The 72,089-nt window shown below is 44.5% G+C and overlaps 2 protein-coding genes across 4 annotated transcripts; one reads left to right on the forward strand and one right to left on the reverse strand.

Annotated features, from left to right (window-relative positions):
• Window positions 1-29,672: 29,672 nt before the first annotated feature.
• LOC123424770 (protein LURP-one-related 11-like) lies at window positions 29,673-30,903 on the forward strand. The gene is made up of 2 exons (XM_045108452.1): window positions 29,673-30,110; window positions 30,304-30,903. Exons 1-2 carry the CDS (start codon window positions 29,874-29,876, stop codon window positions 30,694-30,696), a joined length of 630 nt encoding a protein of 209 aa, XP_044964387.1. The 5' UTR covers window positions 29,673-29,873; the 3' UTR covers window positions 30,697-30,903.
• Window positions 30,904-31,135: 232 nt separating this feature from the next.
• Window positions 31,136-46,343, reverse strand: LOC123424769. 3 transcript variants are annotated; one of them, XM_045108451.1, is made up of 28 exons: window positions 46,274-46,343; window positions 46,029-46,179; window positions 45,780-45,919; window positions 44,670-44,786; window positions 44,439-44,570; window positions 43,842-44,019; window positions 43,492-43,657; window positions 42,233-42,354; window positions 41,479-41,570; window positions 40,853-40,895; window positions 40,580-40,640; window positions 39,403-39,551; window positions 39,202-39,272; window positions 38,955-39,125; window positions 38,805-38,873; window positions 38,256-38,357; window positions 38,085-38,174; window positions 34,582-34,660; window positions 34,402-34,501; window positions 34,231-34,306; window positions 33,841-34,020; window positions 33,185-33,307; window positions 33,025-33,108; window positions 32,732-32,916; window positions 32,504-32,642; window positions 32,342-32,401; window positions 32,066-32,170; window positions 31,136-31,554 (listed from the first exon to the last, which is right to left on the reverse strand). In XM_045108451.1, the coding sequence occupies exons 2-28, from the start codon at window positions 46,144-46,146 to the stop codon at window positions 31,441-31,443; spliced, it is 3,066 nt and encodes a 1,021-aa protein (XP_044964386.1). In that variant the 5' UTR covers window positions 46,147-46,179; window positions 46,274-46,343; the 3' UTR covers window positions 31,136-31,440. The 3 variants fall into 3 exon arrangements, with proteins under 3 accessions (XP_044964386.1, XP_044964385.1, XP_044964383.1); XM_045108450.1 differs by having other exon boundaries at window positions 40,853-40,889; window positions 43,492-43,663; XM_045108448.1 differs by having other exon boundaries at window positions 43,492-43,663.
• Window positions 46,344-72,089: the final 25,746 nt, after the last annotated feature.

Raw genomic sequence — 72,089 nt, forward strand, 5'->3', positions numbered from 1 at the left:
GAACTACCTTAACTCTGGAACATGTGATGCGTAGGTTGGACATTATTGAAAATAAAGTTGCTACGATTGAACTCATTGAGAATTTGGATAAAAAGATCCACAATCAAATCACTCAGTACGGATCCAAGGTGGGAATGGTTTTGAAAAATTTAAAGGAGAAGGAACCAACAGTTAACGAAAAGCTAGGTCATGATTCCGCTAGGATTGGCAAACTAGAGGATGTTATAACCAACTTGGGTTCCGCTTTTGCCGATGTGCAGAATACTCCAAATTTTGCCCACAATAAAATCACCAAGTCTGTATTTGTTCCTAAAAGTAGTGGTGAATCATCCTGCAAGAAAGATGAAAACCTCAAGATGATAAATGATCACGCCATTTATGGTTTGAGCACCAAAGACGACGATACGTGATTCAATCGCTCCTATGCCTAGCTAAGGGCGTTAAACAATAGCGCTTGTTGGGAGGCAACCCAACGAATTTATGTTTTTCTTTCTGTTTTGTTGCGTCCACACTTTCATAATTCTGTTGCGATTTTGATTTTTGTGCTTCTTTTTTGTGTTTGAGCCAAGCAAAGCCTTTATGACTAGTCTTGGTAATGGTTGTTTGATCCTGCTGGAAAAAGACAGAAACTTTTTTCTCACGAGATGATTTTTCATTTTTATTCAGAAAGAGATTTTGAGTTGATTCTTTTTGCTTCTGATTGATATGCTTTTTCCCCAGACCGTCGTAATTTTTCAGATTTTTTGAGGTACCATAAGTATACGAAGTATACAGATTGCTACAGACTGGTCTGTTTTTGACAGATTCTATTTTTGTTGAGTTGGTTGCTTGTTTTGATGAAACTATGGTTAGTATCGGGGGGTACTAGCCATGGAAAAGTGGGAATACAGTAGTCCATCATCAATATAGATGGAATTCAAGTTTGCTACAGTACCAAAAGAAGTGGTAGTTTGTTTTCTTGTACTAATGTTATCACAAGTTTCTGTTTAAGTTTTGTGTTGTGAAGTTTTCAAGTTTTGGGTGATGTTCTCATGGACAAAGAGATAAGGAGTGGAAAGAGCTCAAGATTTGGGATGCCCAAGGCACCCCAAGCCAAATTCAAGGACACCAAAAAGCCTAAGCTTGGGGATGCCCCGGGAAGGCATCCCCTCTTTCGTCTTCAATCCATCGGTAACATTACCTGGAGCTATATTTTTATTCACCACATGATATGTGTTTTGCTTGGAGTGTCTTGTATCTTAGGAGTCTTTTCTTTTTGTTGTGTCACAATCAACATTGTTGCACACCTTTTTTAGAGAGAGAGACATGCAATCATCGTGATTTTGCTAGAATGCTCATAGTGCTTCACTTATATCTTTTGAGCTAGATACTTTTGCTCTTGTGCTTCACTTATATCTTTAGAGCACGGCGGTGCATGACTTGGTAGTTGGCTTATGCTATGAAAGTAGTCCCAAATGTGCTAGGTACCCAAATAGGATGCAAAAACCTCCATATTCATGTGCATTGAGTAGAAAGAGAAGTTTCGATTCCTCTCAATAGTTTTGAGACGTGGATTCGGTAATATTGAAAGTTATGTTAGTAGCGTGTTGTGAATCTAGAAATACTTGTGTTGAAGTTAGTGATTCCCGTAGCATGCACGTATGGTGACCCGCTATGTTAGGAAGTCGGAGCATAATTGATCTATTGATTGTCATCCTTTGTGTTGAGGTCGGGATCGCGCGATGGTTTACACCTACCAACCCTTCCCCTCGGAGTATGCGTTTAGCACTTTGTTTCGATTACTGATAAAAACTTTCGCAATAAGTATGTGAGTTCTTCATGACTAATGTGAGTCCATGGTATAGATTCACTTTCACCTTCCACCATTGCTAGCCTCTCTAGTGCCGCGCATTTCTCGCCGGTGCACAAACCCACCAAATTCCTTCCTCAAAACAGCCACCATACCTACCTACTATGGCATTTTCATGGCCATTCCGAGATATATTGTCATGCAACTACCACCGTTCCGTCTCATGACTTGTGCTGTCACTCTCATATTGCCATTGCATGATCGTAAGATAGCTAGCGAGATGTTTCAATGTCATACGCCATGCTAGATCGTTGCACATCCCGGTACACTGCCGGAGGCATTTCCTATGGAGTCATCATCATTGTGATCTTTGAGCTGTGAGTAAATAAAGGTGTGATGATCATCATTATTAGAGCATTGTCCCATGTGAGGAAATAAAAAAAAGAGGCCAAAGAGCCCAAAAAAAGAGGCCTAAGATCCCAAATGAAAAAAATGAGAAAAAGAGAGAAGGGACAATGCTATTATCTTTTTCCACACTTGTGCTTCATGTTAGCACCATGTTCTTCATGATTGAGAGCTTCTTGCTTTGTCACTACCATATGCTAGTGGGAATCTTCGTTTTATAACTTGGCTTGTATATTCCAATGATGGGCTTCCTCAAAATTGCCCTAGGTCTTCGTGAGCAAGCAAGTTGGATGCACACCCACTAGTTTTCCTCTTGAGCTTTCACATTCTTATAACTCTAGTGCATCCTTTGTATGGCAATACCTACTCATTCACATTGATATCTATTAATGGGCATCTCCATAGCCTATTGATACGCCGAGTCAATGTGACCATCTCCTCCTTTTTGTCTCACAACCACCACCACACTCTATTCCACCTATAGTGCTATATCCATGGCTCGCGCTCATGTATTGCGTGATAGTTATAAAAGGTTTGAGAAATTAAGAGTGCGAAAACAATTACTTGGCCAATTCCGGGGTTGTGCATGATTTACATTAGTTGTGTGAGGATGATGGAGCATAGCCAGACTATATGATTTTGTAGGGATAACTTTCTTTGGCCTTGTTATTTTGAAAGTTCATGATTACTTTGATAGTTTGCTTGAAGTATTATTGTTTTCATGTCAATAGCAAACTATTGTTTTGAATCTTACGGATCTGAACATTCACGTCACGTGAAAGAAGTTGCAAAGGACAACTATGCTAGGTAGCATTCCACATCAAAAATTCATTCGTTATCACTTCCCTACTCAAGGACGAGCAGGAGTTAAGCTTGGGGGTGCTTGATACGTCTCCAACGTATCTATAATTTTTTATGGTTTCATGCTATTATCTTGTCAAACTTTGGATGTTTTGCATGCCTTTTATATATTTTTTGGGACTAACTTATTAACTCAGTGCCAAGGACCAGTTCCTATTTTTTCCATGTTTTTTACCCCTTTCAAAGGAGATTTTGAAATGGAGTCCAAACGGGATAAAATCCCCGAAAGATTTTTTCTGGAACGGAAGAAGATCGGAGAACTTGAGAGCCAAGCCAGAGGAGCTCCAGGGGCCTCACAAGCCCCCACCCCACGGCCAGGGGGCGCGCCATCCAGGCTTGTGCCCCCACTGGAGGTCCCCTGACCTAGGTCTTTTGCCTATATAATCCCAAAAATTCCAGAAAAAATCAAGAGATCATCGCAATCGCTTTTCCGCCGCCGCAAGCTTCTGTCTCCGCAAGATCCCATCTCGGGCACGTCCTGGTGCCCTGTCGGAGGGGGGATTCGGATACGGAGGGCTTCTTCATCAACACCATGACCTCTCCGATGATGCGTGAGTAGTTCACCATAGACCTACGGGTCCATAGCTAGTAACTAGATGGCTTCTTCTCTCTCTTGGATCTTCAATACAAAGTTCTCCATGATCTTCATGGATATCTATCCGATGTAATCTTCTTTTGCGGTGGTATGCTGATTATGCAAACTATATCGTTGCCAAATACATACCACCTAGTTTCACGTACGAGCAAAAGAAGAAATTCTTCTTTGACTTGAGACATTACTTTTGGGATGATCCTCACCTTTATAAGGAAGGAGTAGATGGTGTTATTAGACGTTGTGTACCTGAACATGAACAGGGAAAGATCCTACAGAAGTGTCACTCCGAGGCCTACGGAGGACACCATGCGGGAGATAGAACTGCACACAAGGTATTGCAATCAGGTTTCTATTGGCCCACTCTCTTCAAGGATGCTCGTAAGTTTGTCTTGTCTTGTGATGAATGTCAAAGAATAGGTAATATTAGCAAAGATCGGGAAATGCCTATGAACTATTCACTTGTCATTGAACCATTTGATGTTTGGGGCTTTGATTATATGGGACCTTTTCCAAAATCCAATGGGTATACTCACATCTTAGTTATTGTTGATTACATCACTAAGTGGGTAGAAGCTATCCCCACTAGTAGTGCTGATCACAACAGCTCTATCGGGATGCTGAAAGAAGTTATCTTCCCCAGATTTGGAGTCCCTAGATATCAAATGACCGACGGTGGTTCACACTTTATTCATGGTGCTTTCCGTAAAACGCTTGCTAAGTACGATGTTGTGACAACCCGAGCCCGACGCCCCAGAAGATCCCCCTTTATTCCGTTTTCGTCGTGTGTCTATTTTATTTTGTCGCATCATCATCGCATCATGCGCATCATCAGCATTGCATCGGCATCTCCATTGCCGCCAGTTTTCAAAACTTGCATCCGTTGTTAGTTGCCGGTTCTCGTCGTTGTCCGTTCTGAGCCCGACCGCACTCGCACACGCCCGCGGCATCGTCAAACCTTGTTTTCAAAAGTGTGCGTAAAACTTTCTTTGATCGAGGTGAAACTTGGCATGCGGTCGTGATTAGTTATAGCTTGGTCGCCTGTCAAATTTCTCGCGATCGGAGACCGTCTGGTACCCCAACGGTCGACCGTAGCGGCACCGTCTTTGGTTATTCGTCGGACGTTTGTCGGTGTTTTAAAATTCGTTGCCGCGCCGCCCATTCTCCCTCTCGTCCCCGGATATCCCCTCTACACGGCATCGTAACCGTTCCCGCGTTCGGAATTAGTCGAATCTGACCGTGCGGTTTAAACCGGGGCGGAATTTCGCTAAACCTAGCCCCCCCCCATTTGTCTGTAAATAGCCCCCGGGTAATTTTAGACATCAACCCTACCCCTACCTCGTTTTGCGCGCCACCTATCCCGAAACCCTAGCTCCCCTCACTCTCTCTCCTCCCACCAGCCGCCAGCCACAGTGGGCCCGCCGAGCTCATCCCAGGCCCGTCGGGCCCGAACCGCCGCCGCCGCCTCCCGTGCTCCCGTGCCAGGGGCACCGAGCAACACCTCCCGCTGCCCTTGTCCCGCGCCTGTGCACGCCCTCGCGGACATCCCTCCGGGCTCGCCGGAGTGCGCCGCCCCTCCAACTCCGCCGTGAGCCGCCGGCACCCCAGCTCCGGCCAACCCCGCCGCCAGGTCCCCCAAGTATCGCATCGCCGCCTCCTCCCGTCGTGCGCCAGCCTCGATCGGATCCAGATCGAGATCTGGATCGCCAGCACTATCGGCGCTGGGAGAGCGCCAGCCGCCCGCGACGCCCCGCTCTCGTTGACCAGCGCGTGGCGCTATTGCCACTAGCTGCTGCGGCCCAGAGCACCCCGCCGCCGGCCGAGCACCAGGCCTGCCTCGCCCCTGGCCGCCTGGGCCTCCAGCGGCCCAGCTCCGGTGCCCTCCACCCCGAGATCCCTCGGCCGGCCACAACCTCCCCCTTCTTGGGCCGAGCCCACCCGGTGAGCAACCCCCCTCCTCTTCATCTCTCGCCCGTGGCGAGTTATAATAGTTTGCGTCACTGTTCGGCCCAATAGGTTTATTAGGTATTTTAGGAATTAATAAATTCCAGCAAAAAAGACGATATTAAAACGCGTGTATCTTTTAAACCGTTAGCCGGATCGCGACGAGTTGTATATGGTTTTGGTGTAGAATTTCGCGTAGAATCCGATTATAAAACTTTCATAATTGTTTGACGTCGTTTGAGCCGCCATATGCATATATTAGCATGCTGTTCCAATAGGATATTGCCCGTAAATATTTTTCGCGCAATACCGAATTGCTCGTATGCCGTAGGTTAAATGCCCACGTTTTAGGAACCATTTTTCCATGTATTTTAGAGTATCCGTTGGTATTTTTGCGTGTAGGGGTTTGTCGCTAGTTTATTTTTCGTGCTTAGGACTTTAACTCGCATTTACGTGTGGTGAAATTAATGTTTTGCAACCCCACATATTTTATATGTTTTCGGGGTAGAAAAATCCATGGGATTTTTCTATGTAATTAGTTTTAGCATTAGAGCAAGTTAGTTCGCGCGATATTTTGCCGTGATGCCCTTTTGTTTAATTCGTAGGATTTATTCCGTGCTTCGTTTGAAGGAGTTGTCAACTAGAGAGTTGATCTTGGATGTTTTGTCTAGCCCCTAGTATTTTTGGTTGCAATAGATATGCATGTTTAGATGTGGTTTTCTTGCTCTCAAGTTGCTAGAAATAGTGTTGATTTGGAGGTGCTGAAATATTTCTAAGTCTGGAATCTGTTATATTTTGTTGTTGTCTTGTCTTGCTTGTATCTTTTGATCTGTAGCTCTTTTGAGGTTGGTCCAATGGAGTAAGTTGTAGTCCTTGTGTTTCTCTAGCATGCTGTGAATTTTCATGCCATTTGGAGTCATGTAGATATTGGTTTGGCTGCTGTCAATATGCCTTCAGACCGAAAACTGCACCTTCATGAGGTGTTATTTTCACTAAGTCTGAAATAATGTGTGGGAAGCCATTTTGTGACTTCTTTTCCTAGTGTTCCTTGCTGCCATGCTAGTTGTTGTTAGTTGTTTGTAGTAGTGCTTCTTGCCCTCTTCCGTGTCATGCCTTGCTTGAGTTTATCGGAGTAGTGTAGCCCGTAGTTGTGGGGCGTAGAAAATGCATTGTGGCTGATTTTGGCAGATTGTAGTGATTTCTTGTTTTGCTCGTAGTTGTTGAACCGTAGCTCCGATTTGATCGTGTCCTATATGAAACTTGCTTATAATCTTGTGTAGTTTCATTTTCCCTTGCTGGTTGTATGTTTTGAGGTGCTCGTGACCGCCGTTGCACACATATTGCATTCATGCCATCATATCTTGCGGTGCTTGTAACTTTTGATCCGTAGCTCCGTTGGAGATATTCTTTATGTGTAGATTGCTTGTAATGATGCGTAGAATCATGTGAACCTATTTGTTTTGCTGTTTAACAACTAATTAAATGTGTTAGTTCAGGTCTGGACAGAATTGTAAATTAACATGTGAGGTCGTTTCGGAGGTGCTATATGACATTTCCGACCTCACTTAAAATGCCTAGATAGATAGTGTAATTGCGCTTCACCTCTTGCCATGTTTAACAAAATTTAATAACGCCCTTTATCTAATCGGGATAGAACTAAATAAATAAACGTGGAGTTTCGTCAATATTCAGCTCGTTGTATTTTGAACTTCACTTAATGTGTAGTGTTTGATTGTGTGAATTGTCATGCCATGACTTACATGTATTCAGCTTCTCATGCATCATTTGTGTTGTGCATCGTGTGGTGAATTTTGTGTGTTCATTCTTGTTTCCGGTTTGCTTCGTCTCGATAGAGTTCCGCAAGCGTGTCGGATGTGAGGACCCGTTCGACTACGTCGGTTCGTCTACTTCACGGAGGCATTCTTCTTCCAAGCGGGATCTCAGGCAAGATGACCATTTCCCAAGATACCATTACTAGCATTGCCATGCTAGTTTTATCGCTTCTGTCGATTATGTCTCGTTGCCTACCACATGTTAAATATCAGCCCCTCAACAATGCCATGCAAACCTTCAACCTGTTCAACCTAGCAAACCACTGATTGGCTATGTTACTGCTTGCTTAACCCTGTTGATAGTGTTGCTAGTTGCAGGTGCATTGCTTCCATGTGAAAACATGGGTTCTTTATTATATCACCCTATTAAATGCTATTTAATTTAATGCACCTATATACTTGGTAAAAGGTGGAAGGCTTGGCCTTTCTAGCCTAGTGTTTTGTTCCACCTTTGCCCCCTTAGTTTCGGCTACCGGTGTTATGTTCCATAAATGAGCGCTCCTAACACGATCGGGGTTGTTATGGGGACCCCCTTGATAATTCGTTTCAGATTAAAGCTGGTTTGGCAAGGCCCAACATTGGTTTTACATTTGCCCAACATAATAACTTTGTTAACACTAAAATGCATAGGGAGTTAGCGCTACCCGAGGAGTAATTTTACATAAACAGGGGGGCCAGCGCTGATGGTGTTGGTCCCAAACGGTCTACATGCGGGGCTACCGCGAGGAAACTCGAGGTTTGGCACTCGTAGCTAGTTCCATCCGTCGTGTCCTGAGAACGAGATACGCGGCTCCTATCGGGTACGTCGACACGTCGGGCGGCCTTGCTGGATTAGTTTTACCTTTGATGAGATATCTTGTGCATCGAGATTCCGGTGATGCTTTGGGTAATCTCGGAGTTGAGGTTTTCCACTAGGGAATCCGACGAGATCGCGAGCTTCGTGATTGAGGATTTCTATGCGGCTTGTGGTAATTTGTGATGGACTAGTTGGAGCACCCCTGCAGGGTTAAATCTTTCGGAAAGCCATGCCCGCGGTTATGTGGCAACGTGGAAACTTTATTTAACACTGGTTCTAGATAACTTAAAGTTAACTTAATTAAAATATGGCAACTCTGTGCATAACCGTGACTGTCTCTTTCGTGAGTTCTTTCTCCGATCGAGGACACGGTGGGGTTATGTCTGACGTAGGTAGGTGTTCAGGATCATTCATTTGATCAACAGTAGTTCACGTCCGTTATGCGTAGATCTTCCCCCTCTTATTTCTTGTACTTGTAAGTTTAGCCACCAAATATATGCTTAGCCATTGCTGCAACCTCACCACTTAACCATGCCTCACCTAATAAGCTTTGCTAGTCTTGATACCTTTGGAAATGAGATTGTTGAGTCCCCTGTGGCTCACAGATTACTACAACACCAGTTGCAGGTACAGGTAAAGATTACTTGATGCGAGCGCGTTGATTGTTCATTTGGAGTTGCTTCTTCTTCTTCTTCATCATCGATCTAGGGTGGGTTCCAGGCCGGCAGCCTGGGATAGCAAGGATGGACGTCGCTCTTCTTTTCTCGTTTGTTTTTGTCCGTAGTCGGACCCTGCTCTTACTCTTGATGTTTATGTAATGTACTCATGTGACTCTGATGTAGCGTGTGGCGAGTGAAGCCAATTCTATATATATCTCATCTTTTCAGTACATGTACTTGTAACGATATCCATTCTTGCAACACGACGAGATGCGCTTCTATCCCTGACGAGGCCTTCGTGCCAAATCGAGGATAGGGTCGCATCTTGGGCGTGACAAGTTGGTATCAGAGCAGTACCGACCTAGGAGCCCCCTTGATTGATCGAACTTGGCTGAGTCGAGTCTAGTGAAAAAATTGCTTTGACTCTAGTTATATATCGGAGAGTAGGTTTCTTTTTTCTCCTCTTCTATGCTCTGGTGAGGAATCTTGACGTAATAATTTAATTCTACTCCTCTTCTCACTCAAAAAAAATTTAGGATCACGCGGATATTTTTGGAATCTATATGATGCCGATGTGACGGAGTTTTGTCTTGGTGCCTCCTATCTACTTTGAGTTTCAGGGGAGTTGAGCTCCAGGGGATTCTTGAGCACATTGTTATCATTCAGATTTCTTAATATCTCAGAACGAAGGATGTTCGTAATTGCTTCAATACTAGTAGTGGCGAGATAACCCCGATGTCCCTAGTACTCGTGCAGATTGTTCGGGAGTACTGCCATACCTTGTATCATTGTGATCACGAGGGTCTGTTGTAGATGAAGGTCCGAGATTCTTGTTGTGTGTTGACGGATGTGATACAGGTGACGGGTTAGTATAGGAGTTGTGTGATTATTACTCCTTGTATCCGTGTACCAGATTGCATGACCAGAAATTTCGGGAATTCTTAGGTGGGAATTCAAGTAGTTGCTTATAGGACAATCTTCCAACAAATGCATGATGCTAGGTTGGGGTTCGACATCTAGTGGATTCCTGTCCACGAAAATACCGGACGAAATCTCTCTCATGAGTTTGTTCTGGCTTGTTTCATAAGCCTCTCCCTTTGTTTTGTTGATTATGGTAATTCGTGTTGCTTTGATGTCAAGTGGTTATTTCAGATCTTTCCTAAGTGGTGTTCTCATATTTTTATGAGAGTACTAATCCTTTTGCTCAAATCAGATTGTTGTGTCAATTCTTGTCAACCGGAGTCATCATGTTAATTCTTTTCTAACCGGTGTGCTTCTCTGCAATTGGATTCAATCCTCTCCAATTTTTGCAAGATCATTCTCTCATTTATTCCAGAGTTCATCTCATCTGTCCCATATTGTCTTTGTTTTTCCACCCTCCCGCCCTTTTTCTCAGTGATTCAATTTTCTTCCAAGAGTTTTCTTTTCATTGTGCTTCCGCTGTCTGTTCTTTTCTCTCTTATCCGGTGGTTCATTGTGAAGATTCTCAGGAGCTTCGTGTTCATCTTTATTCAATCTTGTTGTCTTTTCCGCTGAATTTAATTCAGTTGTCCATGTTCATCATATCCTTTTTATCCTTGTAAATTCTTTCCTATGTTGGAGATTCTTATCAGCCTATCTTGCTTATTAATTCCTCTCTCTTTCTATCCGGAGTGTTAAAGATATTTCAGAAGTTCTGGTTTTCAATCCTTCAGTTATTTCGAGGTTTTCAACCTCATCAAGTTTTCTTTATACCGGTGCAATATCTATCATTTTGAGCAATCTTTTCAACGATGGTTTCTTTGAGTGGGCCCATAACCCACAGGTTTTTCCCAGGATCTTATATAGCTCTGTAATTTTTTCCGGAGATCTCCATATCTTTTCAACTGTGACGTAAGTATGAATTTCATCAGTCTTATCCCTTCTCCAAGATCTATACGAATTAATTCTCATATTTGGCTCAACCTTTCATTCTTCGTTAGTCCGGAGTGTCTCAGCTATTCTTGGTGTGTTACTCGTCATCATTCTCAGCTTGCAAATTCGAAAGAGTGTTTCTCTCAAGTGTTGTTCCATTCTAGTGAAGACTGTCATCTCAGCTTCGTGTATCCTCTCATTTGTTGTCAATCATGAGTAATCCCTTTCGTGCTAGCCGGTGCTTCTCTGAGTTGTTTTTATTTCTCGTTCCTCCGAAGGCCATCATTTTAGAAGATTCTTCGTTCTCAGCTTTCAGCTTTCGTCCTTAATTTTTCTCAATTGTGTCTCTTCGTTCGTCTCTCGGTTATTCCGGTACCTTGTTCAAGTTTTCTGTTAGGTGGATCATGATCTCTTCATTCTCATGTGTTTCCATGCATTCTTGGAATTCCCATTCAGTTGTGAATTCTTACCGGTGCTTCCTTAATTTTACTTCAAGTGGTGCTTATCTCTCTGTCTCTTCAAGATCATTTCAAGAATAATAAGTGGTATGCTAAATCCGCTCCTTGTCATCAATTAAACTTGATGAAGGACAAGCATACATAATTCTTATTCTTGTTCGTAGTATTTTGAATTCTTCTTCCGGAGTGGCTCATGATATCAATTCTTTTCTCAAGTGTTCTTATCTTTTCTTTTCTGGAGTTCCAAGTTCTATGAAGTATCTCTTTGTGAAGCTTCATCTAAATCTTGGCAAGGCCATAATCTTATTCTTTTCTACCTTCATGTCGTTGCATCATTCATTTTTATACGGTGGTCCTTCATGGTGGTTCATCAAGATTTCAATCCATTCTCAAGTGGTCTTCAAGATTCTGTTGGAGAACCTCAAGTTTTCTTCTCTCGCATTTCCAAGTGCATTTGTTCTTCCTTTATCATTTGAGGTGGTATTATAGCACTCTTGTTAGTGTAGGAGCCTCGAAGAGACTTCCATTCAAGTATGAGATAATTAAAACCACCAATTCTTTGATCATGAGATATTTTCAACCCATGATTTCTTCATTGAGCTATCTTGGTTTGGATCTCACCTAAAGCTTTTCCTAGTGATTGTTGCTATCATGGTGCTTGTCATTAATCCAAGTTCTCAGTGTATCCTCTTGGTGTAAGAAGTTTTCATATCTTTGCTTTCATCTATCCTTGGTTCTTGTAGTGGTTGGTTGTCACCTCATAGATGTTGAGATGATTTTCATAAGCCCACTACTATCTTGTTCTTTTCGTTGTTGTTTTTCCAACAACTCCGTCAATTCTTCTCGCAAGGGTGCTTGCCACGTTCATTTGAGATAATAGTTGTCATTCTTTTCTTCATTCTCTTCTTCCGCTTGAGCTACTTCATATTCTCTTGTTCCAGAGGCATTGTGATGTTGCTCTTTTGGGTCTATTCTGTTGTTCTATCAAGTTCATGGTGTTCCCTTGTTCTATTTAGTTGTTTGTTATGAATATTGTCTATTTCTTCCATCTTATCGAATTTTTTGTCCCATTTTCCTACCGAAGTGCTGCCGAAATTTTCCGTGAATTCTTGCTTCTTTCTCTTATCATTCCTCATCGCTTGCAACTTTCAAGGATCGTTGGTTCACTCGTTTGTCAAATAAGCGACTAAGTTTTACCTCTTGCTTTCTCATCCTCTCCCCCTTTCATTCTTGGATCTCGGGGCGAGATCCTCTTGTAGTGTAGGAGAGTTGTGACAGCCCGAGCCCGACGCCCCAGAAGATCCCCCCTTTATTCCGTTTTCGTCGTGTGTCTATTTTATTTTGTCGCATCATCATCGCATCATGCGCATCATCAGCATTGCATCGGGATCTCCGTTGCCGCCAGTTTTCAAAACTTGCATCCGTTGTTAGTTGCCGGTTCTCGTCGTTGTCCGTTCTGAGCCAAACCGCACTCGCACGCTCCCGCGGCATCGTCAAACCTTGTTTTCAAAAGTGTGCGTAAAACTTTCTCTGATCGAGGTGAAACTTGGCATGCGGTCGCGATTAGTTATAGCTAGGCCGCCTGTCGAATTTCGTCGCGATCAGAGACCGTCTGGTACCCGAACGGTCGATCGTAGCGGCACCGTCTTCGGTTATTCGTCGGACGTTTGTTGGTGTTTTAAAATTCGTTGCCGCGCCACCCGTTCTCCCTCTCGTCCCCGGATATCCCCTCTACACGGCCTCGTAACCGTTCCCGCGTTCGGAATTAGTCGAATCTGACCGCGCGGTTGAAACCGGGGCGGAATTTCGCTAAACCTAGCCCCCATTTGTCTATAAATAGCCCCCGGGTAATTTTAGACACCAACCCTACCCCTGCCTCGTTTTCGCGCCACCTACCCCGAAACCCTAGCTCCCCTCACTCTCTCTCCTCCCACCAGCCGCCATCCACCGCGGGCCCGCCGAGCCCATCCCAGACCCGCCGGGCCCGAACCGCCGCCGCCGCCTCCTGTGCTCCCGTGCTAGGGGCACCGAGCAACACCTCCCGATGCCCTTGTCCCGCGCCTGTGCACACCCTCGCGGACATCCCTCCGGGCTCGCCGGAGTGCGCCGCCCCTCCAACTCCGCCGTGAGCCGCCGGCACCACAGCTCCGGCCAACCCGCCGCCTGGTCCCCCAAGTATCGCATCACCGCCTCCTCCCATCGTGCGCCGGCCTCGATCGGATCCAGATCGAGATCTGGATCGCCAGCACTGTCGGCGCTGGCAGAGCGCCAGCCGCCCGCGACGTCCCACTCGCATTGACCAGCGCGTGGTGCTAGCGCCACTAGCTGTTGCGGCCCAGAGCGCCCCGCCGCCGGCCCAGCACCAGGCATGCCTCGCCCCTGGCCGCCTGGGCCTCCAGCGGCCCAGCTCCGGTGCCCTCCACCCCGAGATCCCTCGGCCGGCGACAGCCTCCCCCTTCTTGGGCCGAGCCCACCCGGTGAGCAACCCCCCTGCTCTTTATCTCCCGCCCGTGGCGAGTTATACTAGTTTGCGTCACTGTTCAGCCCAATAGGTTCATTAGGTATTTTAGGAATTAATAAATTCCAGTAAATAGACGATATTAAATCGCGTGTATCTTTTAAACCGTTAGCCGGATCGCGACGAGTTGTATACGGTTTTGGTGTAGAATTTCGCGTAGAATTCGATTATAAAACTTGCATAATTGTTTGACGTCGTTTCAGCCGCCATATGCATAGATTAGCGTGCTGTTCCAATAGGATATTGCCCGTAATTATTTTTCGCGCAATACCGGATTGCTCGTATGCCGTAGGTTAAATGCCCATGTTTTAGGAACCATTTTTTCATGTATTTTAGAATAGCCGTTGGTATTTTTGCGTGTAGGGGTTTGTCGCTAGTTTATTTTTCGTGCTTAGGACTTTATCTCGCATTTACGTGTGGTGAAATATTTCTAAGTCTGGAATCTGTTATATTTTGTTGTTGTCTTGTCTTGCTTGTATCTTTTGATCGGTAGCTCTTTTGAGGTTGGTCCAATGGAGTAAGTTGTAGTCCCTGTGTTTCTCTAGCATGCTGTGTATTTTCATGCCATTTGGAGTCCTGTAGCTATTGGTTTTGCTGCTGTCAATATGCCTTCAGACCGAAAACTGCACCTTCATGAGGTGTTATTTTCACTAAGTCTGAAATAGTGTGTGGGAAGCCATTTTGTGACTTCTTTTCCTAGTGTTCCTTGCTGCCATGCTAGTTGTTGTTAGTTGTTTGTAGTAGTGCTTCTTGCCCTCTTCCGTTTCATGCCTTGTTTGAGTTTATCAGAGTACTGTAGCCCATAGTTGTGGGGCGTAGAAAATGCAATGTGGCTGATTTTGGCAGATTGTAGTGATTTCTTGTTTTGCTCGTAGTTGTTGAACTGTAGCTCCGATTTGATCGTGTCCTATATGAAACTTGCTTAGAATCTTGGGTAGTCTCATTTTCTCTTGCTGGTTGTATGTATTGAGGTGCTCGTGACCGCCGTTGCACACATATTGCATTCATGCCATCATATCTTGCGGTGCTTGTAACTTTTGATCCGTAGCTCCGTTGGAGATGTTCGTTATGTGTAGATTGTTTGTAATGACGTGTAGAATCACGTGAATCTATTTGTTTTGTTGTTTAACAACTAATTAAATGTGTTAGTTCAGATCTGGACAGAATTGTAAATTAACATGTGAGGTCGTTTCGGAGGTGCTATATGACATTTCCGACCTCACTTAAAATGCCTAGATAGATAGTGTAATTGCGCTTCACCTCTTGCAATGTTTAACCACATTTAATAATGCCGTGTATCTAATCGGGATAGAACTAAAGAAATAAACGTGGAGTTTCGTCAATATGCAGCTCGTTGCATATTGAACTTCACTTAATGTGTAGTGCTTGATTGTGTGAATTGTCATGCCATGACTTGCATGTATTCAGCTGCTCATGCATCATTTGTGTTGTGCATCGTGTGGTGAATTTCGTGTGTTGATTCTTGTTTCCGGTTTGCTTCGTCTCGATAGAGTTCCGCAAGCGTGTCGGATGTGAGGACCCGTTCGACTACGTCGGTTCGTATGCTTCACGGAGGCATTCTTCTTCCAAGCGGGATCTCAGGCAAGATGACCATTTCCCAAGATACCATTACTAACATTTCCATGCTAGTTTTATCTCTTCTGTCGATTATGTCTCGTTGCCTACCACATGTTAAATATCAGCCCCTCAACAATGCCATGAAAACCTTCAACATGTTCAACCTAGCAAACCACTGATTGGCTATGTTACTACTTGCTTAACCCTGTTGATAGCGTTGCTAGTTGCTGGTGCATTGCTTCCATGTGAAAACATGGGTTCCTTGTTATATCACCCTATTAAATGCTATTTAATTTAATGCACCTATATACTTGGTAAAAGGTGGAAGGATCAGCCTTTCTAGCCTGGTGTTTTGTTCCACCTTTGCCCCCTGAGTTTCGGCTACCGGTGTTATGTTCCATAAATGAGCGCTCCTAACACGATCGGGGTTGTTATAGGGACCCCCTTGATAATTCGTTTTAGATTAAAGCTGGTCTGGCAAGGCCCAACATTGGTTTTACATTTGCCCAACATAATAACTTTGTTAACACTGAAATGCATAGGGAGTTAGCGCTACCCGAGGAGTAATTTTACATAAACAGGGGGGCCGGTGCTGATGGTGTTGGTCCCAAATGGTCTGCCTGCGGGGCCACCGCGAGGAAACTCGAGGTTTGGCACTCGTAGCTAGTTCCATCCATCGTGTCCTGAGAACGAGATACGTGGCTCCTATCGGGTATGTCGACACGTCGGGCGGCCTTGCTGGATTAGTTTTACCTTTGACGAGATATCTTGTGCATCGGGATTCCGGTGATGCTTTGGGTAATCTCAGAGTTGAGGTTTTCCACTAGGGAATCCGACGAGATCGCGAGCTTCGTGATTGAGGATTTATATGCGGCTTGTGGTAATTTGTGATGGACTAGTTGGAGCACCCCTGCAGGGTTAAATCTTTCGGAAAGCCGTGCCCGCGATTATGTGGCAACGTGGAAACTTTGTTTAACACTGGTTCTAGATAACTTAAAGTTAAATTAATTAAAATATGCCAACTGTGTGCGTAACCGTGACTGTCTCTTTCGTGAGTTCTTTCTCCGATCGAGGACACGGTGGGGTTATGTCTGACGTAGGTAGGTGTTCAGGATCATTCATTTGATCAACAGTAGTTCACGTCCGTTATGCGTAGATCTTCCCCCTCTTATTTCTTGTACTCGTAAGTTTAGCCACCAAATATATGCTTAGCCGCTGCTGCAACCTCACCACTTAACCATGCCTCACCTAATAAGCTTTGCTAGTCTTGATACCTTTGGAAATGAGATTGCTGAGTCCCCTGTGGCTCCCAGATTACTACAACACCAGTTGCAAGTACAGGTAAAGATTACTTGACGCGAGCGCGTTGATTGTTCATTTGGAGTTGCTTCTTCTTCTTCTTCTTCATCGATCTAGGGTGGGTTCCAGGTCGGCAGTGTGGGATAGCAAGGATGGACGTTGCTCTTCTTTTCTCGTTTGTTTTCGTCCGTAGTTGGACCCTGCTCTTACTCTTGATGTTTATGTAATGTACTGATGTGACTCTGATGTAGCTTGTGGCGAGTGAAGCCAATTCTATATATATCTCATCTTTTCAGTACATGTACTTGTAACGATATCCATTCTTGCGACACGACGAGATGCGCTTCTATCCCTGACGAGGCCTTCGTGCCAAATTGAGGATAGGGTCGCATCTTGGGCGTGACAAGTTGGTATTAGCTCGCTTGATGAGTGGAGAACTCAGGCATATGAGAATGCCAAGCTGTTCAAAGATAAGGTTAAGAGGTGGCATGATAAGAGGATACAAAAGCGTGAGTTCAATGTAGGTGATTATGTCTTGCTATATAACTCTCGTTTAAGATTCTTTGCAGGCAAGTTTCTCTCTAAAAGGGAATGTCCCTATGTTGTTGAGGAAGTATATCGTTCCGGTGCTATCAAGATCAACAACATGGAAGGTAATTGTCCGAGAGTGGTAAATGGGCAGAGAATCAAGCATTATATCTCAGGTACTCCCATAAATGTTGAAAGCAATATTATCAATACCATAACTCCGGAAGAATACCTAAGGGATATTTATCAGCCTGTTTCAGACTCCGAAAACGAAGAGGTATGTGATTCGGTAAGAAAACAGAGTCCAAAACTTTTCCAGTAGGAAATTTTCTCCGTTTTGGAATATTTGAAAAAATACAAAAATTGGAAGTAGTCCGGAAAGTGCGCTAAGAGGCGACAAGCCTGCATGGCGCGGGCCCACCCCTGGCCGTGTCGTGAGGGCTTGTGGCCACCTCGTGCGCCTCCCGGACTCCGTTTTCATGCGGGGTACTCCTTCTGGTTTGAAAAAAATCAATATATACTCTCCCGTTTGGTCTGACCCCTGCATCACGCAGATCTCTTCTGTTTTTCGTTTCGAGCGTGTTTTCTGCCCTAGATTTAGGGGAAGAAGTCTTCTCAAGATTCAGAGGGGGAGAGCTATGTGGCTGATTACCTCGCTAACCCCAAGGTCTATGGGGACTTGGATCCTTATGGCTGGACCACTGGTGAGGAAGAAGATTATGATCCCAAGGGGAATGAACAAACAAGCTCCGGTGAAGAGGAGGCTCCTCTACCTCAACCTGGACACACCCATGTGGAGTTCAAGAAGTCGAGCCTCCCTGACTCGAGGAAGAAGCCTAAAACTTTGTTTATCCCTTCTCGTTTCTTGCAGGAGAGCAAGCAGGAATTATGCCAAAGGGTGTTGAAGCTTGAAGAGGAAAACGATGATCTGAGGGAGCAGAATTTTATGCTCAGGTGGAAATTAAACAAGCTCAAGACCTGTGCAACAACTCCACCTTCACCACCAAAGGAAGACAACTGAGCATTGGTATGTGCAATCCCCTTGGCTTGTGCCAAGCTTGGGGGAGTTGCCCCGGTATCGTATCACCATCACATCTTTTGCCTTTACCTTTGTTTTAGTTTTCCTTTTCAGTTTTCTCTTTCTCTAGTAGATTAAAAGTCTTAGTGTTTTAGTCTTGAGTTTTGCTTTGTGTCACCCCCGATGTATTCGAGCTCGTGAGCCATATAATAAAGAGTGTCTTAGTTGAAGGGCTTTGCCTCTTGCCATGATCAAAAGTGTGAGGATAGAACAAAAGCATGAAAGATCATGTAATGATCTTATGGGAAGTGATGGCTTCACATATAAAAAGAATGAGGATTGAAACTTGTTGAGGGTAGGCAAACGTAGACCTTGGTCATGGTTGCAATTAATAGGAAGTGATAAAGAAGGAGAGGTTCACATATAAATATATCATCTCTCACACCATCTATTATTGTGAACACTCACTAAACTATTGCATGCCTAGAAGTAGATGTTGGACAAGGAAGACGGCATAACTAATTGTGTTTGCTTGGCTCCGAACAATGTTATATGATTAGAGATCCCTTAGCATGTGACGATTGCTTCCACCTCATATTAGCCAAAACTCCCGCACCAAGTAGAGATACTACTTGTGCATCCATAAACCATCAACCCAGTTTTGCCATGTGAGTCCAGCATACCTACCTATCGATTGAATAAGATCCCTCAAGTAAGTTGTCATCGGTGCAAGCAATAAAAATTGCTCTCTAATATGTATGATCTATTAGTGTGTGGAAAATAAGCTTTGTACGAACCTGTGATGAGGAAGACATAAAAGCGACAGAGTGCATAATAAAGTTCTTCATCACAGGAGGCAATATAAAGTGACGTTCCTCCGCACTAAGAGGACACGCATCCAAACCTCAAAAGCGCATGACAACCCCTGCTTCCCTCTGCGAAGGGCCTATCTTGTACCTTTACTTTTTGCCCTTGAAAGAGTCATGGTGATCTTCACCAATTCCTTATTTCGCCTTTGTCTTGGCTAACGTCATATGCTAGGGAAAGATCTATATTCATATGTCAACTTGGAGGTAAGTATTCATGAATTATTATTGTTGACATTACCCTTGAGGTAAGCAGTTGGGAGGCAAAACTGTAAGCCCCTATCTTTCTCTTTGTCTAGCTGAAACTTTGATCTCATGAGTACCACGTGAGTTGTAGCAATTGTAGAGAACGAAAGAATGATTGAGTATGTGGATTCGCTTTACAAGCTCTTATTGACTCTTTCTGATATTTTGATAAATTGCAATTGCTTCAATGACTAAAGGCTATCGGTTGTTACTTCTCGGTAAGGTTCTTGATCCATGCTTTACTTTGTGAAGGAATTATCACTTTAGCATCAGAGATTATATGTTGGTATTGTTGTTCTGATCATGATCATTATGCATGCATGTTCGTATCTTGTTTTGTCGACACCTCTCTCCCTAAACATGTGGACATATTTATTGAGCTAGGCCTTCGCTTGAGGACAAGCGAGGTCTAAGCTTGGGGGAGTTGATACGTCCATTTTGGATCACGTTTTCATGTTGATATTTATCAATTCTTGGGCTGTTATTTCACTTCACGGTACAACAGTTATGCCTTTTCTCTCTTATTTTGCAAGGTTTACATGAAGAGGGAGAATGCCGGCAGCTGGAATTCTGGCCTGGAAGATGAGCAAAGTTGAGATACATATTCTGCGCAACTCCAAACACCGTAAAAATCAACGAGGATTTTTTCCGGATTTATAAAAAATATTGGGTCGAAGAAGCGCCAGAGGGGCGCCAACAGGTGGCCACAAACCTGCACACCGCGGCCACCCCCCCCCCTAGGCCGCGCCATGAGGGCTTGTGGGCAGCCTGCTGGCCCACTGTCCCCCCTCTTCTGCTATATGAAGGGTTTCGTCTAGGAAAAAAATAAGGGAGGAGCTTTTTCGTGGATTCGCCGCCGCCACGAGGCGGAACTTGAGCAGAACCAATCTAGAGCTCCGGCAGGACGGTCCTCCCGGGGAAACTTCCCTCTCGGAGGGGAAAATCATCGCCATCGTCATCACCAACACTCCTCTCATCGGAGGGGACTCGTCACCATCAACATCTTCATCAGCACCATCTCATCTCCAAACCCTAGTTCATCACTTGTAACCAATCTCCGTCTCGCGACTCCGATTGGTACTTGTAAGGTTGCTAGTAGTGTTGATTACTCTTTGTAGTTGATGCTAGTTGGATTATTTGGTGGAAGAGTTTATGTTCAGATCCTTGATGCTACTCATTACCTCTCTGGTCATGAATATGATTATGCTTTGTGAGTAGTTTTTTTGTTCCCAAGGACATGGGATAAGTCATGCTAATAGTAGTCATGTGAATTTGGTATTCGTTCGATATTTTGATGTGTTGTATGTTGTTTTTCCTCTAGTGGTGTTATGTGAACGTCGACTACATAACACTTCACCATTATTTGGGCCTAGAGGAAGGCATTGGGAAGTAGTAAGTAGATGATGGGTTGCTAGAGTGACAGAAGCTTAAACCCTAGTTTATGCGTTACTTCGTAAGGGGCTGATTTGGATCCACTAGTTTAATGCTATGGTTAGACTTTGTCTTAACTCTTCTTTCGTAGTTGCGGATGCTTGCAAGAGGGGTTAATCATAAGTGGGATGCTTGTCCAAGTAAGGGCAGTACCCAAGCGCCGGTCCAACCACATATCAAACTATCAAAGTAACGAACGCGAATCATATGAACATGATGAAACTAGCATGACAGAAATTCCCGTGTGTCCTCGCGAGCGTTTTTCCTCCTATAAGACTTTGTCCAGGCTTGTCCCTTGCTACAAAAGGGATTGGGCCACTTTGTTGTACCGTTGCTACTTTTGTTACTTGTTGCTCGCTACGAATCATCTCACCACACAATCACTTGTTACCGACAATTTCAGTGCTTGCAGATATTTCCTTGCTGAAAACCACTTGTCAGATCCTTCTGCTCCTCGTTGGGTTCGACACTCTTACTTATCGAAAGGACTACGATTGATCCCCTATAATTGTGGGTCATTAGACACCTACTCCTTTTTTGAATGCAAAAGTTGGGTAGCACCATGCAAGGCTTATGCATTTGAGCCTAATATGCTTATCACCTTTGATATTCGTCCGGAAGATGAAATTGAAGGTAATATCGACATCTGGGTCGCTGTGCAGACGCCTCCAGTTCTACCATTATGTGAGTTTCTCAACCATATTTACTAAGTAATTTATATTGTTTATTTAAAAATAGTTGACAACTTATTTTCGTTCTTCAAAAAATGTACGAAAGATAGTAGACAGAACCTACTACTACAATGATGAAGCAGAATTAACTTATAAGGAGAAACATCATCTTGTCGCATTTATTAATGATCTTGAGAATTACAATAGCTATCAGCAAACTCCTCCACATTATGGTCAATACGTGCCACTAGTGCACGTGGTGAACTATGGTAACATGCATGGAGATTGCATGGTAAGATTTTCTAGTATTACGACATTCGTGCATCTTTTGCATAAATTCTTGTAAAACTAACCTACATTGCTAGCTACTAAGTTATTACTATGTTTTTCAACAGAAAATCCCACGGGATTGTGTGCCTCGTCTGATGTTTCCAAGAGGTCACGTTGATGTTATGAGCATACGGCCAGCACGGCCAGGTCGGCCTATGTATATTCATCACTCCTATCCATACCGGATTTCTAAAACCGATGAAATGACAATCAAAGATTGGAAAAAAAATGTATGGTCAATCGTAGAGAGCTACTTGGAAGCAACATTGTGCGTAGGCCAAGAATTGGCGACAGGATGATCTCCATTCTACATAATGGAGAGTCAGGGCCTATCTTGTTTTATGATATTCTACCTAAGAGAGGGTAGAGTAGGTCCTATGAGAGAGGAGTAGGTCCTAGGTACAATGTGTTATAGTTGATGATGATGAGGAGGAGTTGTGATTATGACTAGTGATCAACTTTTGTTATATGATGTCTCATTGACGAAAATAATGATTAAATAGTGTTGGTGGTAATGACTATGATGATTATTAGCTATAGTGATGCAAGAGTTTTTATATTAATATGATGATGATGTTGATCATGATTATCATGATCATGATTGATTATTATATCATTGGGGGGAGGAAACCAGATTAGATTCATGTGGGTGGATCAAAAGTGACCAAAAGTTGAATTAGTAGGATCGTCGTCCTACTAATTCAACTTTTCATCACTTTTAATTCATTTGGATGAATAAAATCCATGTTTCTTCCTCACAATGATATAATAATTCATCATGAACATAATGATATAACAACCTCTTAATTGGTATTGTATCAAAATTTGTATAACGGCGTATAAATACACTAAAAATTTAAAAATAATGAAAAACAGATTACTAGTAGCACGGGTTTGCAAGAACGCTACTAATAGTTGTCTTATCAGTAGCGCTGGTATGATACACGCTACAGCTATATGTCTTAGCAGTAGCGCGTCTTACACGCGCTGCTGGTAAGTAATATCTGTAGCGCCTTACTAGTAGCGCGGTAACCCGCGCTACTACTAGGCTTTTCCCTAGTAGTGGACACTTCTCTCTATTAGGTACCTAACACAATATGAAACCAGCTCCAGCCAGATGCTGACGCGTGGATGCCATTTGATCCCGGTTGGTGTGACCAACCGGGACTAAAGTTCCTCCTACCTGGGCTCCCCGCAGCGGCCACGTGGAGACCCTTTGGGCCCGGTTCATAAGTCAACCGGGACTAAAGGTTTGGGCCTTTAGTCTCGGTTCCGGAACCGGGGCTAATGGGCCCTCTGGAACCGGGGCTAATTGGCCTTTTTCTACTAGTGACATAGGGCTGGTCCTACCATTTGGCAAGTGTCAAGTGGTGAGAAACAATATTGTGTGAACATTGCTACTAAATCATGTGACTGCAGGAGGTGGGACATGACAAATGTGACATGCAGTCATGCAATAGCAGCAATGAGCAAGCTTCATATGCACCCAAAGGACTTTGTGCATGAATTTTTCAAAAAACCACTATATATTGAAGCATACAAAGACATTGTGTACCCTGTCTCTGGTCCTAAATTATGGTCTAACGCTCATACCCAGGATATTGAGCCCCCAGTGTTCAAAGAAAAAGCAGGCAAGAAACAAACATCTAGGAGGAAGGGTCAGTTTGACGTGCCTGCACCAAAGGACACAAGCAGGATGGGAACAATTACATGCAACAATTTGGTCTACAAGGTCATAGATATACAAACTATGGGAAAGCTCTGAAACCAAGTCTTCAGATGAGAAAGAACTTACACCAAGTCATTTAAAAATTTGTATTCTATGTTTCATTATTTCAAGTGTGGTCTAATTACTAACTGTTTTAGTTTGGCATGCAGGAAAATAGAGAATTTTTCAGGGTTCCTCTAGTGCTACACATCAACATCAAAGTTCACACATCCCAGCCACAGGAGCTCCACCAGTTTCAACAGGGCCAGCAGTGAGGAACAGAAAAACAGCAGGACCTAAGAGAGGTGCAGAATCAACAGTTTCAACAGGCCCAGCCTAGTCTTTACCAGCACCTAACAGAGGTTCAACATCAACAGTTTCAACACGCCCAGCCAGGTCTTCACCAGCACCTAAGAGAGGATCAACATCAACAAGAGCTCCAAATGCAGTAAGGGGATTCAATGCACCAAGAACATCCACTGGAGAACATGTGATATTATCACGCAAGAGGAAGAGGAGACCTACTAGCAAGTTCGCAGCCTATTTCAGTGCAAGTGGAAACCATTGAAACTATGTTCTGGTACTTGAATGTTGAATGTTGAATGTATGCTACTAAGTTTGTGTTCTGCTAATTGAATGTTGAGTGTATGCTACTAAGTTTGTGTTATGCAAAACTAATGTCAAATGAAAATTGTGGCAAGTGCATGTTCTCAAATGTTCTGAAATGTCCTGAATTGTGGCAAGTGCATGTTCTGAAATGTTCTGAAATGTCCTGAATTGTGGCAAGTGCATGTTCTGAATTGAATCAGGGGTTACAGTCAACTTCATTATCTAAAACCAGAAAAAACAAATAAAAATACAAAAATAGTTTGGCATGGGGCTCGAACCCAGGACCAGTGTGTTATAACCCTGCGTGCAAGGCCAATGGGATAGTGCAAGTGATTTGTTTGAGTAGCATCGGCCAAACCTAATGTGTTTACCATTGCATATCAGTTGCCGTATAGGATTCTCACACATTAATATGTGTGGGTGATTCGCGAGGCACGGGGCTCACCCGACCCAAGGCGGCGCGTCCGTTGGTGGATGTACCGCTCATCCACCACGCCGCCGGCAAGCCAGGATCATGCGCGAGTTGCGTACAGAGCGGAGCACGTCACCGACGCTGTCCTTGCTCTCCCAGACGACGACTCCGAGGTGGACTCATCTGACGACTCTGATGACGAGGTGGAGGAGCTTTTCATACTATCCGACGACGCGCCGGATGTGCAGCTGCTGGCGCCCATCCTCGATGAAGTGGAGGGCACAAGAACCTGCCAATTGACGTGGAGAAGCTGCCGGAGGTTGTAGATCTACCAAAGGCCGTCGTCGTGAATCAAGAGGTTCTGGAGGAAGATGTTGTCGAGCCGGCGTCGGGCTAGAAGAAGAGGGCGGCGAGGAAGCGACGCTCCGAACGCCTGAAGATGCTGAAGAAAGAGGAGTGAGATGCTATCTTCAGTTTCGTCAGTGAGATGCTATCTTCGGTTTCGTCAGTTAAAACTTATCTTCAGTTTCCTCAGTCCTATGTCAGTTTCGTCGGTTATAACTTATCTTCAGTTTCGTCAGCACTATGTCAGTTAACTATGTAGGTCAAACTATCTATGCCAATACTATGTTATCAGTTCACTAAGTTCAGTAAGCTAGATATTAAGCACCTCATCTGCCTCATCTGTCAGGACTCTTCATTACCTAGGAATATTCACACAAAATAGACCTATACAATTACTGTTAGCTAAAACTTAGCCAGGCCTTAGTCTGAAACTGCAGTTTTCTTTTTCACCTTTCCAGTCTGTCTCTTTCTCTTTGATACTTAAAATTCTCATCTTTGATACTTAAGCTATGTATGTCCAAGTATGTCACTACTGTCACAGCCTCATCTGCTCCACCAGTTTCAACAGGACCAGCAGTGAGGAACAGAAAAACAACAACACCTAAGAGAGGTTCAGCATTAACTTAGCATAGTAGTTCTTAACATAAAAGTCATTACATCATAGATAAAACCTTATTACTTACTTAACTTAACATAGTAGGTCTTAACATAAAAGTCATTACATCATAGATAAAACTAACTAGTTCTTAAACCATCATAGATAAAACCACCTAGTTCTTAAACCATCATAGATAAAACCATCTTGATTCCAAGGCCACCTATATATATAGGCCTAATATTTTCTTAACCAACACAGCAAGCACTTCACTCATCCATTATTGCCTTGATCCTCTCTAGCTTATCTTTGTTGCCATGCCCAGCCTTGAGCAGGTCAGCAATCAGATACTCCATCTTCTTATTCTCTTCCTTAAGTAGGTCCATGTCCCCTGCACTTCCTTCATGGCCTTCCTCGTGTTCTGAATGATATCTTCTTGGCTTTGAAGAATGCACCTTTGCTGCTTGGCAAGCTTTAGCTTTTCCATACTTATCTCAATCTTTGCTTGATCCTCAAGTTCTTTCTTCTTTTTATTTAGATCAATGATTGCCTCACTAGTATACTCCATGTCATGAAACATCTTGCTATCTTGATAATCAAAAAATTTGGATACATCTTCCACCAACTGGCTGTAGCTGTTTGACAGGAAGTCAATTTTCTTCTTTAGCTTGCCAACCTCTTTCTCATGAGCTTGTTTGTCCTTCACCCTACCCAAGTTCTGCTCACGGTGCATGTCCCAAATCCTTAATAATCACCTTTGTAGAATCTCTGGCCAAGGACCATCCACCCACTTCACCACCCCACACTTGACACCTTCATCCTACAGAAGCAATTTTTAAAAATTAAGCACCTTACTAAGAAACTTAGTACGGATTACTCAAGTCATAAACTAGCTAGAGTTGACAAACAAAAGTCACCTTAAAAATTAAGCACCTCAAAACCTATGCTTACCAGACCAACCAAAAAAAGACTAACTAGAGTTGACAAACAAAAGCTAGTTTAGTACAGATCAATGCTCTCTGAATTCTGCTAACAGTTAACAATTGTTGCAAGGAAGAACCACAACTAATATATTCAGTTAACAGTTAACAAATATATATAGTTAACAACTAATATATTCAGTTAACAGCTAATATATTCAGTTAACAGCTAATTTTTTCTGTTGCACCACACATATCCACCAGCAAAACAAATCACACAAAACACATCTCCACCAGCACATACCTGCTGCACAGGACAACCGAGGAATCGCCTCCCAGTCAAAGTACCTTCGAAAGCTACCATCTTCTTCGGCCTCTGATGATGCATCATGCAAGTCGGCTCAGATTCAGTGAAAGAACCACGGAAAGATGGATCCACCACAGTGTCGGGGGTTTCGTGCAAAAGAAACTTGCAATCAAACCAAATGGAACTTGGAACTTGGATGACCTAACCCTAACCCTAACTTTGTTCCCCCATTATGTACTTACAAAGAGCTCGCTATCCATTGAAACCATGCAGATGTCCTCGTCCGAGCTTTCGTCATCATTCCAGGATGCCATACTCAAGTTCTACCGGCAGCAATGCCGGCCACGGTGATGGCGATATGCTTAAAGGACGAGGGGAGAGTGAGAGGATGAGGATGAGTGAGTGAGCGAGAGGGGGAAGAGAGTGGCTGAGCTTGCTCTCACTGTGGGCCCACTTCTTGAGCCGCTTCCGACCGCACACGCGCCGTTAACAGCAGTTAACGCGCGGCCGTCCACCCTTGGCACGGGGTTAAACGCGGCAAAGCTGGCGGTTAAAAAATGTGGTAGTTTTTTGCGATGGATTACGAAAAAAGTGGTAGTTATCCGCACAAAAACGTAAAGTGGTAGTTACTGGGCTTGTTTCCCTGAAATGTGGTAGTTTTCCGTTAATTACTCCAATAAAGTGCATTTCTACCCCTTTTTTATGAGTCAGGGTCTTATTTTGCAAATATTTTTTGCTTAGATGATCACACTATGATGAGATAACATTAGAGTGAAATCGTTTTTTTATGAAAAAGAAACTTTGAGAGAGTTTTGTTGATGGAGGAGCTATTGGCTGAGTCGTTGTGATGTTGTTACAAATCGCAACCTTGATGTCTATCTCAATTGTGTTCACTTGAACCATCATACAAACGTCATAATTATCTGTTGCTCATACGCTGAGAGCATCTTCAATAGACGGTTTATATGTAAAAATAATCAACTTTTGAATCTTCTGAGTCAAAAAACAGCTCTCCAACAGATGGCCCATATACAAAAAAAATACATTTTCGCCTCAAGGAGATGTAAAATACAACACCTCACGGTGCAAATTTGCAAATGTTTACTGGGAAGCCCATAACGTGAATCTTAAAAATGTTGAACGCACGGAATAAGAGGGTGGCGGGACTCCCGGGTGCTATCGCACCTTTTAACTTGCAAATGTTTCACTCTGGGCTACCGCAGGCGCAAAGCACTTGAGAAACATCATGCCGCGAGAGTAGTAGCTTTGTAATAATATTATTGCTTTTGATTATAAAAGCAACTCTTAACTTCTTCTTAATTAATGGATGAGGTAAAAAAATTGTCTTCGTTTCTTTAGTATGTTTAACTGAGTTAGGATGACAAGTTTGCAACTGGCATACCATTTCACAACGGCAGAGATTCTAGAAAAAGGCAAAATATAAAAGCAATGCCTATCAAATTTGAACTCAGACATTCACTCAATTCATCTTAACCCAATGACGACATGTCAGAGCAGCAAGAGTGTTGTGGTCGATGTACGAGAAGTCTGAATAGACTAACTCAACTCAAGCCGCCCTATGATCTGCTCCATGACTCAACGAGCTGAGCACGATCGCATGAACATGGCTATAGCCTCCTAGCTAGCGACCAATAGAGTCCCGGGCAGAACCACTCACTGAATATATATAGCTAGGCATCCCAATTTTGACAAGGCAACCATCTGTACACACTTTTCGATCGCTATTTGTGTCAATAACAAGGTGCTAAACTACCACTTAACTAACAGGATCAGGACCACTGAATCAGGGTCAGGACCACTGTATCAGGATAGGGGATCAGGATCACCTGTTTAACTAGATGAATTTCGCCGATCCACAAAAAATAAACATGCTTAAGCCCAGCAGCAACAACCCCTGGTCCTGTTTCGAGTTGTCAGGCACTATTATTATTACATGAGCATCTCCCATTTCTGCGCGTAGACTAGTGCTCTATTATTGTTTTGGGAGCACTCCATATTTACGCAACAGAAACCGAATAATTGCACTTTAAAAAGATCGTTAGAACTGAGCATTTCTCAGCCGGCCTAGAAATAGCAACAGCAAATCCTCCATTATTGTACCACCCAAAATCTCATTCCTAAAAACAATGGAGATATCCACACACGGTCGGTACTTAACAATGGAAGCATGTGTCCTTCTGCTCCGTGCTCAAGAGTCAAGACCCCAAGAGTGCTTATCTGCAGCCCCCGGACTGAACAGTCTCACATCATCATCGACCTCGACCTACTATGCAGACTAATCGTACTCCCTCTATTTCTAAATACTTATTGTTAGGAAAAACTAGGTTAGTTTCTTCCAACAAGTATTATGACACAGAGGAAGTATTTATTTAAGTACGCGCGCATCAGCAGCCAATAGCCCATTAGCATCAGCTGGATGGAAAAATCAGTTCCTTTTTGGAACCTTGCGCGGCGCTTTTCCGCTTTATATATAATTTGGTGACGACGGGCGTGAGTGCTGCCTCCCGCCTGCTACGGCTGACTAGACATCTCGTACTGATCTACTTGCCTTGTTTAAGCGCTTCTAATAATCCACATTATTGCCTTTGGATTAACTAGTAATTGCTGCTGTTGCTTCGTGCCGTCAGCAACTGCAGTTCCAAACCCATGCGAAAAGCGAGCATGCATCTCTCGACGCATGCACTTTTCTTTCTACTTTTAAGCCCGATCCTATGAAGTACCAAAGGGCCGTTGTAGCTGTCGCCGTCATGCTTCTAGTTCAAGCTTGCTACTAATTAATCACGGCTATTTTGAGATGGCTTTTGCCTTGCGCTGAGATGGTTGGCCGGCTGTTGGTTTCGGTGCTCGTTGGCGAGATGAAAATTAGTGTAGAAACCCGCACGCAGGGAGCAGTGGAACTTGGACGCGAATTGACTGTTTGCCTGCCCTTTGCCTAATTAATTGCCGCCATAGCTCGATAAGCATGCATGGCCTAAAATGTGTGTCAATGGTTTTAAAATATCACCTGATTAACTAACTAGGACTGCCCTCCAAAAAGAGCATCATCCCAATTTGTCCTCCTCTCGATCCATATAGTTTAAGCGAGCCAGCCACCACGTCACCAGCGCTTTTGCGCTTTTGCTCTCTTCCTCCTCCTCTGTGTATATATCGAGAGCCCTAGCTTACTTAACCAGATCACACATAGAGTAGAGACACACGTTAATTAGTGCGCAGGCAGAAAAGCTCAGTTAGCACGGGCAGAGATGGCGAGGGTACACTCTTCGCCGTCGTTTTCTTCTTCTTCGTCGCCGGCGGGCGAGGGGAGGGGGAAGGTGTTCACGCTGTGGCTCAAGTCGCTGGTGCTCAACGGCCGGGGTTGCACCGTGTACGACTCCGACGGCCACATCGTCTACCGCGTCGACAACTACGGCTCCAAGTGCAGCGACAACGTCTGCCTCATGGACCTCCGCGGCAACATCGTCGTCAACATACACAAGAAGGTGCGTGCATTTTTTCTTTTCTTTTGATCTGTAGCCAAGAGCGTGCGTACGGTCAAGCTAAGAATACCATCACGTTCTGTGAAAATGGTTTGCATCTTGGGACAGACAAGAGAGGTAGTACCTTTCACTCTTGTACGTATGTATATATGATCTTGAAGTTTCTGACTGGTTACTTAATTGTGGATGCGTGCAGAAGCTCGCGTTTGGCAAGTGGGAAGGGTACAAGTGGACCGGCCGGACGCAAGAGGCGAGCGCGTGGTTCAAGGTGGCGCGGCCGCGCGGCGGCATCTTCCACCGGAGCGGCCGCCGCCCGTCGTCATCGCCGTGCGAGTTCGAGAGCGACGCCGGCCGCGCCATGCGGTACAGGATCGACGACGACGGCGGGGCGCGCGCCGGGAAGCGGGCGTGCTGCAGGATCGTGGACGCCGGCACCGGGCTCGTGGTGGCGGAGGTGAAGAGGAAGGTGACGGCGGGCGGGGTGGCGCTCGGGGAGGACGTGCTCGCCCTGGTGGTGGAGCCAGGCGTCGACGACTCGCTCATCATGGGGCTCGTGCTCGTCTACGGGCTCATGAATCGCACCATGTGAAGCTAGCAGAACCACAACACAATAGAGACTTTTATAGTCTTTCTTCGTGTGAATTACTACCGTACCGTGTAACTGCGAGTAGAACGACTACGTAGTGTGACACAGATGACTGATCTACAAGTGATTTTGATGACACGACATCTCCGTCAACCTTCGATGACTTTGTTAACCTTAAGATTCGCTTATAAGAGATCGTTTGCGTTTGTACTGCCAAAAATGTTCAGCGGCACGTAAGATAGGTTTAACAATAACACACTTTGTTCCTCCGGCTAGATCAGCGCAAGTTGTTTATTCCCTTTCTCAGGTCGCTGGACAGTTGACCTGAAGGGTAGAAATCACTGAGGAACACACCGCATCCATGTATTGATTAAGACATCGTACAATGCGAGACGCTTATTTGTAAAGAATAGATGCTTAATTAGGCATCCCTTACTCGTAGTTGAAAAAAATTGGTTTATTTTACTAAGCACCATGCACTGTATACAGACCTAAATGGTTTCGCACTGGCTGGAACATCAATTAAGTGAACTGTATTCTGATGCTGAGTCTACATACAGGTTTGACCGTTCAAGGACCAACCAGATCCTATGCTATTGCTATCTGTCGAAACTCCGAACTGGCATTACAGAACAATTGACTCAAAAAATTGCCTATGAATGAAGAAACCAACAGAGCTATTCATTGTCTATCTTCTCAGTCCGCTTCACTATAATGTTTCTGTTCTATGTACAGACTACACATAAACTACATGAAGTAGCTTAGAGGTGTCTTCTTTCTAGATCCGCCTTCACCGTAAAGCTCGTTCCACTGAACAAGCTCGTTCATATTTGTCGAATCAGATGATATACTTGCACATACCTACAGACGAGGCAAGTTACGTTAGAATCACACTTTTATCAACAACTTTGAGAGAAAAAGCATAAAATGACAATGCGGGTAACCTGAATTTATTATAGTATATCCTAGAAACAAAATTGATGTTACAACCCAGAACATATCAATACTGGCATTATACTCTCTAATCTTGAAACTAAGCCCTCAAGAGCCGTCGCCGGCAATTGTTATATATTTGATTGATGGATTAAGTTTCACAGCCGGTGAGGGACATCAAATCTACTTGTATCTTAGAAACAAGTTGTGCTACAACCCAGAACATACCAATAGTAGCATTACACTCTCCAATCTTGAAACTGAGCCCGCAAGAGCTGTCGTCAGCCTTTGTTATATATTTGATGAATTAAGTTTCGCAGACAGTGAGGAGCATCAAATCTACTTGTGTAATTGAGTCTGTTTTGCATTAAGTTTATTTTTCTCTTCTTTTCCTTTTGGCTAGGGTAAGAAATAGATGAAAATCAGCAGTAATATTTACCTGCTCGTGTGCCTGTTTGAGATCACTCATATTTAGAGGACGGACATCACTGCTAGAATACTTAGGAGGCAATGGTTTGTTTTCTGCTTCTGCTAAGAGTCTCTCCTGCAAGTAGACACAAGATGATAGATTGGAGATCTGATGTAGCCTCAAACAAGGGTATCATAAATCTTAACAATTCGAATTATTAATGATTTGGTTGACCAGAGATTGTTACTCGGTAGAATTGACAACACATAGGAAAGTAGCACAAGAAATTAAGAATTAAAAACTAACCTTCTTCTCTTTGTCAAGGATTTCCCTTATGGGACGATGTGCAGCGGTAATACACAGATTCTGGGGAAAATTAAAATTGTCAGCAGAAAAAATATGGAAAATTACATGTTTAAAAAGGAAATCAAATAAGAATCAAATAATCTTAACATAAAACTAAAATACCTTCAGATCACTGCCTGAATACCCCTCAGTCAAGCTGGCCACTGCTTCTAGATCTACATCTTCGGCCAAATCTTCTTTGGCTAGTATTACACTAATAATTTTTTTCCTATTGGTTGCGTCTGGTAAATTCACCATCAACCTAAACAACAGTTTCAGAAGAATTATTGACTGGTTGGCAATGCCAGTGTCACAGTTTGCATTTATTTGTTAAAATATGTAGAACCATACCTCCTTGGGAGCCTCCTAATAACAGCCTCATCAAGATCAAACGGCCTATTAGTGGCAGCAAGTACTAATACACGTTCTTTGTCTTTTGTTCTCAGACCATCCCAGTTCACCATAAATTCATTTTTCATCTTACGCATGGCTTCATGTTCCCCCGGGTTTTCACGTCTACCCAGCATACCGTCAACCTGCAAAACAGGGGACACAGCAAGTTCTCTTAATTCAGACAAACTATTATTGTGCAGCCTGTTGAATCATAATCATATCATCAATGATGATGAATTTTTTTGACTGACCTCATCCACAAAAATGACACTGGGAGCAATTTTGCTTGCAAGTGAAAACACAGCTTTAACATATTTTTCCCCCTCGCCAAACCACTGTTACAATTACAGGTAAGAAAATGTAGTACTAACAAAGGAGAGCAATCTGGATAAATATCTGTCATGGGGAAACCTTCGAGCCAATGCTTGACATTGATATGTTGATGAAGTTAGCACCAGCCTCCGTTGCAACAGCTTTAGCAAGCATGGTCTTCCCCGTACCAGGTGGACCAAAAAGCAATATTCCTTTACATGGCTGGTGCAAAATGAAAAATCAGAACAATATTGCACACTGGGTAAGTTGAGAAATACAGATTGATAAGGAAAACAATATGATAATGGCAGTATTCAACCTGCTACACTCAGTTTGAAATGATTCTTGTTGCTTTTCTCGATTAAATTTGGGATTGCATGATATTAACTACAAATTAAACATTTTTGCAGTTTAAATTGAACTAACAGGACATCTTATATTTAGAAACAGACACTGTATAACAAAAGGCTCACAAAAGCATAGACATAAATTCAAAACGAAAAAAGGTTAATGCTAGAAAGCACGGAATGATAGAGATGATGAACAAACCACAGGTGGACAGCATTACAATATTTACAGAACTACTCAACATGGATGAGTCGTAAGCACAGAAAGGGAGATATCTAACTATCAAGGGCAAATGACAAAACAAGGAGCCATTGTTACAGGTGAAACAGATGACTCACAGAAGGAACATGTGGATTGTTTTAGAAGAATATTAAGCATAAATAATGAGGCTTGAGAATGCCTTGTACCTTCATAAGTTGTCCCTTGGAGAACAACTCTGGCCTTTGCAATGGAAGCATCACTAATTCCTTCAAAGTTTCCTTGACATTCTCTAGTGCTCCAATGTCATCAAAGGAAACACCTATCTCATCTGGAGGGATAACATCACTAAGAAGCCTCTTTTCAAATTCATTCTCCGTGGCAACATCCTAACAATGAAAAGGAATGTATGTAAGTCATAGGCATTAGACACCACTAATGCGATAAGGCCCAGAGCCTCAAATAATAGGTGAAACTCAAACTCAATCTGACTTATTTGCACACTTCAAATAAACAACTGGGCCAGGCTGAACATGGCCAGGTCAAGTCATATACATGAGGTGATCTTTGCCACTAAGAAAAAGAAAAAAGAAAGTCACCTTGAGTGATTTCTTTGTGCTCTTTTTCTTATGGTCATTTTGCATGCTTTCCGACAAATCAACCCCATGCTGAAGGCTGAAATGCAACAATTTCAGTAAAATAATCATTAGATTTACAAGAAAGAACTTTCTGGTGCAACTTTGTGAAGTGTACAAGGTTAGAGAATAAACCTTTCACCAGAAAGAGCGAGTAACACATCCTTTCCAGGAATCGGAAGAGTAGAATTCATAACTTGATGACTCAAAGCATAACCAACTATTTTATCGACACCTGGAAACAAATACAATAGACAGATGATGCTACATCGACATTTTACAGGATGGAGATATCATGTAGGACTGACTACTCACATTCATTTGTAAGAGTTCGATCTTTAACACATAGTGTGGTCTCTACATCAGCACATTCCAGACCATTGCGAGTTAGAAACTGCATCCGATTGCATAAGACGAATTAGTTAAACGACAAGGTATTAAGGAACAGCAGCATCAATTGAGTGGAGCAACAATTCCAATTTTAGAGGTCACACTAATACAGGTGATGCAACAATACTATTCTGACCCATAGTGGAGGCAAATCTATTGGAAGTTTCACCAAAACGTAGGAAAATTGTCAAATAAAAATCAGAACATATCGTAATCACTCTGGAAATCTATTAACAACTTAATGACGTACTTTTTATAATAATCATGTTCGGACTCCCAACTACATAGGAAAAGGCTTCCATATAAAATGCAAGACATTTGGCTGAAGAGTAATGGAACATATGATTATTGAATAATAGGGATGTGCGAACAAGCAGTTACTTGAAACTGAAACATGATAACATTGGGTATGTTCGAGAGGAAAAGAACATTGAAAGTTTTTTAGTCTATTATAGTCCAAAAGTAATATATAAATTGACGAGTCACTAATCAAGGCACCAGGGCCGGATGGGTTCACCGCCGATTTCCTGCGAGCCTGCTGGTGCATCATCAGGCAAGACATCATGGACGTCTTTGAGCAGCTATACATGCTACGAGGGAGAGGGTTTGGTAAGCTCAACCAAGCCCTGCTCACCCTACTGCCGAAGCGCGCGGATGCCCACAAGCTGGGCGACTACCGGCCGTTTTGATACACATCGTGGCCAAGATATTCGCGAAGGTTCCGTCGTTGCGCATCGCTCCTTAGCTTGACAGCCTGGTGAGCCGCAACCAGAACGCCTTCATCGCCGGACGCACGCTCCACGACGATTTCATACTCGTCCGGCAGTCTCTTCGGATGCTCCATCACCTGGGCATGCCATGCATTATGCTCAAGCTCAATCTCACGCGGGCTTTCAACTCCATATCCTGGCCGTTCCTCTTCGAGGTTCTGCGCCAATATGGGTTCGGGGACAAGTTCAGGGAATGGCTGGCCATTCTCTTATCTTCGGCCAGCACACGAGTCATGCTCAATGGAGTGCCTGGCCCCCCGATCTGGCACCGTCGTGGGCTGCGCCAAGGCGACTCCACATCACCGCAGCTATTTGTCATGGCAGTCGACGCGCTTGCCCGCCTCATGGGTTCGGGGACAAGTTCAGGGAATGGCTGGCCATTCTCTTATCTTCGGCCAGCACACGAGTCATGCTCAATGGAGTGCCTGGCCCCCCGATCTGGCACCGTCGTGGGCTGCGCCAAGGCGACTCCACATCACCGCAGCTATTTGTCATGGCAGTCGACGCGCTTGCCCGCCTCATGCACCGGGCGCTCCAGACCGGCGTCCTTCGGCGCCTGCACCCCGCCGCAACGTCCCGGCCATTTCTCTATATGCCGACGATGTGATGAGATGGATGAGGTGCTCGCCGTGAAGAGCATTCTGGGTATCTTTGAGACCGCATCGGGCCTGCAGGTCAACTACGGCAAGAGCTCGGCCACGACCCTGCATGGCGCCGCCTTGCTGGAGGCGTTGGGCTGCCAGTCGGCGGACCTGCCCATCACCTACCTGGGCATCCCGCTCACCACCCGTCGACCCTCAGCGGCACAGATGCAGCCGCTGGTCGACGTAGTGGCACGCCTCCCGTCATGGAAAGCATGGCTCATGAACAAGGCCGGGCGGCTGGCACTGGTCAAATCAGTCCTCGGCGCGATTCCAACCCACCAGATGCTTGCCTTAGCGCCCCCAAAGAAGACTCTGAAGCAACTAGAGAAGATCCAGCGTGCCTTTCTCTGGGCTGGTCGCGAGGCTGCGCTTGGAGGGCACTGCCACGTGAACTGGCGCACGGTCTGCCGGCCGCTCGCATATGGCGGGCTGGGCATCCGAGACCTCGAGCGCACGAGGCTCGCACTCAGACTCCGATGGCTCTGGCTATCGAGGACGGACGCCGACCGAGCTTGGCAAGGCCTCGACCTGCATGGTGGTAGGAGATGGTCTCACTGCTCTGTTCTGGGAGGACCGCTGGCTGCACGGGCAGTCTATACGCGAGCTCGCGCCCCTGCTATACCTATGCATTCCCAAGAACAGAAGAAGAGCGCGGACGGTGGCGGAAGGCATCGCCGGCAATGCCTAGGCTCGAGACATTCGCGGCGTAGTGGGTCTGCAGGAGATCGGCCAATACCTGAGGACATGGCAGCTTGTGACACACACTATACTGTACACCGAGCCGGACAAGCTCGTTTGGAAATGGACGGCCAACGGTGTCTACTCGGCGAGGTCTTGCTATCGGGCAACCTTCCACGGATCATTGACATGTCGTTCATGCAGCTCATCTGGAAGGGACGGGCCCCACCGAAGGTCAAGTTCTTTCACTGGCTAGCGAACCTGGACCGATGCTGGACTGCAGAAAGGCTCGCTCGCGGAGACCTTCCCCATCACACCCGCTGCCTGCTATGCAACCAAGAGCCGGAGACCATCCGACACCTGCTGCTCACCTGCCCTTTCGCACGGCAGGCCTGGCACGAGGCCCTATCCTGGCTGCGCCTACCGGCCCTGTCGCCGGAGTATGATGCCTCCATCCAGGACTGGTGGATGAGGGCGAGGGATGCCACACCACCATCGCTCCGCAAGGCGCCGAGGTCCGCCGCGCTACCGGTGCCCTGGATGATATGGAAACATAGGAATGCGTGTGTCTTCGACCATATTACTCCGTCGCTCGACGAGCTCTTGGATAGGATCAAAGATGAGATGAGGTGATGGGCTAGAGCCGGGGACAAAGGGCTTAGGGTAGTCTTGCCCCCATCCTGGGATGTCCACTAAAACCCCTGTAGCAATGATGTAATCACCTCTTAGGCCTTGTTTGGTACTACTACCTCCGTCACAGTTTATAAGGCACACACGTTTACCTAGGTCGTCAATTTGACTTATATAAAATCTATTGTTTAATATAAAAATTATATTATTAGAAAATAGAACATCTAAAGTTTTTACTGATATAGTTTTTGTAATATATGCTTATCATTAAGTTGGTTAAATTGCCGACCTAGGTACACGTGCCGGACTTATAAACTGAGATGGAGGGAGCAGTGTATTTTAGGGAATTTATGGGGATCATCCCGGTCAAACCCCTCAATCCCCACATTTCCCATAACACCATTTGGTTCTAGTGTATTTGACATGTTTCATCCCCACATTTCCCCTTAAATCCCCAAATTATAGTGCATTTTTTTCAATACCCAATACACTACCCCTACCTAGTGTATTGGGGATAAATGGGGATTTGAAGGGATTGGGTGAAGGTTGGGGTTTCACCCAATCCCTTGGGGAATTATCCCCACCAATCTCCTCAAAAACACTAGTACCAAACAAGGCCTTAGGAGGCTGTAATCCCCCTTCTTTTCAATACAAAGAAACGCAAGGCTCTTTGCGTTTTCTCGAAAAAAAACTAATTAATACTTACAGATTGGACTTTTGAAATATTAGCCTTCGTTTTCAGAATTTCGACATCACGATCCAATAGCTGTTTCCACTTTGAGAGTTCCAAATCATCCTGTAGCATGTATTTAGAGTTATAACTTGGGAGAGAACACTGCCAAGTAGACATCATTGTTGAGTAACACAAATGGCATACCTGTGGTGGTTGTATTGTCACTTTACTGGGGAAAAGTTTAGTGACATGCTTCGCAGTCTTCGCTGCTTCTTTGGTTTTATCATTTGACCGGCCAAAGGTATCCTGGATTGGTGTACATTAGATTTGTAACAACAAAAAAGTGTAACAGAGCATTTATGACAGAACCCATAGTTTAATTTAATTGATAAAAGGGTCCAGTAAGAAAAATAATACAGGGGACAATATAATAAGCAATTTAGATATATATCAGAAATATCCTTTCAGTGTAAGCTGACAATGTGTTGTAGTGTCATGGAGTCCCTACACTAGCATGGCATAAGTAGGGAAAAACAGCCATCTTTTCTTTTGCATCTACTCCCTTATTTTCAAATTCGTTTGTTTACCTGTTGGTCATTCCAATAAACCTCCTAATCTAGTGTAGCAAGTCAACCAGATGAGGTTTGCCATAATATGAATATAAATTATTACAGTAATAGAAGAACAAGGTATGGCTTAATGTGAGGAAACTTGAAGTTGCAAGGTACTTCCAGCAAAAACCAGAAAAGGCACCTGGAACGCAAGGTCGAGTATTGCTGCTTGACCGTATGGAAACTTCGAAAGGAAAGGAGACCCGTTTAGCTGTATAAACAACATCTTTTTTGTTAGCTAAAAGAATGAATACTCAAGAAATCGGGTAAAGATTATCTTTAGAGTAAGTACCTTATCTTTCCGACTGTCTGCCTGGATCTGAGACCCAATAACAAAAACACCTGCTGGAAAAATTTCGAGCTTGCTCTTTAGACCATGATAAGAGTAAGTGTTTCCACACGCTTTCTCAACGTCCTTCAAAAATAGGATAAGGGGACCATTCGCACTTTCTTCAGAAACAAACTGCATAAAATCCCAGTAAGTAATAAGAGAAAATGACAAATACTGATAAAAGTAAGGTTGCAAAGATTGCACAAACCTCAAATATAACATCAAATGGATGTTTAGCTCTATCTTCCCAGCCTGGACCATCGAGGCACAAAGAATCAACTGGAAATACAAATAAGCATAAATAAGTTGTTACAAAAATTAACAAATATAGCAATAAATGGCAAAAATCACTGCATATGATATAAGTTACTAAAAAGTGTGTAAGAACAACAGAAGAAGAAAAAGTCACCTGAACAGAAGAAACCATGATCAACCTCACAATTGCCTCCTAGATCAATGCCCCCAGGAATCGGTTTGTCGAAACTGACTCCGATTTTTGAGGATCCATTTTCCTCAAAAGGAAGTCGCACTTCACCCTGGGAACCATAATCTGGAGCTCTGCAGATTGTATAATTTGACATATAAATTATTAATAGGTGCAATTAAAATATGCATATGGCAACACCAAGAGAGGTCAATTGCAAACAAAAGTGTGGAATGCTAACATAATAGGTAATAATTCAGAAAAGCCATATAGCTAGCGATCATTAATAGGTAATAATTCAGAAAATCCATATAGTTAGCGATCATTACATATCATCATAGGTCAGACCAACAAGCAGGGACTTAAACCAGCCTGGTTCTTTTATCCAATATAAGAAACCCTACTGCCATCTACTCCCTCCGTCCCAAAATTCTTGTCTTAGATTTTTCTAAACATGGATGTATCTAGTCATATTTTAGTATTAGATACTGGCCTCTTAGGAGGATGTTCTCCCCCCTCTTTTCAATGCAATGAAACGCAAAGGCTTTTTGCGTTTTCTCGAAAAAAAGTATTAGATACATCCGTATCTAGATAAATCTTAGACAAGAATTTTGGGACGGAGGTAGTAAGATAGACTATGCAACTTAAGTACAAAAGATCAATGCAGTACAATATAATACTCTATGCAATATTTACAGGGAAGTGGAGAAAGGATGATTCTCATGATTATTGCATCAGATCTACTTCTCCATATAACCCGTTTGGAACGTACGAATTTCATACAAAAGTAAACGTATACTCCGCTGGATGTGCAGTTTCCTGAAAAATTCAGACAAGAATCCTGAATTGCAAACAGGGCTAAATCCCGACCAGTTTGACACTGAATCTTGTAAGGAAGCTTATATCTGTTACCAATTACTGGAAACTCTCTATAGCAACCCACGTTCATCGTATATCACACAATATGTTTTCCGGCTTTGCACAGCACAAATAATTTTCTATCTGTACAGCCTCCTACTCAAAACTGCTATACCATGAAATGTGCTAAGAATAATCAAGAAAAAAATTACATCAAAAAAACTCCAGCAGCATTCACATATGTGGCACAGGAAGCTGAATGTATGCACATTTATAAAACAAAAACTTAAGGTATGGGCCACACCTTTGTCCCTCGAGGATAAACCTTGTTGACTGCAAAGAACCAATGTATCTCACCCTATCACCTGAACAAAATATCAGAAGCATTACTACCGCTACATGAGGTGGTTCCATTACACTAACAAAATATTGTAAAAACAAACAGTACAGTCTCCTCATCGTTTATAGTACCACCATACTCAATTCAACAGGTACTCTCAACATCTAGACTTAAAAATAGTTGCCAAAAAATAGCAAAGATAATTTAGTGCTAATAACAGAGTCATGATAGCCTTACCTTTTTTGTATGGCTCTGATTCCTTTGACTTTGAAGACTGTCCCTGAAAAAAAATGATACTCAGGTGTTGCCATTTGAATCTGAACTAAAGAAACCTCCCCCGCCCCCTTTTTGCACACAATTCATATGCAACTGTTTAAAGCGGGCATGCAGTTGCATCAGTGAGTAATTTACAGCAGACATCATTTACATCTCAAGGTGTCAGCTGATTCATTTATGGTGAAATTAACTAATTCTACATCTTTTTGGATGTATTTATAAACAGCACCAATACTGTGAGTTTACTGCAACTTTGCTGTACAGCTTGTTTACAACGTTCAAACTCTGAAAGAAGAAAACATTTCAACCTTCCAGAAAATACTAGCAGCATTGGACAAAAAGGTAAAATAGAATAGTTGAAGCATATATTTCATCTCACAAAAAGAAGACACATATCAGTCATCTCACAAAAAGAAGACGCATATCAGTCATCTCACAAAAAGAAGACGCATATCAGTCATCTCACAAAAAGATAAGGCCTACAATAGAATTGGTTGTCCTTTCTTTAAAACGTGCTATGGTGGCGCTGTTCAATATATCAGCAGTCCACTGCAAGAGAATAAGCATGGCATGGCTAAGAGGCTTACACTCAACAGCAATGATGAATCTACAACGAGCAGCCTAGCATCGAAGTGTTTGGTGAGAGCCTTCATCAATGTTTCTTGGTATATCTCAGACCCTACAAAATGTAAAATTGTTTTTAGTAAACACTTCAAGCATTTAGCATTTACTCCCTCCGTTCCTTAATATAAGGCCCTGTTTGGAAACAAAATAGATTATGATAATCTGGATTATGAAGATAGATTGTATAATCTGGTTTATAAAAATAATCCAAGTGAGCATGTTTGGAGGCAGATTATATAAACTGTAATTCAGGATTTACATTGCATAATGACCTGTCTGCCCTCTATTATTTTTTAAAAGAGGGTGGCGGTGGTAGGAATGTAATTATCTCCAACTTTACGAGGGTAATGGGTCATTAGCAATCCATAATCTGATTTTAGCTGGGGTAGAGTAGATTATGAGTTTTTAATAATCTGTCCATTGAATTTTTATAATCTACACCATAATCTGTCCTGTTTGAAGACAGAATAGATTATAAAGGCTGGATTATATAATCTGGCTGGTTCCAAACAGGGCCTAAGTCTTTCTAGAGATTTTACTACGGACTACATACGGAGCAAAATGAGTGAATCCACGCTCTAAAGTATGTCTATATACATCCGTATGTAGTTCGTAGTGGAATCTCTAAAAAGACTTATATTTAGGAACGGAGGTAGTAACAAATATATAAAATCACTAACTGCAATACCCCATAATTTCATCAAGTAAAACTGATACCTGCTGGACCAGATAATAGTACTCGTTGAGAAATAAAAGATATTTTTTTTGTCCACTCCATGGCTTCCTTGCAACACAAATTTACATGTGCTGGTGTCAAGAGAGAACTTTTGGTATTCTCACTGCAAGGATGAGAAGGCATTAAAGATAGTTCTTAATCACCAGAGACCAATCAATCAATATGCAACAGGCCAAATTAACTGGAAATAAAAGTAGGTTGTACTCGAGTAATCAGTACTCACTGCTAAATGCATGTGTCTTGCAGAAGTTAAAACAACTTAGATTATAAGATATCCAATAGGTTGCTACTCATAAAACAAATCAAACTACTCAAAAACCACCATTGATGGTGATGCCAAGCTTAAGCCTATGTGATGTGTTCATGCACTTGAGCCACTTACTAGGTAACTTTATACTAATTTTGGCGTGAACTGTCAAACAGGACTAACATCTCCGCCGTTTGCAACAGATCTAATGGGTCACATCAGGGTGAGAGGAGACCAACGAGACACTATCACCAATTGAAATATTTGTAGGAGCAAAAGTTAGTACTCCCTCTGTTCACTTTTGTAAGACGTTTTAGACAGCTGAAATTGAACTGTTTTGGGTGTTGTCTTAAATGTCTAAAACGTCATACAAAAAGTGAACAGAGGGAGTATATCCAATGATCATGCACTATGACCAACCGATCATTCTGCCTGCCGTTATGTTACATCTTACTTATTTAGAAAATGGAGTCACATCTTATACTAGCTAAAAGAAAGTATGACTTCAGAAATGAGAATGGCGTCACAATTATTTTCGTTTACATACTTTAAGAATGATATAGGGAATAACAAATAAGAAGAGAAATGGGGTTTGTGAAAGTAAAATACTATGGATAACAAATATGCTTTTCAGCAATTTGCACTGTTGAGTTAGAAATGTGAGCAGAAACAATAAGAGGATGAATCCACTAAATCTGAAGTTGTGCTGTTGCAACCGATATGCTATCATATTACAGAACTAAGCAATTGGGGAGAAATCATCCTTCTATAGGATACAACAACAACAACAAAGCCTTTAGTCCCAAACAAGTTGGGGTAGGCTAGAGGATCATTACAAGAATTTCTTTACTTATTATGTGAAGTGCAAAATTAACATTGTAAGCTCCTAGAATGAAGGATAATAAGAGATGCATCAGATCACATGTATTTCTATATCTCGAACAATATAATAAAGAGCTGTTTTTTCCATGAAGAGAGTGTTAGCCTAGATACCTCAGATAATATGGAAAACTATCAAATGACTCTGATATATCACTTGCACTAACAACTGCCTTCTTCAGATCTTCTTTCAAAAGTTTATGTTGAGCAAATGGCACATTTTCTTCAGAAGAGAGCTGGTTCTGCTCCTCCATTGTTTTACATAAGCTGCTGACTATCTCTGTATCTAGTGAACAAAAAAGAGATCCGTTTAGCCTCACTTTTCTCTTTCATCATAATAACAAATAAAAGGTACCCAGTTTTGAGAAACAAGAAGAAAAAAACAGAAGTCCTCTTATGTTGCATCCCTTTTCTAAAAAGTTAGGGATTAGTAGGGCCTTAGGGAAGAAATGAAGCTGTCTCACCATGAGGAACTAATGGAGAGCAGCCACTACCAAAATTAAACGGCACTGATAACTTGGCCCTTTTAGATGATAAATGATCCAGTGCGCCTTTGGTTACTGGATACTGCCCTTGCTGAACAAGACTCGGGGAAGAAAAGGTTGATGTGCTTGATTTTTCCTCTGGAAGAGGCTGAAATATCTGCCAACATGTTAAGGACTTCCACATTTAAAATTCATAATTGTGCATACAAGTAGGAGTAGGACATGTTTGATTCCCTTGCTAACCCCAACATCTGTCCATCTAACTTTGCCTAGTAAGGCCAGATTTTGGCAGACACAAATTAGCTGCCAATTCTTCCATGTGGGTATTGTTAGCCTGTAAAGTTTTTCCTGATGTAGTCCACTACGTAATTTCCAATATAAATACATACAATATTTTGAGCAATAAATTATACTATCATAGAAAGCACAATCTCATTTCACTTGCAAGGCAGGAGAACCAAACATTGCTAGTCTTGCTTAACAAAGCAAAGTGGCAAAAACATCCAAACATAACTGTAATGCAAATAGGAGCAAACACGTGTACTAAGAAAGTGGTCTGTCGCAAAAAAAGGATACATAAGCATGCCGCCGAAGTGAACTAAAAACAACTTCATCGCCTCCAATCAAGGTGACTTTAGCAGCCTTGTCTAAGGCCTTCCCATTTACATGGACAACTTTGGATATAGATACCTCAAGGGCAGCACCCCTCTGGTAAACAGGTCAAAATTGATAGTGAAATCCTCAAAATGATGAGTGCAGGAAGAACAGAGTACTATTAAATTAATAAAATTAAGAATGCAACCATACCCTAACATGCCTCAGTCTGCAAACAAGTGATCCAGATAATGCGTCCGTCAGTTTCAAATCATGTTTACCACCATGGCCAACAGTGAAATAGGAGGCGTAAATAGGAACCGTGGGATACTGAACAGCAGAAAGAAGAATATAATCATTAGCAAAGATAATTGTTTAAAATTAGTAAATGCTAAGACTAAATAACCAATACTACAGAACTAAGTGGGGAATTGACAAAATGGTAAGGCTATTTGACGCGGTTACAAAAAACAGATGTGAACAACTCAAAAACAAGTAACTGAGAAATGCTATTTGTTATGCATGTATGCACCAACAACAGGGATCGCCCTTGATCCAATGTGACTCATCTGGATCAAATGGTCCAAATGGACCTGCATACAGTTTCAGAGTAGATTCCTACTCAAAACCGGAGAAAAAAACGTTACAAGATTTGACAAATAAGATGATCGCGCAAGTTATATATTTATATTAGATTAGTACGCTTAAATTTGAGCAGACAGACAATAACAATCCTATAGTTGTGAATGCAGGAGACTGGAAACTGAAGATAAATATCAGAATGATGATTTTAAAATTACTGAACAGTTACTAGCGCAAGATTACAAAACCCACATTCACAAAAATCACAATGCTTAATATAACTCTGACAAAGGTGGTATACACGTCGGGCCAAATTAATGACAGGAAGTAGATAATGTATAGAAGCCAGCAATCAATAGAAAAACAAGAATAACTAGTCACTGTTCTCTGATTTTTGGATAACTCAGATGGAACGGTTCTTTGCTCCATTTCCAAGAGCACATAATGGTCCTGTGTTGCCAACTAAATCCATGCATGAAGAGTTATATGACAGATGATTCACAATAGCGCTTTGGCAGACATATATCATGACCCATTCAAGACAAAGATTTGTAACGAAAATGAATTTTGAATTAAAATCTGCTATGTATACCAATATGTTGGTGGTGTTTGATAGCTACTAGGAAGGCTACAGCAGTTCAATTGTCCGCCAAATAACTTGATTAGATGCTATGCGGTCACAAAACCAAATAGAATTGTGGCACTGTTCCTCACATGAATGAGTTCTCCTAAACAACAGACCTGGGAAGATTGGGAAATCAGTCTGGCCCAAGCATGAGTCTGGCTACTGGCAGCCCCGCGCCTCGTCTTCCACTGGGTCATCTCTTCCGCGGTCGTCTCGTCGGACGGAGGCAGACGCCTGGGCGTCCTCTTCTTCCTCGCTGAACCAGCAAAACAATAAGCGCAATCAAAAACCTCCCCCGAGCTAAAACCAAACCCTAGTAGCCCCCTCTGAAATGAACCGTGAACTCAGAACACAACAGCGCGCACCTCCTGAATTGGACACCGTGGACGACGCGGCAACGGCCCCGGCGGACCTCTCCGCGGCCGGCACGCTCAGCTGCGAGTTGTCGATCGCGCGGCCCGCTGCCTTGGCGGCGGCCTCCATCACGGGGCCCGACACCAGAACCGTCGCCTTGCCCTGCCACCACCACCGCACAGCAACGAATAATCAATCAGATCAATCGGTTCCCGGGAATCATCGGCGACATAAAAACAGGGGAACAGACCGCGACCTTGGCCCGCTTGGCCGAGCGGCTCCGCGGGGGCGGCGAGGAGGCGGCCTCCGCCGCGGGCGCCGACGCCCCCGCCGCATCGCCCGCGCCCGCGCCCGCGTCCGAGGCCGCGGCGGGCGGGGGCGTCGGGGGCGAGGCCTCCTCCGACGGGGCCCGGCGCTTCCCCGCGGAGCTCCGCCTGGTGTCGACCATGGCGGCGGGGAGGCGTGCGGATCCCCGCGGCGGGCGAGGGGCGAAGCGTAATTTCGCGACGGGGAGGGTGCGGGCGCGGAGGCGTGACGAGGGGGGGAGGGAGGCCACGGGGGACTCGCGCGGGGCTGTGGTTTTGTTTCCGTTTACGGATCGCGAGGTTGGTGGTGGGGGAGGGGAGGGGAGGGGAGGCGCGCTTATTTATATATGGGGGAGCGGCGGGGGCGATCGGCTGGATGGCTGGCTGGCGGCGGCCGCGTCAACGGGGATTTTACCGGCGTTTTACGGAAGGAGAAACAGCCGGCCGGCTGTATCCTTCTCTCTTCGTCAGCAGCGGGCGAGCGGGCCGCAGCTTTTTTTTTTCTTTTTTCCTTCTTTCTATTTCCTCTGCCGACTTGCGGCGTTCTCGCGAAGGCGGCCGCCGCGCGATGCGAGGCGGGGCCGGGGTGGGGACGAGGCGCGTGCGTGTCGCGTGTGCGCCGTCGAGGGTGCGGGGTGGTGGGGCTGGGTTAGGTGCGGTGTAGAGACGGAGGCGCGGGCGGCGTTAACTTGGGTCTGGGTGGGGGAGGGAGGCGTGGCCTAGGTTCGGTTCGGTGGTTGCTTTCGCGGCGTCCTGTCGTCTGATCCTTGCGCTGCTGGAATGGATGGATGGTTTTGGTTCGTCCGGGACCAGGTGTACGTGTGTTGGTGCGTGTGTTCCTTAGTGGGGCTGTCTTCTTCGGAATGGTTTTTTTGGTTGCGTGCGGTCCGCATGGCACGAACGTTAAAGCAGTTTCAGGTCAGGTCGAAGGAAAACGTCCGAATTGGCAGTAGCTCGCGAGCCTGGTTCGGGCGACGCGTTTCTCTCCTCGTGCGACCAGGGAGATAGCGCGAGCTTGCCCGCGTCGCCGAAAAATCGGCGAGAGAATTTCGGCTCGCCTCCCGCTGAGTCCGCCCCTATTTAGCCCCCTCCCTCACCCCCCCCCCCCAACTTCCGTCACCATTGTCCTCCCTTTCGAGCTTTCTTGCCGACGCGCATCGGCATCGACGAGCAGGTAAGCGACACATCTTCATCGGTCGGCGGTCCACGGCGTCGGCGGTCCTTCACCGGCTGGCGGTGATCTTCTACGACCGTTCCCCCCTCGTCCTCGAGCTGCATCCATGGGATATGTGAGTTCAATCCCCCTTTCTCTCTGTTCCTTCGAGCTAGATCTCAGCTGCAGCTAGGGTTTGATGTGCATGCATGGTTGATTAATGCTCTGATCTGTGAGCTCGTATCATTGATTGCTATGTTGCGGTTGCAATTTGTGGTAGGGTTAGATGTTCAAGCATGTGATAGGCTAGATTAGTAGTAGAGTTTGAAGTTGAACCTTGTGCTTGTGTTAATTCGTGCTTAGATCTGTGATTTGTAGCTATTGGTGGTTCATTTGTAGCATGTTGTTTGTTGTAGATGTATGTTCGTTCTCATAGATTGTGCGGTATGCTTAGTATGTACATGTATGCTCCTGCTTTCATGGATTGTCTGGTGTGTTTTGTGCTATGCTTACTGTCAATGCGTGCTACGATTATAGGACATGACCACACGGACGCAAGATCTTTGTCGGGCCCTTGTTCTATCGGACATCCAGTTTCCTCCATCGTTTGTCCAGGACTCGCCATGACTGAGGCGCTGAAGGAGGTGGCAACAGCCATCAGGGAGTGCAAGCCCCTCGACGTCCACCCTGACCTGTATGGTGTTGTCATGACCCAGGGTGGCTTCAACGACGAGGATCTCATGGCAGCTCTCGGCCACCTGCTTGACAACAAGGCCCAGGGTGTTGGGTTCGTTGCCATGGCAAACACTCACAGGGTGCTGTGGCTCGGGAGCCGACTGGGAAAGTACTACTACTAGAGTAGTGTTGCCTTTGAGCATGCATGATCCCCGATGGCGATGGCGATGGCGATGGCGACGACGACGACGACGATGATGATGACGACGTACATTTTGTATAGCTAGGGCTGGAAAACTATTTGATGGTCTATATATTTTTGTGAGTGTTGAAAATATGCCCTAGAAGCAATAATAAATTGGTTATTATTATATTTCCTTGTTCATGATAATCGTTTATTATCCATGCTAGAATTGTATTGATTGGAAACTCAAATACATGTGTGGATATATAGACAACACATTGTCCCTAGTGAGCCTCTAGTTGACTAGCTCGTTGATCAAAGATGGTCAAGGTTTCCTCGCCATAGGCAAGTGTTGTCACTTGATAACGGTATCACATCATTAGGAGAATGATGTGATGGACAAGACCCAAACTATAAACGTAGCATATGATCATGATAGTTTATTGCTACTGTTTTTCTGCATGTCAATGTATCGTTGCTATGACCATGAAATCATGCAACTCCCGGACACCGGAGGAATACTTTGTGTGTATCAACGTCGCAACGTTACTAGGTGACTATAAAGGTGCTCTACAGGTATCTCCGAAGGTGTCTGTTGGGTTGGCGTGAATCGAGACTGAGATTTGTCACTCCGTATGACGGAGAGGTATCTCGGGGCCCACTCGGTAATACAACATCACAATAAGCCTTGCAAGCAATGTGACTAAGGAGTTAGCCACGAGATCTTGTATTACGGAACGAGTAAAGAGACTTGCCGATAACGGGATTGAACTAGGTATAGAGATACCGACGATCGAATCTCGGGCAAGTAACATACCGAAGGACAAAGGGCACAACATACGGGATTAACTGAATCATTGACATAGAGGTTTAACCGATAAAGATCTTCGTAGAATATGTAGGAGCCAATATGGGCATCCATGTCCTGCTATTGGTTATTGACCGTATAGGTGTCTCGGTCATGTCTGCATAGTTCTCGAACCCGCAGTGTTTGCACACTTAAAGGTTCGGTGACGTTTCGGTATAGTTGAGTTATAGGTGTTGGTAATATAAAGTTGTTCGGAGTCCCGGATGAGATCCCGGACGCCACGAGGAGCTCCGAAATGGTCCGGAGGTAAAAATTGACATATATATATATATATATATATATATATATATATATATCCTGTTTTGGTCACCGGAAAAGTTTCAGGCTCATCGGTAGTGTATCGGGAGTGTTGGGAGGTACCGGGGACCATCGGGAGGGGTGTCACACCCCGAGGGGCCTTATGGGCTATGGCAGGATACAAACCAGCCCCTAGTGGGCTGACATAAGCTCCCACTAAGGCCCATGAGGTTTGAGAAGGAAAAAAACCCAAAGGTGGAATGGGTTTCCAAGTGGAGAGGAGGAATCATACTCCTAGTAGGATTGGAGTAGGACCCCTCCGCCTCCAATTTCGGCCAAACATTGAGGGTTTGAGGCTGCCTCCTCCCCTCCCTCCCTCCTATATATAATAGAGGTATTGAGGGTTTTTGACACACAACAAATCAGCCACGTGTTGCCCTCTCTCTCTAGATATGTTTCTCCTCTAGTCTAGTTTCAGCGGTGCTTAGGCGAAGCCCTGCTGGAATAGATCCACCACCACCACCATGTCATCGTGCTGGAGAACTCATCTACCTCTCTGCCCCTCTTGCTGGATCAAGAAGGCGGGGATCGTCATTGAGCTATACGTGTACTGAACGCGGAGGTGTCGTCCGTTCGGCACTAGATCGGGATGGATCGTGATTGGATCGTGATGAGATCGCGGGACGGGCTGCGATTTGGATCAAGAAGATGTTCCACAACATCAACCGCGTTATATACGCTTCCGCTTAGCGATCTACAAGGGTATGTAGATTCACTCTCCCCTCTCGTAGATGATCATCACCATGGATAGGTATTGCGTGTGCGTAGGAAATTTTTTTGTTTTCCATGCAACATTCCCCAATAGTGGTATCAGAGTTAGGTTCATGTGTAGATGATATCTCGAGTAGAACACAAAAGAGTTTGTGGGCGTTGATGTTTGATTTGCTGCCCTCCTTAGTCTTTTCTCGATTCGGCGGTATTGTTGGATTGAAGCGGCCCGGACCAACCTTACGCGTACGCTTACGAGAGACCGGTTTCATCGACTAACATGCAACTTGTTGCATAAAGATGACTCACGGGTGTCTGTTTCTTCAACTTTAGTTGAATCGGATTTGACCGAGGCGGTCCTTGGAGAAGGTTAAATAACAAATTGCATATCACCGTTGTGGCTTTGCGTAAGTAAGATACGATCATACTAGATACCCATAGCAGCCACGTAAAACATGGGACAACAAATTAGAGGACGTCTAACTTGTTTTTGCAGGGTATGCATGTGATACGTCTCCAACGTATCTATAATTTTTTATGGTTCCATGTTATTATCTTGTCAAACTTTGGATGTTTTGTATGCCTTTTATATCTTTTTTGGGACTAACTTATTAACTCAGTGCCAAGTGCGAGTTCCTATTTTTTCCGTGTTTTTGACCCTTTTTAGAGGAGAATTTTAAACGGTGTCCAAACGGAATAAAACTTCCGAAAAGATTTTTTCTGGAATAGAAGATACGCAGGGGACGTGAGAACCAAGGCAGAGGCCACGAGGGGAGGCCACAAGCCCCCTAGGCGTGGCCAGGGGGGCGCGCCTAGCAGGCTTGTGGGCCCCCTGTGGCTCGTCTGCCCTACCTCTTCCGCCTATAAATTCACGAAAAATCCAAAACTATGGGAGAGATCCACGAAAATACTTTTCCGCCACCGCAAGCTTCTGTCTCCGCAAGATCCCATCTGGGGCACGTTCTGGTGCCCTGCCGGAGGGGGATTCGTATACGGAGGGCTTCTTCATCAACACCATGGCCTCTCCGATGATGCGTGAGTAGTTCACCATAGACCTTCGGGTCCATAGCTAGTAGCTAGATGGCTTCTTCTCTCTCTTGGATATTCAATACAAAGTTCTCCATGATCTTCATGGAGATCTATTCGATGTAATCTTCTTTTGCGGTGTGTTTGTCGAGATCCGATGAATTGTGGATTTATGATCAGATTATCTATGAATCTTATTTGAGTTTCTTCTGATCTCTTATATGCATGATTTCATATCCTTGTAATTCTCTTCGAGTTGTGGGTTTTGTTTGGCCAACTTGATCTATGATTCTTGCAATGGGAGAAGTGCTTGGTTTTGGGTTCATACCGTGCGGTGACGTCACCCAGTGACAGAAGGGGTAGCGAGGCACGCATCATGTTGTTGCCATCAAGGGTAAAAAGATGGGTTTTACATCATAGGTTTGAGTTTATCCCTCTACATCATGTCATCTTGCTTACGGCGTTACTCTGCTTGTCATGAACTCAATACACTATATGCATGCTGGATAGCGGTCGATGTGTGGAGTAATAGTAGTAGATGCAGAAAGTATCGGTCTACTTGTCTCGGACGTGATGCCTATATGTATGATCATTGCCTTAGATATCGTCATGACTTTGCGCGGTTCTATCAATTGCTCGACAGTAATTTGTTCACCCACCGTAATATTTGCTATTTTGAGAAAAGCCTCTAGTGAACACTATGGCCCCCGGGTCTACTTCACATCATATTTGCAGCCTTACACTTTTACTTCGTTGCACTTTCCGCCTTCAGATCTCACTTTGCAATCAATCTTGAAGGGATTGACAACCCCTTTATAGCGTTGGGTGCAAGCTTGTTTGTGTTTGCGCAGGTACTCTGGACACTTGGTTTGATTCTCCTACTGGATTGATACCTTGGTTCTCAAAACTGAGGGAAATACTTAGTGCTACTGTGCTGCATCACCCTTTCCTCTTCAAGGGAAAAACCAACACAAGCTCAAGAGGTAGCAAGAAGGATTTCTGGCGCCGTTGCCGGGGAGGATCAAGTCAAGAATAGTCTCCCGTCAACGTGTCAATTTCTGGCACCGGGGATTATTCTAGGTGAAGTTCATCCAAGTAAGTGTCGCAAACTCATCTCTTGCATTTAGTTTTTTTTGCCTCTCATTTTCCTCTCCCCCACTTCTGAAAAACAAAAATTTACAAAATTATTTGCCTTCTTCGTTCGCCCTTTTCTCTCGCTTGCTTTCTGTTCGCTTGTGTGCTTGTTTGCTTGATGAAGTCACCATGACTGAAAACATCAAACTTTGTGACTTCTCGAATACCAATAATAATGATTTTATTAGTACTCCAATTGCTCCCGCCACTAGTGTGGAATCATACGAAATCAATGATGATTTGCTAAACCTTGTTATGAAAGAGCAATTCTCCGGCCTTCCTAGTGAAGACGCCGCATCTCATCTTAATGTTGGGGAACGTCGCATGGGAAACAAAAAATTTCCTACGCGCACGAACACCTATCATGGTGATGTCCATCTACGAGAGGGGATGAGTGATCTACGTACCCTTGTAGACCGTACAGCAGAAGCATTAGTGAACGCGGTTGATGTAGTGGAACGTCCTCACGTCCCTCGATCCGCCCCGCGAACTATCCCGCGATTAGTCCCACGATCTAGTGCCGAACGGACGGCACCTCCGCGTTCAGCACACGTACAGCTCGACGATGATCTCGGCCTTCTTGATCCAGCAAGAGAGACGGAGAGGTAGAAGAGTTCTCCGGCAGCGTGACGGCGCTCCGGAGGTTGGTGATGATCTCGTCTCTGCAGGGCTCCGCCCGAGCTCCACAGAAACGCGATCTAGAGGAAAAACCGTGGAGGTATGTGGTCGGGATGCCGTGGAAAAGTCGTCTCAAATCAGCCCTAAAACCTCCGTATATATAGGTGGGAGAGGGGGGACCTTGCCTTGGGGCTCAAGGAGCCCCAAGGGGGTCGGTCGAGCCAAAGGGGGGAAGGACTCCCCCCCAAACCGAGTCCTACTTGGTTTGGTGGGTGGAGTCCCTCTTTCCTTTCCCACCTCCTCTTTTTTTTTCTTTTCTCTTTGATTTTTCTTCCAATGCGCATAGGGACTTTTTGGGCTGTCCCACCAGCCCACTAAGGGCTGGTGCGCCACCCTCAAGGTCTATGGGCTTCCCCGGGGTGGGTTGCCCCCCGTGGTGAACTCCCGGAACCCATTCGTCATTCCCGGTACATTCCCGGTAACTCTGAAAACCTTCCGGTAATCAAATGAGGTCATCCTATATATCAATCTTCGTTTCAGGACCATTCCGGAAACCCTCGTGACGTCCGTGATCTCATCCGGGACTCCGAACAACATTCGGTAACCAACCATATAACTCAAATACGCATAAAACAACGTCGAACCTTAAGTGTGCAGACCCTGCGGGTTCGAGAACTATGTAGACATGACCCGAGAGACTCCTCGGTCAATATCCAATAGCGGGACCTGGATGCCCATATTGGATCCTACATATTCTACGAAGATCTTATCGTTTGAACCTCAGTGGCAAGGATTCATATAATCCCGTATGTCATTCCCTTTGTCCTTCGGTATGTTACTTGCCCGAGATTCGATCGTCAGTATCCGCATACCTATTTCAATCTCGTTTACCGGCAAGTCTCTTTACTCGTTCCGTAATACAAGATCCCGCAACTTACACTAAGTCACATTGCTTGCAAGGCTTATGTGTGATGTTGTATTACCGAGTGGGCCCCGAGATACCTCTCCGTCACACGGAGTGACAAATCCCAGTCTCGATCCATACTAACTCAACTAACACCTTCGGAGATACCTGTAGAGCATCTTTATAGTCACCCAGTTACGTTGCAACGCTTGATACACACAAAGCATTCCTCCGGTGTCAGTGAGTTATATGATCTCATGGTCATAGGAACAAATACTTGACACGCAGAAAACAGTGGCAACAAAATGACACGATCAACATGCTACGTCTATTAGTTTGGGTCTAGTCCATCACGTGATTCTCCTAATGACATGATCCAGTTATCAAGCAACAACACCTTGTTCATAATCAGAAGACACTGACTATCTTTGATCAACTGGCTAGCCAACTAGAGGCTTGCTAGGGACAGTGTTTTGTCTATGTATCCACACATGTAAATGAGTCTTCATTCAATACAATTATAGCATGGATAATAAACGATTATCATGAACAAAGAAATATAATGATAACTAATTTATTATTGCCTCTAGGGCATATTTCCAACACTTAATACCTTCATTGAGCTTTGCGATATGCAAAAGAAGAAAGATGTGGATAATGATGTGATTAAATGAAGTTTTTTCCGTTCTCGTTGCGAGATCGAGCAAAAACTTGGTTTTCATCTTTGCCCAAAAATAGTATTGATTCTTGGAACAAGTGCAAAGATGCTTATATATCCAAGTATTTTCCGCCGGCTAAGATTATCTCTCTCTGTAATGATATCATGAATTTTAAGCAACTTGATCATGAACATGTTGCACAATATTGGGAGAGAATGAAATTGATGATTAGAAAATTTTCCCGCTCATGGCTTGAGTCTTTGGATGATTATACAAATCTTCTACGCTCGTTTGAATTTCACTTCTAGAAATATCTTGGACTCCGCCTCAGGTGGAACGTTCATGGAAATCACATTAGGAGAAGCCACAAAACTCCTAGACAATATCATGACAAACTACTCTCAGTGGCACACTGAAAGGTCACCTACTAGTAAAAAGGTACACGCTATAGAAGAAATTAACTCGTTGAGTGCTAAGATGGATGAGTTAATGAAATTGGTTGCTAGTAAAGGTGCTCCTTTAGATCCTAATGATATGCCCTTGTCTTCCTTGATTGAGAGTAGCAATGCGAGCTTGGACGTTAATTTTGTTGGTAGGAATAATTTTGGCAACAACAATGCTTTTAGAGGAAACTATGTTCCTAGGCCTTTTCCTAGTAATCCATCTAATAACTTTAGCAACTCCTACAACAATACTCATGGAAATTACAATAAATTACCCTCTGATCTAGATAGCAATATCAAAGAGTATATCAACTCGCAAAAGATTTTGAATGCGTCCATAGAGGAAAAACTACTCAAAATTGATGATTTGGCTAGGAGCGTTGATAGAATGTCTATTGATATTGATGCTTTGAAAGTTAGATGTGCTCCTCCCAAGATCAATATGGATGAAACTTTGAAAGCTATGCCTGTTTCCATGAATGAGAGCAAAGAAAGAACCGCCCAAATTTGTGCTAGACACGAATGGCTTAAAAAGGCGTGTTCTCGTGATAAAAATCACGAAGATCTTAAAGTGCTTGGTGTGACTCCCATTGAATCCTTGTTTTCTAGTGTCCAACCTAATGATGATGGGGCTGGATATGAATCCACTTTGGTTGAAAAACTCCCCAATGATTCGGAGTCCATCTATCTTGATGCTAAAAGCATTGAAAGTGGAGTAGAAGATATCAAAACTTTGAGTAGTAATGAAACTACTACTTTGGATTTCAAGGAATTCAATTATGATAGTTTCTCTTTGATTGAATGTATTTCCTTGATGCAATCCATGCTAAACTCTCCACACACTTATAGCCAAAACAAGGCCTTTACCGATCATATCGTTGATGCTATGATAAAATATCTTGAAGAGAAACTTGAGTTGGAAGTTTCTATTCCTCGAAAGATTCATGATGAGTGGGAACCTACTATCAAAATCAAAATCAAAAACTATGAATGCAATGATTTATGTGATTTGGGTGCTGGTGTTTCCGCGATTCCAAAGTCTTTATGTGATGTTCTAGGCTTTAATAAGATTGAGGAGTGCTCTCTTAATTTGCATCTTGCGAATTCTACTGTCAAGAAACCCATGGGAAGGATCAATGATGTTCTTATTATTGCAGATAGGAACTATGTACCCATGGATTTCATTGTGCTTGATATTGATTGCAATCATACATGCCCTATCATTCTTGGTAGAGCTTTCCTAAGGACTATTGGTGGTATCATCGATATGAAGGAAGGAAATATTAGGTTTCAATTTCCTTGAAATAAGGGCATGGAGCATTTTCCTAGAAAGAAAATAAGATTGCCTTATGAATCCATGATGAGGGCTACTTATGGTTTGGATACCAAAGACGACGATACGTGATTCCATCACCTTATGCCTAGCTAAGGGCGTTAAACAATAGCGCTTGTTGGGAGGCAACCCAATGAATTTATCTTTTTATTTCTGTTTTGTTGCGTCCACACCATCATAATTCTGTTATGATTGTGTCTTTTGTGTTTCTTTTTGTGTTTGAGCCAAGCAAAACCTTTATGACTAGTTTGGTGTTGGTTGTTTGATCCTGCTGGAAAACGACAGAAACTTTTCGCTCACGAAATTATTTTCCATTTTTATCCAGAAAGAGATTTTGAGTTGATTCTTTTTGCTTCTGGTCGATATGCCTTTTCCCAGGCTGTTGTAATTTTTCAAAAAATTTGAGGTACCAGAAGTATATGAAGTATACATATTGCTACAGGCTGGTCCGTTTTTGTTGTGTTGGTTGCTTGTTTTGATGAAACTATGGATAGTATCGGGGGGTACTAGCCATGGAAAAGTGAGAATACAGTAATCTAACACCAATATAAATATAAATCAAGATTGCTACAGTACCTCAAGAGGTGGTAGTTTGTTTTCTTGTGCTAATGATATCACGAGTTTCTGTTTAAGTTTTGTGTTGTGAAGTTTTCAAGTTTTGGGTGATGTTCTCATGGACAAAGGGATAAAGAGTGGAAAGAGCTCAAGCTTGGGGATGCCCAAGGCATCCAAATACAAATTCATGGACACCAAAAATCCTAAGCTTGGGGATACCCCGGGAAGGCATCCCCTCTATCGTCTTCAATCCATCGGTAACATTACTTGGAGCTATATTTTTATTCACCACATGATATGTGTTTTGCTTGAAGCGTCTTGTATCGTAGGAGTCTTTTCTTTTTGTTGTGTCACAATCATCCTTGATGCACACCTTTTGAGAGAGACATGCACTCATCGTAAATTTGCTAGAATACTCATTGTGCTTCACTTATATCTTTTGAGCTAGACAATTTTGCTCTATGTGCTTCACTTAGATCTTTTAGAGCACGACGGTGCGTAACTTGGTAGTTGGCTTGTGCTATGAATGTTGTCCCAAAGGTGATAGGCACCCAGAGAGGATACAATAAAACTTCCATCTTCATGTGCATTGATTAGAAAGAGAAGTTTGATTCCTCTCAATTAGTTTTGAGACGTGGATTCGGTAATATTAAGAGTTATGTTAGTAGGGTGTTGTGAATCTAGAAATACTTGTGTTGAAGTTAGTGATTCCCGTAACATGCACGTATGGTGAACCGCTATGTTAGGAAGTCGGAGCATAATTGATTTATTGATTGTCATCCTTTGTGTTGCGGTCGGGGTCGCGCGATGGTTAACACCTACCAACCCTTCCCCTAGGAGTATGCGTTTAGCACTTTGTTTCGATTACTAATGAAAACTTTCGCAACAAGTATGTGAGTTCTTCATGACTAATGTGAGTCCATGGTATAGATGCACTTTCACCTTCCACCAATGCTAGCCTCTCTAGTACCGCGCAATTTTCCCCGGTGCACAAACCCATCATATGCCTTCCTCAAAACAGCCACCATACCTACCTACTATGGCATTTTCATAGCCATTCCGAGACATAATGCCATGCAACTCCCACCGTTCCGTCTCATGACTTGTGTTGTCACTCTCATATTGCCATTGCATGATCGTAAGATAGCTAGCGAGATGTTTCAACGTCATACGCCAAGCTAGATCGTTGCACATCCTGGTACACTACCGGAGGCATTTCCTATAGAGTCATCATCGTTCTAAGCTTTGAGCTGTGAGTAATTAAAAGTGTGATGATCATCATTATTAGATCATTGTCCCATGTGAGGAAATAAAAAAAAGAGTCCAAAGTTGTCCACAAAAAAGAAGAAGAGAGATATGGAAAGAGGCCAAAGAGCCCAAACAAAAAACAAAAAAAGAGAGAAAAAGAGAGAAGGGACAATGCTACTATCTCTTTCCACACTTGTGCTTCATGATAGCACCATGTTCTTCATGATTGAGAGCCTCTCGTTTTGTCACCACCATATGCTAGTGAGAATCTTTATTATATAACTTGGCTTGTATATTCCAATGATGGGCTTCCTAAAAATTGCCCTAGGTCTTTGTGAGCAAGAAAGTTGGATGCACACCCACTAGTTCTCCTTTTTGAGCTTTCACATACTTATAGCTCTAGTGCATCCGTTGTATGGCAATCCCTACTCATTCACATTGATATCTATTAATGGGCATCTCCATAGCCCTTTGATATGCCGAGTCGATATGACCATCTCCTCCTTTTTGCCTCACAACCTCCACCACACTCTATTCCACCTATAGTGCTATATCCACGGCTCACGCTCATGTATTGCGTGAGAGTTGAAAAAGGTTTGAGAAAGTAAGAGTGCGAAAACTATTACTTGGCCAATACCGGGGTTGTGCATGATTTAAATTAGTTGTGTGGGGATGATGGAGCATAGCCAGACTATATGATTTTGTAGGGATAACTTTCTTTGGCCTTGTTATTTCGAAAGTTCATGATTACCTTGCTAGTTTGCTTGAAGTATTATTGTTTTCATGTCAATATCAAACTATTGTTTTGAATCTTACGGATCTGAACATTCACGTCACATGAAAGAAGTTACAAAGGACAACTATGCTAGGTAGCATTCCACATCAAAAATTCAGTATTTATCACTTCCCTACTCGAGGACGAGCAGGAGTTAAGCTTGGGGATGCTTGATACGTCTCCAACGTATCTATAATTTTTGATGGTTCCATGCTATTATCTTGTCAAACTTTGGATGTTTTGTATGCCTTTTATATCTTTTTTGGGACTAACTTATTAACTCATTGCCAAGTGCCAGTTCCTGTTTTTTCCGTGTTTTTGACCCTTTTTAGAGGAGAATTTTAAATTGTGTCCAAACGAAATAAAACTTCCGAAAAGATTTTTTCCAGAACAGAAGATACGCACGGGACGTGAGAACCAAGGCAGAGGCCACCAGGGGAGGCCACAAGCCCCCTAGGCGCGGCCAGGGGGGCCGCGCCTAGCAGGCTTGTGGGCCCCGTGTGGATCGTGTGCCCTACCTCTTCCACCTATAAATTCTTGAAAAATCCAAAACTACGGGAGAGATCCACGAAAGTACTTTTCCGCCGCCGCAAGCTTCTGTCTCCGCAAGATCCCATCTGGGGCACGTTCTGGTGCCGTGCCGGAGGGGGGATTCGGATACGGAGGGCTTCTTCATCAACACCATGGCCTTTCCGATGATGTGTGAGTAGTTCACCATAGACCTTCAGGTCCATAGCTAGTAGCTAGATGGCTTCTTCTCTCTCTTGGATCTTCAATACAAAGTTCTCCATGATCTTCATGGAGATCTATTCGATGTAATCTTCTTTTGCGGTGTGTTTGTCGAGATGTGATGAATTGTGGATTTATGATCAGATTATCTATGAATCTTATTTGAGTTTCTTCTGATCTCTTATATGCATGATTTCATATCCTTGTAATTCTCTTTGAGTTGTGGGTTTTGTTTGGCCAACTTGATCTATGATTCTTGCAATGGGATAAGTGCTTGGTTTTGGGTTCATACCATGCGGTGACCTCACCCAGTGACAGAAGGGGTAGCGAGGAACACATCGTGTTGTTGCCATCAAGGGTAAAAAGATGGGGTTTACATCATTGGTTTGAGTTTATCCCTCTACATCATGTCATCTTGCTTAAGGCGTTACTCTGTTCTTCATGAACTCAATACACTAGATTCATGCTGGATAGCGGTCGATGTGTGGAGTAATAGTAGTAGATGCAGAAAGTATCGATCTACTTGTCTCGGACGTGATGCCTATATGTATGATCATTGCCAGTATTGAGAAAAGGTCTACTAAATATGATGGGACAAAAGTTATCTTGTGCGGTAGCAATAACGAGGAAATCAGCAGGATACTTCATTTTACCACACAAGACTTCAACATCCCTAACAATTCCCACAGGGCAAATAGTATCTCTATTGGCAAGCTGAATAGTGACATCTATAGGTTCTATCTCAACAGGTGCAATCTCATCTTTGACTTCATGGTATAAGGATTGAGGTATTGCACTAACACTAGCACCCAAGTCACATAAACCATGATAACAATGATCTCCTATCTTAACAGAAACCACAGGCATGCCAACAACATGCCTATGTTTGTCTCTAGCGTGAGGTTTAGCAATTCTAGCAGCATCTTCACAAAAGTGAATATTATGTCCCTCAACTTCTTCAGACAGAAGATCTTTGATAATAGCAATGCTAAGTTCAACTCTAATTTTCTCAGGGGGTGTAGGTGTTCTAATATAGCCTCTATGTATCACAGTTGAAGCTTTAGAATGATCCTTCATCCTAACAGGGAAAGGTGGTTTCTCAATGTAAACACTGGGAACAACAATATCACTATAGGCAATGCCTTTCTCTTCAACTGGAGTGGGTTTAACTACATTGACTTCTAAAGGAGGATGAAATTTAAACCACTTCTCTTTGGGGAGATCAATATGAGCAGCAAATGATTCACACAATGAAGCTACTATCTCAGAGTCAAGTCCATACTTAGCGCTAAAGTCACAAAAATTATTTGTCTCAACAAAGGATTTAACGCAATCAAAAGTGAAATTCATACCTGACTCCTTACCTTCTTCAAGCTCCCAATCTTGAACAGCAAACTAGCAAGGTAATCATGAACTTTCAAAATAACAAGGCCAAAAAGAAAGTTATCCCTACAAAATCATATAGTCTGGCTATGCTTTATCATCCTTGCACAACGAATTTAAATCATGCACAACCTCGGTATTGGCCAAGTAATAGTTTTCACACCTTTACTTTCTCAAACTTTCTCAACTTTCACGCAATACATGAGCGTGAGCCATGGTTATAGCACTATAGGTGGAATGGAGTGGTGGAGGTTGTGAGACAAAAAAGGAGAAGATGGTCACATTGACTAGGCATATCAATGAGCTATGGAGATGCTCATCAATAGATATCAATGTGAATGAGTAGGGATTTCCATACAAATGATGCACTAGAGCTAAGAGTATGTGAAAGCTCTTAAAGAAAACTAGTGGGTGTGCATCCAACTTGCTTGCTCACGAAGACCTAAGGCAATTTTGAGGAAGCCCATCATTGGAATATACAAGCCAAGTTATATAATGAAAATTTCCCACTAGCTATATGGTGGTGACAAAACGAGAGACTCTCAATCATGAAGATCATGGTGCTTAATATGAAGCACAAGTGTGGAAAGGAGATAGTAGCATCGTCCCTTCTCTCTTTTTCTCTCATTTTTTGGTGGGCTCTTTGGCCTCTTTATTATTATTATTATATATTTTTTATTTTTTTGGTCGGCATCTTTGGCCTGTTTTTGTAAATGGGCTTCACTGGCCTCTTTTATTTCCTCACATGGGACAATGCTCCATCAATGATGATCATCACACTTACAACTCAAAACTTAGAGCAATGATGACTCTATATGGAATGCCTTCGGTAGTGTACCGTGACGATGATCTAGCATGGCATAGACATCAATGGAAACATCATGCTAGCTATCTTATGATCATGCAATGGCAATGTATAAGTGGTGGCACATGTCATGGTGGTAGTTGCATGGCAATATATCTCGGAATGGCTTTGAAAATGCCATAGTAGGTAGGTATGGTGGCTGTTTTGAGGGAGGCTATATGGTAGGTTTATGCACCGGCGAAAGTTGCACGGTACTAAAGAAGATAGTGATGGTGGAAGGTGAAAGTGCATCTAAACCATGGACTCAACATTAGTCAAGAAGAACTCATATACTTGTTGCAAAAGTTTTATTAGTAATCAAAACAAAGCATTCAACGCATACTCCTAGGGGAAGGGTTGGTAGGTATAAACCATCGCGCGATCCCGACCGCTACACAAAGGATGACAATCAATAAACTAATCATGCTCAAACTTCATCACATAGCGGTTCACCATACGTGCATGCTACGGGAATCACTAACTTCAACACAAGTATCTCTAGATTCACAACACCATACTAACATAACTTAAATATTACCACAACCACATCTCAAAACTAATTGAGAGGAATCAAGCTTCTCTTTCTACTCAATGCACATGAAGATGGAAGTTTTCGTATCCCTTTGGATAACTACCACTTTTGGGACTACTTTCATAGCATAAGCCAACTACCAAGCCACGCACCGCTGTGCTCTAAAATATATAAGTGAAGCACATAGAGCAAAATCAACTAGCTCTAAAGATATAAGTGAAACACATGTGAGCTGAATTGCCTAACTCAAAGGATATAAGTGAAGCTCGACAAAATCATGGTGAGTGCATGTCTCTCTCTCTAGGTGTGCAGCAAGGAAGATTGTGACACAACAAAAATAAAAGACTCCTACGATACAAGACGCTCCAAGCAAAACACATATCATGTGGTGAATAAAAATATAGCTCCAAGTAACATTACCGATGGATTGAAGACGAAAGAGGGGATGCCTTCCCGGGGCATCCCCAAGCTTAGGCTTTTTCATCATCCTTGAATCAACTTGGGGTGCCTTGGGCATCCCCAAGCTTGAGCTCTTGCCACTCTTTATCTCTTTGTCCATAAAAACTTCACCCAGAACTTGAAAACTTCACAACACAAAACTTAAATAGAAACTCGTGATATCATTAGTATAAGAGAGCAAATCACCACTTCCTTAGGTGACGTGGGTATAAGTCTGACAGTAGAAGTACGGGGTACGAAAGTATATGGGCAGAGCCTTAGCTACGGCGAGGATGTATGAGTTCAGGCCCCTCTACGGTGGAGGTAAAAGCCCTACGTCTGAGTACTCTTGGGAGCTTTGTGTCGAGTGTATTAAGGGATTACAGCAAGTGCCAACCCCTGTACCAGTGGTGAAGGGCGGCTTATATAGAGTGCGCTGCCCTTCATAATGGTCCGGTGGACAGGGGTGGAGTAGTGGCGAGAAATGCTGGCGTTACTGGTAACGTAATCCTTAAATGCTAGTTATGGTGTATGAAAACGTATGACCGTTGCCCTCCTGGGAGGTTACGATGTACAGAGTGGATTCCAGTCGGCACGTTAGATATGCTCCGAGTGGACCGTCGCCGACTGGATGATGGGGGCGTCCTTAGTTTAGTCGGAACTGTCTAAGGGCCTTGTCCCCTATGAAGGGTAGTCCTTGGGTAGGACCTATAGGGCAGACCTATGACCCTACCCTCGGACTATAACCCCATCATTAGTCCCCGAATGGATCGGGGCTGGAACGATGAAGTGATGTCCGGAGTTTGGAGCCGACTGGTATTGAGGTGATCTTAGCGTTGTCTGCCTCGATCCATTTTATCTTTTCGGCTAGTGATCCGAGTGAATATGCAAGCAAAACGAACCGTGAGGGACCGATTCCTTCCGCGGAATCTTTCGACGAGACCGGTCATACTGACAGCGCCGGATTTTCCGGGATTCTCAAATTTCGGTTGTCGCGCGCTCAGTGGGGATGACGTCATCGCCATCGAGTAGATTTCGCCTCCTCGATTACCGCACCGCGATCTTCTCCACTAATCTTGCAGCAACCGGTTGGGAGGATAAGATCTTGGGCCCACCTGTAGGTGACTGAGTTGGAGGCCTTTTAAAGCCTTCCCGATGGACCTTCCTGTTGTGCTGCTCGTCTTCCTCCCATCGATCTCGCCTCCCCGCAACTCCCTGCACACCTCTAGCCACCTCCTTCCCATCCTCCTCTGCGGATCCGTCGCCCTCGCCATGACGAAGGGGCAAACCAGCAAGCTTGAGGCGAAGAAGAAGAAGAAGGGGCGGCCTCCCCTCAGCGGCGGAAGCGGGCATTGCCGGCGGGCTGGATCCATGGGGACTTCCTCCCCTCCATGGTGAGGAAGACCGACGTGCTGGAGCTGGTGGAGCACGACATGGTCGTCGATAAGTCTTGGAGGCTGCCGGAAGGCGAGATGGAGCCGGCGCCGAGGGAGGGGGAGCGCGTCCTGCTGCTCGGCCACGTGGCCAGAGGTTTCTCCCTGACTCCCCATCCTTTCTTCCGAGGTATTATGAACTACTTCGGGGCGCAACTCCATCACTTTCTGCCGAATGCGATAGCTCATCTTTCCGCATTCATCACCCTGTGCGAGTGTTTCATAGGATGTCCTTCCCACTGGGGGCTCTTCAAATATGTTTTCTCTGCTAGATCTCAAACGGTTAAGAAACTTAGCCAGTCTCATGATAAGACACACATCCTCCAGCTCTGTGGGGGTTTAGGATGTCAGAAGAAAACGAAAAGTAGTTATCCCTCCCTTCAGCTATCCGAGTCGGTTAGGAACTGGCAATCGTCCTGGTTCTATTGCTAGGACATTGCCTGCCCGAATGCTCCGAGTGGGTTACCACCCTTTAGTTTAGACCGTCCGAGCCCTCCCAGGAAGCTAGCGCTCTCTAAGGGAGAAAAAGCCCAGATCTAGTCTTTGATCGATGCGCTGATAACCGTCGTCCGGAACAGAGTCACCGGCATGGACCTGTGGGAGACTTTTCTGGGTGGACGCATCCAGCCGCTCCAGGCCCGAGACCATGCAATGTGGCATTACACGGGGCCTTCGGATACCACTTGGTCCCATCCTAAAGACGTGAGCGAGGAGACCGTGGGTGCGTGGGTCCGCAGCATCACGAGCACATGTGATAACCCCATGGGAGCTGGGCGGGTGAAGGCCTTCCGCGCCCAAAATCCTCCTCCGAATGAGGTAAGTACATGTTGTCGAGTGCTTTTAACCTTCTCAGTTTTATTGCTTTTCTTGTCTCACCGACTGACGTTGCCGACTGTGCTTTGTGCAGGAGTGGACGAACTGGCATTCTGCAGTCTCAAGTGGGGATCCGGTCAAGGAAGAAGAAGGCAGCATGGAGGTTAGCGCGGGTAGTGTTGTGTACGTCTCTAACAGTAGGGAGACAGAGGAGGAAACAGAAGAGGAGGAGGAGGAGAGTGAAGAGCAGAGCTCGTCACCCTCATCACCAGAACGCCGAACCAAGCACCGTCATGACCCTGCTGTTCCGCCGGCTCCTCCCGTGGCCCCGAGTGCTCAGAGTGTGAAGAGAACCAGGGGTTCTTCTGCCGAGCCCATGGATCAGCCGTCCAAGGTGGCTAAACCCAGCGGGTCTAAACCTCAGAAAGCTTTGCCCCGGATGAGGATCGTTGTTCCGGTCGCCTCAGCGTAAGTATCTTTGCTCTTCCATCTTCCTTCAGTATCCGATTGGACTCTTCTTTTTGGGAATTCATGTTTACCCGTCGAATGGATTTCACTCAACAGAGCTGCTACCTCCGCCACCTCTCTGCCGCGTCAGGGTGACGATCCCATGGACAGTGATGACGCCGCCACATCCCAGCAAGGAACGTTGTCACGACTCCGAGAGCTGTATTACCGTTTCGCGAGTGCTGTCTTTGATCTTGATCTTTTTCTGTATTTTTATTTTGTTCAGTCGGGCTTCCTTCGGAGGTGATCCATCTGGACGACGACGACCAAAGGGGGTCGGAACCAGCTTTGGCGCCTGTCCCTGGGGTTATCCAACCTGCTGCCAGCCCTGCCATGAGCGTGTCGCCGACTGAGACGGTGGCCTTCACGGCGGAACCGACTGGAGCAGAGCTCGGGATGCCTAGGGCGCCTTATGCCACGCCAGGTCCGTTGACTATTCACTATGATGCCCGACGCCTCCCGGAAGATCAAGTAGGAGCCGCCAAGGATGCCATGGTACAAGTGGAGCTGATGGTGGGCGAAGCCAAGGGAGCATATGACTCCATTGCGTCCCTGTACAAGAAGAGCTTGGAGCTTCGGGATGATATCCGAGTAAGTGCGCTAGTAAGTGTTTACATTCCTCTTGGTGCCCACTGGGGGTTTTGGCGAGATACTCGGATACAGTAGGTTAGTTTTCCAGTGGGTTCACTCCGAGTGAACCCAGTGGGTGTAGTCCCCGAAACTTCTGCCGAGTGTTTGCACCGGCAGTTGTATTTATATGTATTTTCCATAATCTCTACAGATCAGAGCTGATCTGCCCGATGGTACCAGTGGGGGCACGCCGAGTGCACCCACTGGGTGTAGTCCCCGAGAGTAGTGTTACTCGGGTCGAGTAATAGTAGTCTCATAGTGTTGTTGGTTTGCTATGGAGCTCAATGGGACCGACCTGTTCGAGCTTCATACCAGTGGGGTCACTCTCAGTGAACCCACTGGGTGTAGTCCCCGAGACCGCTGTCGATTGCTTGCATCGGCAGGGGTCTGAAGAATCTTGAGTTTTGATTGTTTTGTCATATCTGTCGAGACTTTTTCCTTATTGAATCTGGCTGATCCTCCCTTTGTGTCTCTTTGACACAAGACTTGTGAAGTGGGATCGGCCTATACTGCTCTGATGGCTGAGAAGACTCAACTTGCTGTCGACTTGGAGGTAGCTGCGAAAGATATGGCTGGCATGAAGAAGGCTCTCGCTGAACGAGAAATATCTTTGGAGGAATCTCGGGAGACTAACCAGGCACTGTTAGCCGAGTTAGAAAATATGAAGAAGGAGAGATCTGAATGGGTGGGCCAGCTGAAGTCAATGAACGCTCGGTGCAAAGCGCAGGAGAAATACGTCGACGACTGGGCAAAGAAGATGGTCACACTGCTTGGTGGTAAGTTGCTTGCCGAGTGCTCTTTGACTTTGGAGTTCACTCCGCGCTTATTTTCTCCCTGTCTTTTCTTTGCAGATTTTTGTCGGGAAGTTGAAGCCGAGACCGCCGAAATTGAACCGGCGCTTGGGCAACCGAATGTTCCACTCGGTGATGAAGCTAACCGGGACATGTTCCAACTGAATTCCTACCTTAACAAGGTGGGTCCTTTCGTTGGTCGCCTGAGAGAAGTTGTCGGCCGAATTGACAAAGAGTTGTGGCTTGAAGATGACTCCCAGAATGAGATAGAGGGGTTGATGACTCGATTGGAGGATGTTCCAAGCAGAGTGCAGGCATGGAAGAAGTCTGCCACTCGGTGTGGCGCGGACGTGGCGTTGTCTCAGGTCCGAGTGCATTTTAAGGAAGCCCGTGAAGACAAGTTGAAGACGTTGCAGGTCGCCAATACCAAGAAGCTTCGATTTGAAGACTTCATGGAGACCTTCCTCGACACGGCCACTCGGATTGCAGATGGAATCGACCTCGACACCTTCGTGGAGCCTGCCAGCCCCGGTGATGCTTGATTGACTTTATGCTGAACGCGCATTTACCTCGGTATGCCGAGTGGAGTTTGTATTAAACTTTGGCCACTGCTGTTGGCCAGTACATTCGTGGCTCAGTGTGGATAAACTTGATTCACACCGAGCCGACTGATCGTTGAACTCAATTTGAATTCGAACCGGATCTTTTGCTCTTCTTCCGCTGAGTTTTTTTGACACGATTTTGGCTCGTGGTTTTTAATTAGGCGACTCAGCTAAGCCTCCAAGTGTAACTTGTGTGCCCACTCGGAGGAAGCTCTTTACTTAGACAACTCTGGTTTGCAGCTAAGTCCTCGAGTGTGACTTGAAATGCACACTCGGAGCAAGTTGTTTTCTTAGGCGACGCTGGGTCGCAGCTAAGTCCCCGAGTGTGACTTTTGGTGCACACTCGGAGCAAGTTGTTTACTTAGGCAACTCTGGGTCGCAGCTAAGTCCCCGAGTGTGATTTTTGGTGCACACTCGGAGCAAGTTGTTTACTTAGGCGACTCTGGGTCGCAGCTAAGTCCCCGAGTGTGACTTTTGGTGCACACTCGGAGAAAGTTGTTTACTTAGGCGACTCTGAGTCGCAGCTAAGTCCCCGAGTGTGACTTTTGGTGCACACTCAGAGCAAGTTGTTTACTCAGGTGACTCTGGGTCGCAGCTAAGTCCCCGAGTGTGACTTTTGGTGCACACTCGGAGCAAGTTGTTTACTTAGGCGACTCTGGGTCTCAGCTAAGTCCCCGAGTGTGACTTTTGGTGCACACTCGGAGCAAGTTGTTTACTTAGGCGACTCTGGGTCGCAGCTAAGTCCCCGAGTGTGACTTTTGGTGCACACTCGGAGCAAGTTGTTTACTTAGGCGACTTTGGGTCGCAGCTAAGTCCCCGAGTGTGACTTTTGGTGCACACTCGGAGCAAGTTGTTTACTTAGGTGACTCTGGGTCATAGCTAAGTCCCCGAGTGTGACTTTTGGTGCACACTCGGAGCAAGTTGTTTACTTAGGCGACTCTGGGTCGCAGCTAAGTCCCCGAGTGTGACTTTTGGTGCACACTCGGAGCAAGTTGTTTACTTAGGCGACTCTGGGTCGCAGCTAAGTCCCCGAGTGTGACTTTTGGTGCACACTCGGAGCAAGTTGTTTACTTAGGCGACTCTGCGTCGCAGCTAAGTCCCCGAGTGTGACTTTTGGTGCACACTCGGAGCGAGTTGTTTACTTAGGCGACTCTGGGTCGCAGCTAAGTCCCCGAGTGTGACTTTTGGTGCACACTCGGTGCAAGTTGTTTACTTAGGCGACTCTGGGTCGCAGCTAAGTCCCTGAGTGTGACTTTTGGTGCACACTCGGAGCAAGTTGTTTACTTAGGCGACTCTGGGTCGCAGCTAAGTCCTTGAGTGTGACTTTTAGTGCACACTCGGAGCAAGTTGTTTACTTAGGCGACTCTGGGTCGCAGCTAAGTCTCCGAGTGTGACTTTTGGTGCACACTCGGAGTTAGTTTTTTAGACCGGAGTCTGCAAACGCGAAAGAATTTTGAATCGGCAAGAAATTAATCCGCTTTGTATTACTTCGATGACATTTGTTCTTTACATTGTCTCTGTCGACGGTTATGTGTAGAAGTGCTTCAGTAGATCTCCATTCCATGCTCGCGGCTCGTCCGTCTCCCTATCGAGGTTGTAGAGTCGATACACTCCGTTGTTCAGCACCTTAGAAATGATGAACGGTCCTTCCCAGGCGGGAGCCAACTTGTGTGGTCTCTGTTGATCCACTCGGAGCACTAGGTCGCCTGCTTGGAACATGCGGCTCCTGATGTGCCGCGCATGAAATCGCCGCAGATCTTGCTGATAAATTGTTGAACGGATCAATGCCATCTCACGCTCCTCTTTTAAGAGGTCTACTCCGTCTTGCCTGGCTCGCTCTGCTTCGGCTTCGGAGAAGAGTTCGACTCGTGGAGAGTTGTGAAGCAAGTCACTCGAAAGGACTGCCTCTGCTCCATAAACGAGGAAAAACGGGGATCGTCCTGTCGATCTATTCGGAGTTGTTCGGAGGCCCCACAGCACCGAAGGCAGCTCGGTGACCCATGCGCCGGCGGCATGTCCAACTTCCCGCAGGAGTCGAGGCTTCAACCCTTGAAGAATGAGTCCATTCGCCCGCTCCGCTTGTCCATTTGTTTGGGGGTGCGCAACGGATGCAAAATCCTCTCGGATACCTTGGCCTGCGCAAAAACCTTTGAACTCGTCCGAGTCAAAGTTTGTGCCATTGTCGGTGATTATGCTGTGTGGAACCCCGTATCTGGCGATGATGTCTCTGATAAATTTGATGGCCGTAAGGGCATCAAGCTTCTTGATTGGCTTGGCTTCAATCCACTTGGTAAACTTGTCGTCTGCTACCAGCAGATGGCTGAATCCTCCTTGGCCTGTTCTGAATGGTCCGACTGTATCTAATCCCCACACGGTGAATGGCCAAGAAAGGGGAATTGTCTTCAGCACGAACGTTGGCTTGTGGGACTTGTTTGAATAGAACTGACAACCTTCGCAATGGTCGACTATATCTTTTGCCATTTCATTCGCCTGCAACCAGAAGAAACCAGCTCTGAATGCTTTGGCAACGATTGCCCTTGAGGAGGCATGATGGCCGCAGGTTCCCGAGTGAATTTCTTCCAAAATTAACCGACCCTCCTCAGGAGAGATACACCGCTGAAGGACGCCTGAAACACTTTCTCTGTATAACTGGTCATCAACGACGGTGAAGGACTTTGACGTGCGAACGATCTGCCTAGCTTGGACCTCGTCTTCCAGTACCTCTTGCCTTAGGATGTACGCAATGAATGGCACAGTCCATTCGGGAATGACAACTAGAATCTCCATGACAAGGTCAACCACAGCGGGAACCTCGACTTTAGTCTGATCTGTTGAGCTCTTCGGTTGCACAGGTTCCTTTGTAGAAGAATCTTCTTTAACCGAGGGGAGGTGTAGGTGCTCGAGGCAGACATCACTCGGGACAGGTCTCCATGTGGATCCAAGTTTTGCCAATTCATCTGCTGCTTCGTTTTTCAGTCGGGGAACATGGTGAAGTTCCAGACCTTCGAACTTCTTTTCGAGCTTTCTTATTGCGTTGCAGTATGCAGTCATGGTGGGGTTCCTTACATCCCTCTCCTTCATTACTTGATTAACCACTAGATCTGAGTCGCCATAGACCACCAGGCAACGGACGCCGAGTGTGATGGCCATGCGCAACCCGTAAAGGAGAGCTTCATACTCTGCTTCGTTGTTGGAAGAATCAAAATGGATCTGCAACACATACTTGAGTTTATCACCTTTCGGGGATATGAGCACTACGCCGGCGCCCGAGTCATTCAACATCTTGGACCCATCGAAGAACATGGTCCAATGAGCCGAGTAGATGTGAGTCGGTTGCTGTTGTTCTACCCATTCTTCTATGAAGTCAGCAAGAGCTTGAGACTTTATAGCTTTCTTGGCTTCAAACTTGATGTCGCAGTATAGCATCTCCATTGCCCACTTTGCCACTTGGCCTGATGCGTCCCGATTGTGGAGAATTTCCGACAACGGATCATCAGATATGACAGATACCGAATGGTCTTGGAAATAATGAGCCACCTTCTTTGCAGTCATGTAGATACCATAAATAAGCTGTTGGAATTATGCCCCGGAGGCAATAATAAATATAGTTATTATTATAATTCCTGTATCAAGATAATCGTTTATTATCCATGCTATAATTGTATTGAATGAAGACTTATATACATCTGTGGATATATAGACAAAACACTGTCCCTAGCAAGCCTCTAGTTGGCTAGCCAGTTGATCAAAGATAGTCAGTGTCTTCTGATTATAAACAAGGTGTTGTTGCTTGATAACTGGATCACGTCATTAGGAGAATCACGTGATGGACTAGACCCAAACTAATAGACGTAACATGTTGATCGTGTCATTTTGTTGCTACTGTTTTCTGCGTGTCAAGTATTTGTTCCTATGACCATGAGATCATATAACTCACTGACACCGGAGGAATACTTTGTGTGTATCAAACATCGCAACGTAACTGGGTGACTATAAAGATGCTCTACAGGTATCTCCGAAGGTGTTCGTTGAGTATGGATCGAGACTGGGATTTGTCACTCCGTGTGACGGAGAGGTATCTCGGGGCCCACTCGGTAATACAATATCACACACAAGCCTTGCAAGCAATGTTACTTAGTGTAAGTTGCGGGATCTTGTATTACGGAACAAGTAAAGAGACTTGCCGGTAAACGAGATTAAAATAGGTATGCGGATACTGATGATCGAATCTCGGGCAAGTAACATACCGAAGGACAAAGGGAATGACATACGGGATTATATGAATCCTTGCCACTGAGGTTCAAACGATAAGATCTTCGTAGAATATGTAGGATCCAATATGGGCATCCAGGTCCCGCTATTGGATATTGACCGAGGAGTCTCTCGGGTCATGTCTACATAGTTCTCGAACCCGCAGGGTCTGCACACTTAAGGTTCGACGTTGTTTTATGCGTATTTGAGTTATATGGTTGGTTAGCGAATGTT

This window comes from Hordeum vulgare, chromosome 2H (genome assembly GCF_904849725.1).
Source record: "Hordeum vulgare subsp. vulgare chromosome 2H, MorexV3_pseudomolecules_assembly, whole genome shotgun sequence".
NCBI classification, from domain to species: domain Eukaryota; kingdom Viridiplantae; phylum Streptophyta; class Magnoliopsida; order Poales; family Poaceae; genus Hordeum; species Hordeum vulgare.

What these genes read in the sequence shown, in the direction of transcription:
- LOC123424769 (XM_045108448.1), bottom strand. Translation starts at nt 46,146, where the DNA reads ATGGAGGCCGCCGCCAAGGCAGCGGGCCGCGCGATCGACAACTCGCAG. An exon ending in CATTTGATGTTATATTTGAG is followed by an intron (nt 39,126 to 39,201) that starts GTTTGTGCAATC and finishes GATTTTATGCAG; the next exon opens with TTTGTTTCTGAAGAAAGTGC. An exon ending in CCAAGGGACAACTTATGAAG is followed by an intron (nt 33,308 to 33,840) that starts GTACAAGGCATT and finishes ATTTTGCACCAG; the next exon opens with CCATGTAAAGGAATATTGCT.
- LOC123424770 (XM_045108452.1), top strand. Translation starts at nt 29,874, where the DNA reads ATGGCGAGGGTACACTCTTCGCCGTCGTTTTCTTCTTCTTCGTCGCCG. An exon ending in TCGTCAACATACACAAGAAG is followed by an intron (nt 30,111 to 30,303) that starts GTGCGTGCATTT and finishes GGATGCGTGCAG; the next exon opens with AAGCTCGCGTTTGGCAAGTG.